The sequence below is a fragment of the Microtus oregoni genome, unplaced genomic scaffold (genome assembly GCF_018167655.1).
Source record: "Microtus oregoni isolate MIOR12 unplaced genomic scaffold, Mior012 000063F_ref0000156, whole genome shotgun sequence".
Lineage (NCBI taxonomy): Eukaryota > Metazoa > Chordata > Mammalia > Rodentia > Cricetidae > Microtus > Microtus oregoni.
Window position 1 is genome coordinate 6972267 of NW_024543873.1, and position 63475 is coordinate 7035741.

Below are 63475 nucleotides of genomic sequence, written 5' to 3' on the forward strand. Positions count from 1 at the left end.
GAGTAGGCCAAGAGGAGTAAGCCACTAAACACACCCCTCCATGGCCTCTGCATCAGCTTCTGCCTCCAGATTCCTGCCCAATTTGAGTTCCTGTCCTGACCTCCTTTGATGATAAACTGCTATGGAAGTTTAAGTCAAATAAACCCTTTCCTTTCCAACTTGCTTTTTGGTCATGGTGTTTTATTTCAACAATAGAAACCCTAACTAAGATGAAAAAGGGGGAAGGATAAATGTTGTAATTAGATTATAATCTCAAAAACAAAAGAAATAAATATTAATTTCAATTTTTTTAATGTTCATAGACACTTTCTTCTTCAGAGTCTAGCCTGGTAAATGGACGGAACTAGGAAAGATGATATTGAGTAAGGTAACCCAAATCCAGAAAGACAACTATCACATGTTATCTCTCATTGGAGGCTCCAGAGATAAGAATTTTCAAAACTGAGTACATAGCCTAGACTAAGTACAGAAACCAAGAAAGTAAAAAGGGACCATTGCCTGGGTCAGGAAGGTGTAGGAGCATTAGAGAGGGGTTTTCAGAGGACAATTGATCTGATTGGGAAAATAGGAATAAAGGGAGCCTAACTAGGGAGGGGAAGCAGATAAAGACAGAAGGAACTGGGTAAAATAAGAGCAAGGGTGTCTGGAAACATTATAAGGAATCTTACCATTAAGCATTCACCTAAAAAGCACTATAATATACATAAGTCTGTAGATAAATAAACATATATATTTTAAATGAAATTTTCACATCTGGGCTGGCAATGTTCCCTCCAATAGCCAAAGACCACCTATAACACAAACACGAACACCAGGTGTGGGAAGCCCTCTTTTGAGTTGTAAGAGTTTCCCAAATGACTCCCAAAATTTTACATGCTATTTGTATTGCCTTTGGCTGTCCATACTAAATATCTAATGCATTACAGACGCAGGGCTCTTTTCTGAGGACTAGTTTTCATGGTACCAAAAAAAGCCATGGAAACTTCCAAAGAAGGGAAGTATCCAATAGTACTACGCAGATATGATGCTTATGAACCAACTCAACCACCAACATGGTACGACAACCGTAACAGTGCACTAGTGGCACACATGCCTTGATCAAAACCAACAGCTCTCTAATTGGACTTAAAACACATTCAACAAGAGAGAAATGGCTAGTATTAGAAACCTAGTCAATTTTCCAGGGCTAGTAAAGTCACGGCTCTTAGAGGGGAACTTACAACTGCCACTTTTCTAAATCAACATGACTCCTAAGTTCATTCTAGATATTTGTCCTAATACCAACAGATGAGTGTAGTCCTCACCCTTCTCATTAAGGAAACTTCTCCTTCCAACAGAGACCATTACAGAAAACCACATCCAATCAAAACCCAGAATTGTGCAGCTCGGAACCAATGGATACATCTACAAAACAACTCCTGCATCTAATGTTTAGAAAACACTGTAGAAGAGCGAGCAAAAAGATTATAACGGAGGATCGGGGATCTTTTTGTAAGAGTGTGCCTCCTAGTAATGTCAGAAGCTACACCCATGAAGTCTTGCCAACATGACTACTTATAATGAGCAAGCTGTACAATGACAACGCCAATGGGCATGCTAACATGGACAAGGGAAAGCCCATGGGGCTTCAATCCTAGACAGAGAACTACAGGCACCTATGGAATGCTGACAGCAGGAGAAATAGTCATCCTCAGCGAAGAGTACACCAACTGGTTATCCAATACCAAACAATAGGAATTTAAAATACACATAAAAGCAACATTATACAGACTGGACAGGTTGTATTTATGCATTTAGGAGTATGTGTGTGTCTCTGTGTGTGTGACAACAATTAGTGAAAAAAAGAGGCTATGAATTTGAAGGAGTGAGGAATGGTATATGAAAGAGTTTGGAGGGAGAAAAGGGAAGGGGACATGCTGTAATTATAATCTCAAAAAAGAAATGAATAATAAAAGTTTATTATTGTTAAAAAATAAATAAGGGCCAGCAAGATGACTCAGCTTTGATACCCATAACCCATGCTATAAAGACACCCATGCTATAAAGACAGAACTAAATCATGAAGATTGTTCTCTGAACTACACATGCACACTGTGGCACATATACATCTGGATTCAGAAGCACGCACGCACACACATGTACACACATGAACTAAATAAAACATGTCTGGATAAATAAATAAAAATAGGAGTTTGGAAGATATGTCATTCAAGAAAGCACTTGAAGATCAGAACCATGTAAAAACTAGGCATCCTACTGCAGCTGATTTCTGGGGCTTGCAGGACACCTAGCCTTGTCTAATTGATGAACTCAGGTCCCAGTAAGAGACTCTGTATCAGGCAGAGGCAGGCGGATCTCTGTGAGTTCGAGACCAGCCTGGTCTACAAGAGCTAGTTCCAGGACAGGCTCCAAAACCACAGAGAAACCCTGTCTTGAAAAAAAAAAAGAGAGAGACTCTGTATCAAAATTCAAGATGAACAACTCCCAATGAATAACATCTGAGGTTGACCTCTGTTCTACACACACACACACACACACACACACACACTGCAGTGCACCTGTATACATATGAACAAGCAATAAATAAATAAATAAATAAATAAATAAATAAAGCCAGGGGGTGATGGTGGCGCACACCTGTTGTAATACAAAGCGGCCGGCTGTGTCCCGCCACCTGGCTAGCTTTACCCGAAATAATTACACGGAAACTGTATTCTTTTAAACACCGCTTGGCCCATTAGTTCCAGCCTTTTCTCGGTTAACTCTTGCACCTGGACTAGCCCATTTCTAATAATCTATGTAGCCCACGAGCTGGCTTACCAGGAATGATCTTAACCTGCATCTGCCTGGAGTGGTAGAATCATGGCGACTCTTGATTCAGTTTCTTTCTCCCAGCCTTCTGTTCTGTTTACTCCTCCCACCTATGTTTTAACCTATGGGGGCCAAGCAGTTTCTTTATTGCTTAACCAATGAAATCAACAGATTGATATATGACACTCCCACATCAATTCCCCTTTTTCTGTTTAAACAAAAAAAAAGGAAGGCTTTAACTTTAACATAGCAAAATTACATATAGCAAAACAGTTATTAAGCAAGAATCACAGTTACAATATTTATATCTATTTTATCTTTTATCATAACAATGGAAAACTGTAACTACCTATCCATTCTTCAACTCCATCAAAGACTCCAGAAGGATATAATATTATCTAAGCAAACAAGAAATCCAAACTCTAGAAATGACAGAGACATCTCGCTGCCTGGACAGTCACCCAAAGTTCTTTTGTACTGTTGGGGCATCCATCTTCAGCCTTCAGGCCCATAGTATCCAGCAGACATTTTCATGAAGCAGGAAATTCCAAAGACAGTTCAGTCACTATCTGTTGTGTCCTGCAGAATGTCTCGCAGACTCTTTCATGAGTCATGAACCCCAAAAGACCGTCTCACCTTTAGGCAAGTTCAGCAGTCCTCTCTCTGCGGGTTCTCTGTGTCCATTTTATGCAACAGTCCAGGGAAGAGCAGTTTCTTGCCCAAATGGCTATCCAACTCCATAAGGATCCTCTTTGATGCCCATCTTCCTCTCGAAGTAGATTGGTGCCGCCAGGAGCAGATATGTCTCATTGTCATGAAAAGTCGTAAGTTATTAAAACATTAAATGCCACATTCTGCAGTCTTTGAAAGATATGAAGAATGTCTAACTGAAATGTATCTCTATATATCTAGAAAATCTAATTAACATGACTACAATCTTGACTATTATTGATGATCATCCATTAACCTATATTTCTTAATTATAGATTACATTTTTAAATGAACTACACAATCACAATACCTTAATCACGATCAGAAATACATATATATATAACAAAATTGACCTTAAAATCCATACCAATGCAAATTACTCATACCTATATCATTTCCCCCTTTAAATGTAAAAGAACATTTATAAACAATATTTTGGGAACATGGGCGCAGTTTTTTCTCTCCAAACTGCTTCCTGCTGAATGGGGACGCTGTTAATCAGATCATAGGGTGTAACCTGTGTGCCAGGTTTATCTCAGTTGGCAGTTGAGTGAAGTAATTTTTTGAGGGTGTTCACAGGAACTTTTCGGGAGGTCGTGGTCTATCATACCATATCGGGATAGATGCAATCCACAGGGTCTGGTCCTCTGTGAAAACAAAAGAAGACCCTTTCCAAAGCATCATATCCTTAGACCCAAATTCTGAAGTCATACCCACATAATATCCGTTTTGGTTCCATTTGGCAGCCCATAGAATGAAATGTCTCTCTGTACTTAGCTCCTTCACAGTCAAAAATTTTAAAGAAAACACAATGTACATAATCCAGACTCTGTGTGAATTTTCCATTTTTACGTGGCTTATTTTTCTTTATTTCTTTTAATCTCTTAACTATCTGTACTCTGTCTCTTTAAAGACTTTACTTTTTTTTAAACCATTAACTTTATTCTCTATTTTTTTTTCTTCTCTCTCTCAAGCCTATGTATATTCATCCAACAGTGTGGTCTTTTATGTCTGAATCTGTTTTATTGTGAATCTGTAACATTTTTTTTTACTATCCAGGAGCATTTCTTAAAATGTTAAGCAGTTCTTAAAAACTTAAGTTGCGCCATGTACAGGTAATTCGGTACCGCCAGTGTCCTGCCCAGTTGAAACCTTAAAGCCTTTTTTTTGTTTAAACCGAAAAAGGGGAAATGATGGAGGAAGGTCATTGGCTAAAAAAGGAACTGCCTTGGCCCATTTTATTGGTTAGAGGATAGGTGGGAGGAGTAAACAGGACAGGACGCTGGGAGGAAGAGGAAGTGAGCTCACTCTCGACAGCTCTCCTCTCTGGAGCAGACGCCTGAGAGAGACGCCATGCCCCGCTCCCTGGATGAAGCTCCGACCCAGGATGGACATAGGCTAGAATCTTCCCGGTAAGCGCACCTTGGGGTGCTACACACAGATGATTAGAAATGGGCTAAATTAATATGTGAGAATTAGCCTAGAAGAGAATGGGCCAAGCAGTGATTAAATGAATACAGTTTGTGTGTTGTTATTTCAGGGCATAAGCTAAGCTAGCAGAGCAGGCGGCTGGGGTGCTGGGGACGCAGCCCCGCTGCTTCCTATTACTACACACACCTTTAATCTCAGCACTCTTGAGGCAGAGGCAGGGGGATCTCTGTGAGTTCAAGGCCATCCTGGTCTACAGAGCTACTTCTAGGATAGCCAGGGATACACAGAGAAACATTGTCTCAAAACAGACAGACAGACAAATGTATAAATGAAACTTCTTCTTGAAGAAGAATCATCATAATTATCACCAACATCACACCTTAAGCAAGTTCTAATATTAATCTGAAGTAAAAAAGATTACAAAAAATGCTTAATCTGATCCCGAGGCAAGAGACAGAAGGAAACATTCATTTAGATTGCATAAAGAAGAGAACTAGGTTACCTCACAAGATCTCCAAAGTATCCTTCTAAATTCTAAGGTATAAAAAGTAACCAGCTCTTACTGATACTCACACCAGAGGGCACTAAATATGCAACCTCCCTGCTTTTGTGACACAGCATTTTCATTAGAGTGACATTCATAATATACACCATTTGTTCCTTTACAGGACCTTGCACATAAAATGCCAAATGTTTATCTCTGATGTAATTGTGATTATTTCCTATTAAAAAGAAGACCTGCTCTTATCATCCATTTATGATGCAGTTTCCAGTAACTCTTCGTCAAAGAAGAGCTCTAGGTTAAATCACTCATACTGCAAATAAGCACATCCCACATTATGTATGGTCTTCTGGGTTTACATTATCAGATAAAATGAAGACAGCAGGAAGCGTCTGGCCTTATTCCTTGGTCATAACAGCACGGTGTGGAACATGCTACAATTTACTAGAATGCCATTTAGATGCAAGCCAGGTTATTCTTTTCCAAGAGCTTCACACATGTTTACAGAAAGTCTAACCTGCAGCAGATACAGATTATTTCCAATTTAAGATCCAATGAGCATATAAACTGCCAAGACAGGTACATACTAGATACATGCCCCAAAAGGTTAGAGGAAGTGCAGCAGAGACAGATAGACTATGGTGATAATGAGGCCACATCAATAAAATAGATGTGCCAAAACCATTCTTTGTGAGCATCTGATTCAATGTGAATACTCTTGTCATCCCTAGGAAACTGTGCACCAATGAATTCCTGCTGCTGTCTGTGAGCAGAACCATGAAAGGAATGAGGAAGTATTCAGGATTTGCAAAGGTTAGCTAACCAGTAGCTGGTGGATTGCTTCAGGCTGTGCCAAGCAAGGGATGAATCGGTATCTCTGCCTGAAGGGAACTTAAGTGACTGCTGGCCCCAGCCATTGAGCTTGGTAAAAAGGATGTTGCTAAGCTGAAGCTGAAAGTCCACGCTGCTAAAGTTCAGCAGCCATGTCTTCGCCAAGCCCTAACTTTCCAGTTACTTCTCAGTGTGACTTACCATTCCTGCAATATATGACACTCCCCTGACAGGTCACTTATATCCAAAGACACTATCAGAGAAGAGACCCTAGTCTCATGGATGATGGCAAGAAATGAACTTGACATTTACATCCCAAGTATGGGAAGAAGTCTGTAGTGATATTTTGATAGTTTACCAAATAATGCTTACGTGAGGATCAGAGTGCAGAGCTAGCCACACTAGTCAGCCATACAGACCAGAGAGTGAGGGCACATACCTTTAATCCCAGGAATCAGGAGACAGAGGCAGAGGGATCTCTGTGAGTCCAAGGCCACACTGGGCTACACTAGATTAAATTTAACCAATAGAGAAACAGAGCTCACACAAAGGTGAACCCAGCACTTGGGATCCCATGCCTTTAATCCCAGCACTAGGGAGGTTGAGACAGGAGTGATATGGCTGGGCAGAGAGAGAAATATAAGGCAGGAGAAGACAAGAGCTCATTGAAGTCTGGAGGATTCAGTAGAAGTAAAAAGTTTCTCTAGTGGCTGGTGCTCTGCTTCTCTGATCTTCGGCATTAACCTCTATATCTGACTCTGGGTTCTTATTATTAATACCAATTAGAATTTATGCTATAGAAGTCAGTGAGCATTTATTGGTTAGACCAGGGCTTGTTTCAACACAACAAATGGCATGAACATTCATGTAGATCAGCAGTTCTCAACCTGAGATTCTCAACCCCTTTAGGGGTCAGATAACCCTTTTACAGGGGTGGCCCAAGATCATCAGAAAACACAGATATTTACATCACAATTCATAATAGCAGCAAAATTACAGTTATGAAGTAGCAATGAAAATAATTTTATGGTTGTAGGTCACCGCAGCATGAGGAACTGTATTAGGTTCATGGCATTAGGAGGTTGAGAACCACTGGTATAGATTATCCTGCTACCATGCCTTCAGATCCTACCACTACAATGCAAGGCTTAGATGTTACAAGTGTGGGGATGCTGCACTGTGGCTGTGGAAGAAAAGACTCCTTGGGCAGTGACCAAACAAACCAGTGACCTTCTACCTGGGAAGTGAGCAGTTAATCAATAGCTACACTGTGATACTTGTGGGCCTACTTCGCTGCTCATGGGATGCTGTGCAATGGCATGATAATCCTTGGAGTCCTAGACACTAAGAATGTGACAGGTTGCTCAGGGTCCCAGTTGTATAATCTCTCCCAATAGACACACGTGCACCCCAATTCTGCTTACCTCACAGTCCCTCCATATCCTCCTCTCTCCTCTGCAGTGGCACTCCAAATGAAAAAAAAATTTTTTTTCCCTTGATGGTTTTATTTATTTTTTTTTCATTTTTTTATTGAGAAAAGGAGAAGAAAAAAACAAGTTTCCACCTCCTCCCAGCCTCCCATTTCCCTCCCCCTTCTCCCACCCTTCTCCCCCTCCTCCCACCCTTCTCCCCCTCCCCCCACTCCTTTCCCCCTCCCTCTCCAGTCCAAAGAGCACCAAATGAAAAATTTAAAAAAGCAAAACAAAACGGCAAACAAACAAAAAGTAAATGAACCAAAATCACAACAAAACAAACCACTTTGCTCTTCCATCTTTCTTGTCTCTCCAACACCTCTTCAGCTTCCTGATGGTGTTGGGAGTAGGGGAGTGTCACACAGTATACCTTTTGTCTAATCAGCTTTACTTGCAAATGCTAACTTCAATGAGTCACTGGTCTGGTTCAAGGTGTCTGGTTTCTGGTACACCACCATCACTGAATCCTCATCGGAACTTTTCTCGGATATCCTGTGGTTATCATTTCACAGTACCAGTTCCTTCGCAAGTTCCAGCAAGTCCTATATGGAGTAGATGTTAGAGTGGACCGAGCCAAAACCTGGCTGTGGACCTGGGTAGTAGTTTAGCTGGTCAGTCCAGGCCACTGGGGGCACCCACCTCAGGAGATGAGCAGGGTCGGCTCCCCTATACCCATGCCATCAGAGTCAGCTCTTCCTCCTCTCCTGCTGTGGTGAGGGGTGGGGCCATCTCTCCTGAGTGGGTGGAGGGAGGGGCAGCTTGCCCATGAAGTTCAGGGCCAGCTCTCTTGCTACAATATCCAGCAAGGGGCAGGGCCAGCTCTCCCAAGGCCATTGAAGGGCAGGGCCAGCTCAGCATGGTCCTCTGATTCCATCCCACATGGTTCCCAGAGCAGGACCACAGACCCAGACATGGCAGCAGCATGGCCCAGATGGTATCCTGACTCTAGCTCAGAGCACAGGCCATTCAGATCTGTATGGCTACAGCTGAAGCATGATCCCCAGACTCCAACAAGGCCCTGATAAAGATTTCTATGGAGATGACCTAGGAGATAAATGGCATTTACAGCATATTGACTTTTATACTTGTGAAAAAAATCTGGATGAAATGGGCTTATAAAAAGAATGGAGATGGTTGGGAAACTCAGCAATCAAAAGCTACAGAAGGTGTTCCCTATATTTGACAATTAGCATCCCCCTGGAAAGAGTGGTCAACAGCCTCTCCTGGTTATTAAGCTGAGAAGGAACACAAGGTTTGGGTGGGGAAGCACTGGGCTTAACAAAGAAGAGTACAAACCCAAAGAGCTTACGGGATCAACATAAGTCCAAAAAGCACGTGGGTGCTATTATTAAGAGGGTTGGAAAACCAAGATTTCAGGGGCTGGAAAATCAGTTTAGTTGATAAAATGTTTGCGGCACAAATTAGAGAACCTATGTGAAAATGTCAAATGATGGGTACCTGTAATCTCAGCACTGAGAAGGCAGAGAGGAGAGGATCTCTAGGGTTAGTGGCCAATGGCTTGCCCTAGTTATTGCTTTGTTGCTGTGAAGAGACCCATTACCAAGGAAACTTTAAAAGGAAGCATTTAATTGTGGGCTTATAGTTTCAGAGGGCTAATCTATGACTATCATATTGGGGAAGATGGAGGCAGGCAGACATAGCACTGAAACAGGAGCTAAGAGCTTTCATCCTCATCTTCGAGCAGCAGGCAGAGAAAGAAAGACTAGGCCTGTCATGGACTTTTAAATTCTCAAAGCCTACCTCTAGTGACACACCTCTTCCAACAAGGCCACATCCTGATTCTTGAGATATATGAGCACAGGGGGGCATTCCAATTCAAACCACAATACCACCATAGTCTTATCATCATACTCGAAATTCAACAGTGGACTCGGTCTCAAAAAAAAATCCAGTGAAGGGTGACTGAAGAAGGCACTTGTCATCTACTGTTGGACTCCATATATGAACACACACACACACACACATGGGTATACAAACATGTACATGCATACAAATAAATAAAAGAGTTTAGAGTTAGATGTCTTCTCTCAGGACACAGAATCTAGCCCCATGAAAAGGACCACGAGTCAGATGTTCCTACTATTGTAGCTCACAGAGACCGGGTGCAGTAATAACCAACACTGAACAAAAAGGAGAGGCCTGAACAGCTCTGGAAAGCTACAGAAAGAGGAATGAAAATGCTGAGGGAAAGACTACATAAAGCCAAAATCACAACCAGTAGACAGTATCTGCAGAGAGCCAGAACCAGAGGACATGAACAGGAGGGCACAAGTGAGAAGGACACGAGCTCTCCTAATGTTAGAAATGGACTCCTCTACAGTAAGGAAGATTATTAGAAGAGGGTTTATTAGCATCCACAAAGACAAAGGGGCCCGTGAGCAAAGACATCAAGCAGAGGTGTTTAACCACAAGACTCCAGGAAGCCACATACTGAATAACCACGTGGTCTGAAGGGAAACCAGAGAGACTTTATTTTCAAAGAGTCTGGAGATGGCAAATGAGACACCGCGAACAGCTGAACAGCCAATAGATAATAAAGGTGCTGCTCAATATTTATAGACTGGAAAAGATCAAATAAAAGACCAAAAGAAGTTTTTCCCAATGAACTCTTCATTCATTGTTCAGTTCACCAAATTCAGCCCTTTTTCAGATGGGTTCTTGTGAAGAAGGGTAATGGTGAGTATATAATGACTTTCACAGTACTTCCACAAATGGACCTATAGCCACTTACTTGGGTGTCTGTCCTCTGGAATAAGAATATCCTGTCATTTCCTTTCTTTCTTTCTTACTTTCTTTCTTTCTTTTTTTCTTTTTTTTTTTTTTTTTTGGTTGTTCGAGACAGGGTTTCTCTGTAGCTTTTGGAGACTGTCCTGGAACTAGCTCTTGTAGACTAGGCTGGCCTCAAACTCCCAGAGATCTGCCTGTCTCTGCCTCCCGCCTGCTTGGATTAAAGGCGTGCGCCACCACCGCCGTGTCATTTCAAGGAGTATATAGAAGCCAAGTAACACCTTAAGGGCTGACTCCAAATAGAGCTCATAGGAGGCCTGCTACCCTACCCAGGAGTAATTTCAGCCCCATTTATGTAACTTGAATTGACTTGGCAATAATCTCCTGTAGATATGGCCCTGTTGCTGAAGACAGCATTTACATATCTCATTGAACATGGAGAAGTCAAGCTGGTGCCTAACTAGAACCTTCACCACTATTGACTAGTTTTAATGGTACTGGAAGGTACTTTGCATGCTGCCAAAGGATAAAGGTAACCACCATCCCGGCTCTAAATACTGTGATCTACAATGGTGATCTGCCTGCAATATACACTAGTACAATAATAGCCCAAAATTTGGAGCAACCAAGCAGTCTTTAATTGCATTTAAGACCCACCCCAAGAGGATGAAACCCATGCCTAACACTGTTCAGAACCTGAAACTTATTAGGCCATACGACTAGGGAAAAACCAAATACTATTGTTCTACTAAAGGGACATAAAAATTAAATGAGTTCTAACAACATTCTGCTATACCCATAAATCACTGACTCCTTCAACCAAGGTCTGCATCATAGAAGCTTCCTCATATAGTAGATGAGAACTAATATAGAAACCCACAACTTGACAATGTGCAGAGAAAGAGACACCTTGGAGTATTCAGTACTAAATGTGATGTCTTCATGAAGTCCCTCCACTCAGGGTTCAGTGAACAATACAGATGAAGAGGCAGAAATACTGTAAGAGCCAGAGGAGCTGGATGACACCAAAGAAAGAGTCTTCCAAATACAACAGGACTGACACACATATTAACTCATAGTGTTGGTGGTAGCATGCACAATGCCTGCAGAGGTCCAAACCAGACGGAGTTCCAGGACTAAGAGGGGAAGTAGACATGAGTTCCCATCTTTAATCAAGAAGTTATGTCCAACTGACATCTGCTTGCAAAGGAAAAATTAGTCTTTTTCAATTGAATCTCACATAAATAACAAGGCCCCCGTGCCTGTTTTGTCAACACAAATATGGACTTGTCCACAAGATCTCCTGAGTAAATTGGGAGCATGGTAGGGTAGGGGAAGCACAGAAGGGGAGAGGAGAGGAGGGAAGAGGAGAGTTGACCATGGCAACTCTTATTTTTTTTTAAAAAAAGCATTTAATTGGGGATTGCTCAGTTTCAGAGGTCCAGTCATCATGGCAGGGAACATGGTGGCATGCAGGCAGACATCGCGCTGGAAAAGTAGCTGAGAGTCACTGTGAGGTCAGGCTTTGAGATCTTAGATGCTCAAGCTAGGCCTAGTGGGGCAGTCTCTTCCTGCTGTCTGAGAATAAAGATGTAGAAGTCTCACCTCCTCCAGCACCACGTCTGCCTGCATGTCACCATACTTCCTGCCATGCCAATAATGGTACTAAATTTCTGAACTGTAAGTCATCCCTAATTAAACGTTTTTCTTTATGAGCTGCCATGGTCATGGTGTCTCTTCATAACAATAGAAACCCTAAGACACACACACCTTTAAATTAGGCAGGTCAATAATAATAATTTACTTCACAATAAGTTCCAAAAAGAAAGTGAACAATGAGGTGGCCAGAGGTTTGTTATTTAGTTATGTTCAGGACCTTTAGTGGGAGCTGACTAAAGTTTTTTCCTCATGGTTTAGAAACCACATAAATTTAAGAAGTCTAGGCAGAGGACTGGAGAGATGGCTCAGCAGCTAAGAGCCCTGGGTGTTCTTCCAGAGGACCTGGATTCAATTCCCAGCCCCCACATGGTGGTTAACAATCATCTGAAACTCCAGTCCCTGAGGATAAAGTGGCCTCTTCTGGTCTTTGTGTGCACCAGGCAAAAGATCCATATACATAAAAACATAGGAAAATAAATAAAAGTAAAATAAAATCTCAAAAGGACATTTTAAAAGATCAGTCTGGCCAAAACTGACAAGCTTCCTGATCAATGGGAATGTTTCAAGACAGGAGGAGCTAGATGGAAGCCACCCAAAGGCCTGCTCTGGCCTCCAAATGCACACACACAAATCTGTGAAATAAAATGATTCCAACTGTTATGTGGTACTGTTCAATTTTTCCTCTCCACCCAAGGTCAATTTACTGGAAATGGCTGACACTAAAACTGTGCCATTTCTCCTGCCCATGGCTCACCAAAGTTGTTACCAGAGTTGTCAGGCTCACAACCTGGATTCTACCTCAGCCACCCATCTCCAATAGATCAATTAAAGAAACAATACTGAAAACCAAAAAAGGCAGATTTATTGCCCAGCCCTGATATGAGGGCTTGTGCCTATCCTTATTGTTACTTGTTATGCCATATTCCAGTGATATCCCAGGGAGGCCTGCTCCTTTCTGAAGGGGAACTGAGGAGCAGTCAATCTGGGTGAATGCATAAGTGACAAACAATCCCACACCAGTTTGGAATTATGATTAATAGAATGGTGATTTATTTAAAGGGGAAAAACTTACAGATCACCGTCCCAGACAACAGCCCTCTGCGCAATCAGGAAGGGAGCCTAGTCACCAGAAGTGGAGCCGGAAGCCAAAGAGCGAGCCAGGGCAGTGGCTGCTTTTTTAGAGAGAGAGAGACCATGTCTCAATGGGCTGGCATCTCAGCGGCTATTAACTGAAGGAGCGGAAGGAGCTCTGGAAACATCTGGGGAAGAAGAAAGGTGGAGGAGGGGTTGGAAAACTATAGTTGGTATATAATGTAAGAGAGAAGAATAAATAAAAACAATGCAATACTCAGGAAAGCAGGCCCTGAACCTCGTCAAGGTAGCACAATAGAGCCAACCTCATTGGCAGAGGTGTGGGTGAGCCAGCCCTGAATTTTTAAGCATGGGAGAGCTGTCCCCATTACTCATCTGCCATGTGTTATCATAGGCAGAGAAGAGATATCCTCCCCTTACCCATCAACACCTGAGGCAGATGGGAGAGCTGGCCTTGAGATCATAAGTGTGGGTGAGCTGTCCTTGCCCCCAGCAGCTGCAACACTCAGGAGAGCAGGCCCTGTACCACATCTGGACAGCACAGTAGAGCTGTCCCTGAAGGGGTAGGTATGGGAGAACAGACCCTGAGGAAGTGAAATTGGGACTGGCCTCACCCCTTGTCCATTGCTGCAAGGGTTGAACTAGCCAGGGCAATGCAGGAGAGCTTACTCTGGTGGTGAGGATGGGGGAGAGTTGGTGGACTGACCAACCAGGGTTATGAGTTGGCCCACCCCATCTATGATCTGTTGGAGCATGTTAAGGAGCTGGTCCTGCAGACCCAAAACTGCAAGATCTTCAGACACAGGGCAACATCAGAATATCCAAGAGGAGTCCAGGTAAGGCCCACCCAGCATTAATAGTACAGCAGAAACCAGAGGCCTCAAACCAGACCAATGACTCTTTGCAATGAACGCTTGAAAGTAAGTCTATATTGATTAAAAAGGGCTTACTGCGTGACTTTCACACTGCAGCTTTCAGGACAAAACTGATTTTTCTTTTTGTCTCTCTTCAATTGTATTTTATTTTATTTTGAGGGCAGCGGGTGGATATGAAGGGACAGGAAAATGAATGGAATGGAGATGCATGGTGTGAACAAAGAATAAACAAAGAAAAAAGTTAAAAATGGCCACTTTGAGAAAAGGAACAATCTAGTCAGGGATACACCAACTCTGCAAGTCCATCTTTGAGGGTTTGATATGAGGCTTAGGTTTAAATAGATATCAGAAGGTATATAACTAAGCAGTGTGTTCAAGGTGTGGCTCTGCCCATTATCCTCTCTCCTTGAAGGTATTCTGACAATTTTGCATATCTTTTCCAGATTATCCCCTCTCTGCCTGATACCAGGGACCCAGGTTTTTCCTTCTTCCGGCATTAACCGCTAAGGGAATTCAAATGCATTTGTGTCTATTGTTTTGTAGTGTGACATATAAAGGGAGGGGTGGGTATATCTCTTTAGAATATCCTCATTCCCATGAGGATGGTTACTGATCCATCCAAATATGGACAGCATCATCCCATGGGCTGGTGTTCCCGATTAAAGAAATAGAGGAAAAGGAGAAAAAGAGTTTTGGTAGTTGGAAGGAGAAATGTTCCCCCATAATCTAGGGCATAAACCCCACTTCCTTGTTTATCCATGTTAATAACTCCTCCTCCGCGTTCAGCTTTATGTAATAACCCCACTCCTCTGTTCACCTCTATATAATAAACTCATTGAGCTTCCCCTGTGCTGCAGCTTCTCCTAGCCCAGGGCGAGATCATCTGATCCCAGTTCTCTGTCTATGAATCTGTCTGTGTCTGTGTCTTTTCCTTCATTCACTCACTGCCCCAGTCAGTCTGTCCCTGGAGCCATACTGGACACTTGAACTTGTCACAATAGAAAATTCAATTCTTTTTTTAATATTTATTTGTGTATTATGTATACAGTGTTCTGCCTGTATCTATCCCTGCAAGCCAGTAAAGGGTACCAGATCTCATTACAAATGGTTGTGAGCTACCACGCGGTTGCTTGGAAATGAACTCAGGACCTTTGGAAGAGCAACCAATATTCTTAACCTCTGAGCCACATCTCCAGTCCCCCACAATGGAAAATTCTTGACTCTCCTTCATATCCTCCAATTCCAGTTCCCCAGTCTCATTCTCAGCCCTGTAACAAACAACATTAAAGGATCTGACTTTTTTCTCTTATGCCAATTTCTCAAATTATTTCACAAAATAGAAACAGAAGGGACATTGTCCAGTTTATTCTATGAGGCCACAGTTACCCAGATATGCAAAGCACACAAAGACACAACAAAGAAAGAAAAGTACAGACCAATTTCCCTTATTACCATAAAAGCAAAAACACTCAATAAAATACTTGCAAGCCAAATCCAAGAACACAACAGAAAATATCATTTAGTATGATCAAGTAGGCTTCATCCCAGAGATACAGGAATGGTTCAACACATGCAAATCGATAAATGTAATCCACCATATAAACAAACTGAAAGACAAAAACCACATGATCATCTCATTAGATGCCGAAAGGGCCTTTGACAAAATTCCAACACCTCTTCATGATAAAAGTCCTAGAGCGATTAGAGATACAAGGGACATACCTAGCCGGGCGTTGGTGGCGCACGCCTTTAATCCCAGCACTTGGGAGGTAGAGGCAGGCGGATCTCTGTGAGTTCGAGGCCAGCCTGGTCTACAAGAGCTAGTTCCAGGACAGGCTCCAAAGCCACAGAGAAACCCTGTCTCGAAAAACCAAAAAAAAAAAAACAAGGGACATACCTAAACATAATAAAGGCAATTTACAGCAAACCTATATCGAAAATCAACTTAAATGGAGACAAACTCAAAGCAATTCCACTATAATCAAAAACAAGATAAAGTTGTCTAGTCTCTCCACATTTATTCAATATACTACTTAAAGTCTAAGCTAGAGAAATAAGAGAATCCAAAGAAGAACAAGGAGATGCAAATTAGAAAGGAATAAGTCTAAGTATCTTTATTTGCGGATAATATGACAATATATATAAGTGACCCTAAAAGTTCTGCTTGGAAACTCCCATAGATGATAAACACCTTGAGTAAAGTAGCTAGATACAAGATTAACTTAAAAAAAATCAGTAGCCCTCCTATATACAAATGGTAAACAACATCTTTTACCTCAATAATATAAAATATCTTGGAGTAACTCTAATCAAGCAAGTGAAAGACTTGTATGATTAAAAAAACACTTTCAGACATTGAAGAAGATATCAGAAGAAGGAAAGATCTCCCATGCCCATAGATCAGTGGGATTAATATAGTAACATGGCCATCCTACCAAAGGAAATGTACAGATTCAATGCAATCCCCATCAAAACTCCAACACAATTCTCCACAAAGCTAGAAAGAACAATTTTGTGCTTCAGATGGAAATAGATAAAAACTTAGGACAACTAAAATGGTCCTAAGTAAGTAAGGAACTGCTGATGGCATCCTCTGCCCTGATTCTAAGTCATCCTACAGAGTTAGAGAACTAAAAATCACATGGTTGGCACAAAAACAGACATGTTGGTCAATGGAATAAAATTGAAGACCCAGAATACACCAATGTCCATACACCTATGGACACCTGTTTTTATATAAAGAAGCCAGAAATATACAATGGAAAAAAAGGCAGACTCTTCAGCAAATGGTGTTGGCTGCATGTAAAAGAATCTAAACAGATCCATACATATCACCCTGCATAAAACTTAACTCCAAATGGATCAAAGACCTCAATATAAAACCATATACACTGAATCTGATAGAAGAGAAAGTGGAGACTAGCCTTGGCACAGGAGAAGATGTCTTAAACAGAACACCAGTAGCACGGGCAATAAGATCAACAATTAATAAATGGGACCTCGTGAAACTGAAAATTTTCTGTAAGGCAAAAAAACACCATCATTCAGACAAAGCAGCAACCTTGAGAATGGGAAAAGATTTTTACCAACTACACATTCAATAAAGGGTTAAAAATATATAAAGAACTAAAAATCCTAGGTATCAAGAAAACAAATAACCCAATTAAAAATAGAGTACCGATCTAAACAGAGAATTCTCAATAAAGGAAACTCAAATGATTGAGAAGCACTTAAAGAAAGGTGGATTAGTCTTAGTCATCAGGGAAATGCAAATCAAAACTACTTTAAGATTTCTTCTTACACTTGTCAGAATAGCTAAGACCAATAAAACAAGTAACAACTTGTTGAGGTCACAGAGGCCCTTGTACTGGCACAGGCACACTAAGAGAACCAGAATGTTAATCAGGCTTGGCCTTCTCCTCAAGGGAGGAGATAAAAATCAAATACCTGAATTCCATCCAGAAAGCTGAGAGTGGATTTTGTTAATGGCAGGGTGACCTGTTGCTATCTTTGAGGAAGACCCCACCCACCTTTTGCTATAGAGGCAGACTTCACTCAAATTCCCCAGAAGGATTATCCCAAACTCTTTCCTCCTTAGACTATTCCCCATTCTTAGTGGAGGCGTCATGTGTACTCTATGGTCTGCTGACCTTTATGCTATCAGTCGGAGGCTAGATTCTAGGCCTTTTACCTATAGAACCCACCCTCACTGTCACATGTACTTTGTAAAGGCATTTCTATGTAGTCACACCGTAAGCTTAATGTGTACCTGGCATTGGACTGACTGGACTGATTGTTTCCTGGAAACCTTTTCTAAAATTGCACTGTCTTAAATATGCTATGAACTACCTGGCATTAGACTCTCTGAAGTCTGACCCAGGTTGACAAAGTCAGTCTGTACCAGGTTTTCATTCTTATCTCTTCATGAATCACTGCCTGCATTGACACCTGCTGGGACCTCCACACCTGCTTATGCTGGTGAGGATGTAAAGGGAACATTCATCCTTTGCTGGTGGGAGTGCAAATTCATACAACCATCATGGAAATCTACTAGTCTGTTTGTTCCTCAAGAAGATGGGAATCCATCTGCCTCAAGATCCAGCTTTACCACCCTTGGCAAGGGAATATGGGGAAAGACAATTAAAATTAAGGACCATTAAGTAGTATGAAAATCTAATATAGTAGCAGCTTCCTAAAATATAAATATTATGAAAGTGATCTAAATGAAATTGCTAAATAATAAGAAAAACAGAATCCCAACTTGACATCTCATTAACAAATGAAGCTTCCAAGACCTAGATTGGGTCACACTTTATTGAGTTGCTGGCCTAAGGGAACCCAGGGAATCTACAAACAATCCAGGCTGTTGCCAAGACTATAGGTTGCTTTCCACAACCTGGAACCAAAACCCCACTACTGAAAACAATGCCTACACAACTCATTGAACATGGAGAAGTAGAGCTTGTGCCTACATAGCGCCTTCACCCCTAGGTTCTCTTGTCTTTCATACAAGAAGGTAGTCATCATGCCCCCAAAAGAAAAACATTATCCCAAATCCTTTGATGCACAGTAGAGGCTTGTCTGTAAGGTATACTAGTGCAATGGTGGCACAAAGTTTGTAGGAGTAACCAACCATATCTCATTTGACTTAAGACCCACTCTTCGAGATGGAACCCATACCTGACACTGCTGCAGTGACCAAAAACCTAAGACTAGATAACTTAGGGACCTAAGGGGAAATCAAATACTTTTAAATATTCTTTAAAAGAAAGTATATAGTGATCAAATGACTACTAATGACATTTTGTTATATTCATGAATCAGAGCATTGCTCAGCCATCATCAGGGAAGCTTCCTGTATCAGATGGGAACAAATACAGAGACCTACAACCAGACATTATACAGAGTGAGAGACTTTGGAACACTCATCCCTAAATGTGATAGCCCCATAAGTCCCTCCCCTTCTTTTTTTAATATTTTATTTATTTATTATGTATACAGTGTTCTGCCTGCATGTCTGCTTTCACATCAAAAGGAAACACTAGATCTCATTACAGATGGTTTTGAACCACCATATAGTTTCTGGGAATTGAACTCAGGGCCTCTGTAAGAGCAGCTGGGACCAGGTGGGACAGGATCTTCTGTTTACAAATGGAGCCAATGTGGGGCAACTACATCCGCATAAAACCTGAGAGAGCTTGGGAAGAAATTCTAGACACAAAAGAACAGAATTAAGCATAGCTTCTTGGTAGCAGCATTTTCTCAGGTGGAAGCGCTCTGTTCGCTAGAGGCAAGCTCATCTCCTTTAAGAGAGGTTTCCTGATTCAGTGTTAGCAGCAAACACCTCACAGCTCTTTTAAGGGGCCCTGCCACAAAAACCTTAAATGGTGTTTATGAGCAGCTGGCATCAGGCTTCTTGGTGGTGGCATGGACTTAGAAACTCCAGCGAGATGTGATAAAAAACACAGCTCCTGCCAGTATCTCTACCATGAAGCTAATTCTCAGGAAGCCAAGGAGTGGGGCAGATCCAGCTGCCAAAGATGTGGCTTTAATCCTAGCCAAGTTGTTTAGCAAATTAAAGACTCATGTGGTCAGAAAAAGAGAGATATACAGTAAAGCCCTCTAAATGGTTTGCAGTGTTTTTAAAATTATACGTAGGCTTGGGAGAGAAAAGAAAAAGTACAGGTCAGGGAACCCTGATTGCTCTTCGAGCAGATGAGGGAGGGGGACTTGTTCGGGGGAGGGGGAGGGAAATGGGAAGCGGTTGCGGGGACGAGGCAGAAATCCTTAATAAATAAATTAAAAAAAATAAAAAAATAAAAGATAAATTTGGTCAATATAAAATTTTGTAATAATAATAATAGAATGAAAAACAAAACAAAAACAACAAAAAAAAAGAAACAGAATAGTTGGGTGTGGTGGCACACATCTTTAATCCCAGCACTTGGGAGGCAGAGACAGATAGATCTGCTGTGGAATAATGCTCTTGTACCTTGTAAAGATTTGTCACTCATATTGGTTTAATAAAACGCTGATTGGCCAGTAGCCAGGCAGGAAGTATAGGTGGGGTGACTAGACTAGGAGAATTCTGGGAAGAGGAAAAGCTCAGTTGGCAGTCACCAGCCAGATGCAGAGGAAGCAAGACGAGAATGCCTCACTGATAAAAGGTACCAAGCTACATAGCTATCATGGACAAGAATTATGGGTTAATTTAAGTTGTAAGTGCTAGTTAATAATAAGCATGAGCTAATAAGCCAAACAATTTATAATTAATATAAGCCTCTGTGTATTTCTTTGGAACTGAACGGCTGTGGGGCCAGGCCATTTACAAAAAAAAAAAAAAAAAAAAAAAACAAAAAAAAACAGGACAGAAACTTCATTTACAAGCAGCTAGTGCTCTTAACCTCTGAGCCATCTCTCCAGCCCTTACCAAGACTTTCTATTGACTAAAAGCATGTCTAAGCAGTCTTCTCTGGTGCATGACCCAAAACATTTCTGGAGGTTCCACTGAGATCCCCAGAGACAACCAGACCTTGAGACACCAGAGGTCTTAGAGTCCCTCAGATCAAGGAAGAGTGTGGTGGTTTGGGGACTCCTATGGGGTACACAACCTGAGATGTTCTAGCGCCCCAGGATTCCATTTTATCAATTTTTGCCTAATGCTTTGGAGGAGCCTGGCACCTCTGCCCCCAAAGGAAACAAATTACACAGTCATACCAGGCTGTGGTGGCCCATGCCTTTAATCCCAGCACTCAAGAGGCAGAGGCCATCCTGGTCTACAAGAGCTAGTTCCAGAACAAGCTCCAAAGCTACAGAGAAATCCTGTCTCAAAAAAAAATAGAAAGTCAACTGGTCTCTCACTTCTGGGGGTAAATCTGATTAAGGCACTTTCTGATTGGACACATAGAGGTTGGATGCTGCTACTGATCCTATATCCAGGATCTATGCGAAATACCATTAGATTTCCTCCTATCTGTTCAGGTGTATGAATGTATAGTGGCCACCCCGGTTGTTTTTATTGTGTGTCTCTTTGTTCATGTGTGTCTCTGTGTGTCTTTCTATGTGTTTTTGCCAGTTTTGTTTCCCTTTATTGACCAATGGTTTATTCTCTGGTGACACACACACAACTTAAGACTTGTTCTCTATAGTTTGGAATCCAAATACTTTTGGTGCTGCCAGGTTGTCCAAAGAAACCAAAAACAAACAAAAAGCAAAAAAAAAACCTCCACCTTTCCCATTTTTGGAGTGTTTACTTGTTTCATCCCTTGACTCCTGCTCACAGTCCTGGGTCATCCAGGGTCCTGGTCCCTCTATGAAGCCAGGGAGGGGTTAAACTTCTCATCCAGGGCTTCCTGATATCTAAGCAGAATGAACACAGGGAGGGGGGAAATAGTTCCCTGAGGTGAGTGTTACCTCCTACACTAACCTGCCTGCTCTAAGCAATCCCAGGGAAGGTGAAAGAGGAAGACCCACCACTTACTCCTTCATGATTTATGTCTCCATTTCAACCAATATCTGTATAATTACAAAACTAAAAACCAACCATTCTCTGAAAAGATGTAAAAAATGCCCTTAGGGCAAGAGGCCTGCCTCAGAGTAGGACTGCTGCCATCATTCAGATCCCAACTACAAAGACTAAGAGACAGGTGTGAGAAGAGTTTCTAGACGCTACTAGGTATTGCTGCCTCGGATACTGGAGTTTGAGAAACAGCAAGGCCTCAGTAGAGAGGGGCAATCTAGACTGAAACAAAAAGGCACTTGAAATTTTAAAAACAGCTCTGACTTTGGCTCCAACCCTAGCACTTCCAGATGTCTCAAAACCTTTTCATCTGTTTGTCCATGAAACAAAAGACATTAGAAATGGGGTTTCAACCCAAACCTTGGGGCCATAGAAATGCTCTGTGACATACCTGTCTAAACCATTATATCCTGTAGCCACGGGAGGATCCACCTATCTAAGAAATGTGCAGCTACTAATTTGTCTTTTTTGTTTGTTTGTTTCAAGACAGGGTCTCACTATGTAGCCCTGGCTGTCCTGGAACTCACTATATAGACCAGCCTGGCCTTGAACTCACAGAGAACCTCCTGCCTCTGCCTCCCAAGGGCTGGGATTAAAGGCGTGTACCACTATGCCTGGCTTACTGCTAGTCGAATAAAAATACACAAAAATCAAAGTTAACTCTGAGTCAGGGATCAGGATCTTATAACTCACAGAATCTTAAGCCACTGAGGCCCTCCTCCAGAACACCAGAACAGTGGCAGTCTGTGCCCATGTGACCCAGTACCAGGCCCCATTTCTGAACCACCCTCAAGTCTGGCATGAGAAACCCACTGCCAGCAATCCTGCTATGACCCTCTTGCCTGATGACAACCCACAGGTGCTCATCCTTAACTATCACATGACAACAGATGAAACCAGGAATGTGGGAGCTGCAATAGTTACTTTAACCAAAACAATTTGGGCCCAAGCCAGGTACCTCAGCCCAGAAAGCAGAACTGATAGATCTGACACAGGCTCTCAGATGGGGAAAAGGAAAGTCTACCACCATATACTGGACAGTTACTGTGCTTTCACTGCCAAGCATGTATACCGTCTGAGAGAAAGAGGGCTTTTCCCTGTTGGGGAAAAGGACATTAAAAACAAAAGAAAATCTTGACCCTACTAGAGGCTATCTGACTTCTACTACGAATTACTATCTTCCACTGCTCTACTGCCAAGAACATCAAAAAGATGACTCCCCTGAGGTAAAAGGTAATGGACAACTGACTTAGCTGCCCTATGACCCCTAGGGCCTATTGAAATTCTGATAGCATACCCCCACCCAGTGCTTCCTGAGACTCCATGGTACAACTAAGAGGAAATGGTGATGCAAATGGAAAAAGTGGTGAGCTCAAACACAACTTGATGGAGGATACCAGAGGGAAAGATCATTCTCTGAGAAACAACTGGCAGAACTCTGGTAACTGACCCCTAGCAGGCTACTCATCTGGGATCTACAAAACTTTCTGAGTTGTTCAGACCAAGGCAGGCTATGCCTAGACTGAACAGCCTGGCACAGTATGTCTCAGTCAGATGTCAGGTTTGTGCTCACTTAAATCCAAAACAGAGAGCCCTTACCCAGGGAGGGTCTAAATGGGAGGCCAGCCCTCCAGAGAACTCTGGGAAAACTTATTTCACCAAGATCCAGCCTGCCGGGGAGAATAGAAGTACTTGCTAGTTTTTATAGATAACTGTTTTGAGGGGGTAGAGGCGTTCTGCCCACAGACTGAAACTGCTCAAATAGTAGCTAAAAAGCTCCTCCAGGAACTGGTTCCCTCATTTGGCCTCCTCTTACCAATGGGGTCCAACATTGGCTTGGCTTTCATAGCTAAAACCTCATCTTAGTTAGGGTTTCTATTGCTGTGAAGAGACACCATGACCATGGCAACTCTTATAAAGGAAAAATTTAACTTGGGCTGCCTTACAATTCAGAAATTTAGTCCATTATCATCATGGCAGGAAGCATGGAGGCATGTAGACAGACATGGTGCTGGAGAGGTAGCTTAGAATTCTACATCTGGATCCACGGGCAGCAGGAAGAGACAGTGGGCCACTAGGCCTGGATTGAGCTTCTGAAACCTCAAAGCCTACCCCCAGTGACACATTTCCTCAAACAAGGCCACACCTTCTCTAGCAAGGCTACACCTCCACAAATGCCACTCCCTATGAGTCTATGGGGGGTCATTTTCAATCAGATCACCACAACTCTCAACTAATAGCTAAAGCTTTAGACATAGATTGAGAACTTTATTGTGCAGACAGACCTCAGAATTCTAGGCAGGTTAAAAAAAAAACACAGCACATTAACCCTAACAAAACTATCATCAGAGTTCAGTAAAAGATAAATAGACCTCCTTCCTTTGTTTTGGGCCTGCTGAGTCCCATAGAGGGTGGAATTAGCCCACTATGTGATTATGTTTAGAAGACCTCCCCCACTGTTTCCCAGGCTCCGAGACCAGCAGTTGCCAGAACTCTCTAACTATTCCTTTCTCAAGTTACTACAGCCCCTCCAGTTCTTGAATAAAAGATATTCATGAGACTATCCAAAAGACCAAACTGACCTGAGTTCACCATCAGTTTCCCCTTGTTCAGTCTGGTGATACTGTCTGGGTCAAGCAGGTACCCAAAGGGGCACTGAAACCAACTCGAAAAGGACTCTACATGGTGATTCTCTCCATTCCTACAGCTGTGAAGAGAGCTGACATTACACCATAGATCCACTACACCCAGGTCAAAATAAGTCACAGATGCAGCCAAATGGAATGTCTCCAGACTATGGACCCAGGAAAATTAAGGCTTCATTGGACATAAGGTCCTTCCTCTGTCTGCCCTCTACATCCTCCTGGGTCTTATGTTTGGTATAAATACAGGGTCAGGTCTAATTCCCACTGCCCTCAGGGGTGGTGATAGCTAATGTGTCTGCAGACCAGCAACCCATATTCTGTCTTGAACTTTAATGTCTGGTTACATGGGAAAAAAAGGAAAGGTATGGAAGTTTATATTCTGAGATAGGAATACAGAGCATACAATTCTATGCATGCCCTGAGGCTGGGCCCCTTAGTTACCAGGAACAAGAAAACTTCCATTGCAAAAATTAGGGTTGTAAAACAGAGACTTCCTTAAAACATACAGATGAATATACAGAAAAAAGCCCCCTCCCAAGAAATGCACAATAGAAAAATGTAATCCAATGGCCATAAAATTAAGAATCTGGAAATTCCATAACAAAGATTCTGGACTTTAAAAAACAGGGAAAAACCTGGGGAGTCAGACTCTATGCCACAGGAAGCGACCCTGGGGACAGAGTTAATCATTCCCAGTCTGAAATCAGCAAGGATTGCTGGTTACTTAGACTGCACACACACACACACACACACACACACGCCGCCAGACTACATAGGGATAGGAACTAATCAGCCTGTCAGTCCACTGACAAAACTCACTAGGACTAGGGCCACCCCAAATTAACATTAGAGGATTTACAAGAGGCTGAAACGGGTCTACTATCCAAAACCTTTAATCTAGGCACTTCCCCTTCTTCTGATGCCTGCTATTCTGCCTTAAGGGTTAATTCTTCTGGACAACAACCATATTACCTAGCTTCTGAGGCTACTTGGTGGGCATGTCCTAATGGTTTGACTAAATATGCCTTTTTGATGCTTGCCAAAGTAAGTAGACAGGTTGATCTGGACCTAGAGGTATTAAAAGATTTCATTTCTGAATGAAAGCAACAGTTAGATTCCCTTGTAGAAATGGTCCTACAAAATTGGAGAGGCTTAAACTTATCTCTCACAGGATAAAGGAAACTATGAATGACTTTGGGAGAAGCTTGTATTTCTAAGCCAATTGATCAGGAGTAATTAGAGAAAATCTTGCCATGGTTGGGGAAAATCTTAAAAAGCAAAAGAGGCAAAGATATAAATGAGATAATTGATACCAGTTTCTGTTCTCTTGGTCCCCCTGGCTAACTACTCTGCCATCAGCACTGACTGGGCCTTTAATTCTCATTCTGATTGGATTAATGCTAGGACCCTGCATGTTAAACTATATGGCCAATTACATATTAGTTCATTAAAATTAATGTTCCTTAGGACCAACTACATGATTTAGAGCAGAGTAAGTCCATGATTTGACTCATTCACTAAGACCATTGGGGAATGTAACAGAGTCGTAGACCTTAGCAATACTGACACCATGATAGAAGAATCATTCAGACTGTAAAATTCAGCACATAGCCCACCTACGAAAATGAAAACAAAGGCCTTTGGGGAAAGGCTCTAAATGTACTAACCTTGCTTTTTGGCTTCTGTAGTTCTGCTTCAGGCTTGTTAACTGAAGTATATTAACCCAGAATATGTTTTTTTGTACTTAAACGCTCACCCTGAGAAAGGTGGGTGCTACACTGGGATCCTGAATAGCCAGTGTAGTCACTGACCAGCAAATAAAGACTTTCTATTGGCTTAAACTCAGTCTTCTCTTCTTGGCAGTCTTCTCTGGTGGATACCCCATGACACCCTAGGGCTCAGGGAACCTGTGGAAAAGGAGTCAGAAAGAGCGTAAGAGCCAGAGGTGATGGAGGACATCAAGAAAACAAGGCCCTCTAAATCACCATGAACAAAGCGCATATGAACTCAGAGACTGAGGCAGCATGCACGGGACCTGCATGGGTCTACACCAGGTCATTTGTGTATATATTATGGCCTCCAGTTTAGCATTTTTATGGGAATCCTGAGTGTGCAAATGAGTGGGTCTTTGTTTCTCGTGCCTTCTCATGAACTCTTCCTTCTGGTTGTTTTGTACAATTCCAATGTGTTATTTTTGCTGTATCTTATATTTCATTTTATTATTATTGTCCCTTAAATGCCTGCTTGTTTTCTAATGAGATACAGAAAGGAAGTGGATGCAGATGGGAGGCAGAGGTGGGCAGGAACTTGGAGGAGTAGAGGGAGCAGACACTGTAATCAGGATATTTTCAATAAAAGGAGAGAATTTTAAAAAGAGCCCTAGGCTATCTAATAAAAATCCAAGTACCAGGCATGAGAAATCTCTGTTCCAGTTGTTGGTCAGGAGTCCAAGAGACTCCCCCAAACAATATAGGTTATTGCTGTGGCCCTTGGTTGCCTCCCTGAAGTTGAAAGTCAGTCTCTATTGCGAAGGCACCACCTACTTTGGAAACTACACTCAGGGGATTTGAGTTTGATCTGACCTGAAAGCCTCCTCCCCGGAAGACTAGCTTCAGTAGCACCAAAAGCTATTAGCAAGCTGCCAAGGGAGGAAGCAATCAATAATCCCATGCAGCTGTGATACCTACAATGCACGACGAAGCGTGCATTACATGCACTACAAATCTGTGTAGCGAGTTACACCTAAAGGTTCACTAGTGGCACTTACATATTGGGGGTAACCAACAGCTGTCTAACTGGACTTAGGTCCACTCCACAGAAGGGAAATCATGCCTAGTACTATAATCCTAGTCAGCCATCCACGGCTAATGAGGTCGTGGATCTTAAACTACAATTACCACTTTCCTAACCCAATGTAATTCCTAACTGTGTTCTAAATACTTCATACACATATTAGTGTAGCTTTCACCCCTTATCTAAGAAGCTTCTTTTCACAGCAGAGATAATTACACAAAGTAGGAACTCGTCAAAATGCAGAGAACTGACCATAGGGTACCCAGCCCCAGTTGAAACATCTACATCATAACCCCCACACCTAAGGCTCAGGGAGCATCTCAGAGGAAGGGGTGGAAAGATTCCAAGAGCCAGAGGATTAGGAAGTCTGCTGCAAGACTATCTTCTACACATGACAGGCAAGATACATTCATGAAATCTCAGAGATAGGGCTACTAAATGAAGACCTGCATGATGACATCAGTTGACTTGCCAATGTGCCTGGTGGAAATCACAAAGGCCCAACCATAGATGAAGAGATACGGGCAATTAAAGACTGATGAGAGGGAAAATTAGTCTTCTCCAAGGATGAGTCTTTTAAGCATTTATCTCAAACCAAGTGGCCAGCCAGAAAACATATACATACAAGCCAACACTAAACAGGCTCAATGGGTGGCACTTATATAATTATTCATACATTTATATGTAACAGTAATAATTCAAGAATAAGAGGCTAGGAATTTGAGTGGACATGGGAGGTCATGGACGGAGGAGTGGAACAGGGGAAATGATGCAATTAAATTTTCCATCTTAAAACCTTTTTAAAGAAGAAAGTTAAGAAGGAACCGCTAATTAGACTAGATAGACGATAGAGATGACAACTTCCCATCTTAGCAGAGTTGAAGGAAGCCTGGCATGTCTGGAACACCAAAAGTCACAATGATTAGCCAAACAGTAAAAATTCAAAATGTCCATCCATGAACAAAAACTATAATCTCTTCATTACTATGAAGACATGAAAAGGAAAGCACTACAAACATGCTACAATAACAGCTTTGGAAACACACTAGGTTAAAAAAGGAGACACAAAGGACCACTCCGGTATAATTTCACTGAAACATGCAAAGCAAAAGTTATATTTAATCATCACTGTCAACCTAGTAGATATACCTCTGGGTGTGTCTGTGATGATAATTCCTGAATGTGGGTGGCACCACACCATGGGCTGGAATCCTGAACTGGATGAAAAGAATGAGAATGTGAGCTGAGCACCAATATTCGTCTCTCTCTGCTTCCTGAGTACACAATGTGGCCTTGTATCACTCAGACACCTGCTACATGTCTTTCTCACCATGCTGCACAGTATTCCCTAAAACTGTAAGATAAAATAAAGGTAAGGAAAAGGGCTCAGTAGGTAAAGTATGTTGTGGGAATTCATTCTGCCAATAGCTTGGGGATACAGGCCTTAGGCTGTGGCTTCTGTGTGCAGATGTCTGATGTGACCTCATATAAGGAAGGGGGGTCTCTCTTGCCCCTTTGGGGGGTTAGAGCAGAAGCAAGCCAAACAGTGGAACATGACAGCTCGACCCCATGGGGGCTTCCACTTTGTCCTTTGAGGTTTATTTCCCATTGAATTCCCATAAGAGACTTTTGTAAATTCTTGCGTCACCTGGTGCCAAACAGGGAGCTTGAACCCGCGACCCTGAGATTAAGAATCTCATGCTCTATCAACTGAGCTAGCCCAGGCCTCAGGGTGGGGGAGGCAGCAGTTGCAATTTGGAATCTCTGCCTTGGCAGTGGCCACCCTCTCAGTTGCACGGGGGACAAGGATGGCTAGTGGGGAGCAGGGGCCTTCTGGGTTGAAACTGCAGCAGTCATGGCCACTGCCAAGGTGGGGACTCTGGCTCTCCACTGCCACCTCCTCCACCAAAAGTGCTTGCTAAACAGCACCTAGATACCTGTAACCCTAGTGCTGGGTGAGGAAAAGAGGGGGGATGAACCCAAGGATATGCCAGTCGGACAAGTTGGTCTACCCCAAACATCTCTCAGGGGAGGAAGAGATACTGTCTCAAATAAAGGAGAAAAGTGACAGACACAAGTTGTCAGTAGCCTCCACAAGCATACAAACACAAGAAAACAAACCCTTCCTTAAACTGCTTTCATCAGGGATTCTGAAATTGGTCACAGAAATGAGAACAGTAAGCAATAGGTGAATCCATAGAAACAAAAGCCCATTTATGATTTTTAGAGACAATAGAGAAAGATATAAACAATTTAGAACTACATGAAAATGGTTTTAGTCCAACACTGTATTACTAAATGCCACTGAATTGCTTAAAATGGTTACTTTTATTTTATATGTATTTATCTCAATACAAATAAATAAGTTACAAAGAAAAAAATGCATAAAGAGATAATGTAACCATCAAAAACCACAAACAAAATAAAGAGAATTGGGATATAGCTGACTCTAATAGAGCACTTCTCTAGCATGTACCAAATCCTGGGTTCCATCCCTGCAAACAGAAAAGAGACGTATTGGGGAGGGAACTGGCTCGTCTTAAGAATCCTATCACATCCACATTAAGCTGTCTAAACTTCAGAAGTTGCAGCTCTCTGCAATTGTGCCTGCCATCTGTAAGGTCCTACACTGCTGGGCTCTAAATGTCTAACATGAAGACTAGAACTCAGCATTGCCTTCTTTGCCTTTGCTAGCAATCACAAATCAGGTCTATGGGTTTAAGAGCCAAGTCTATAAACCAAATTTTAGCCACATACTCTGGCCAGTGCCAACTATTTTCCATGAACAGTGGATGGTGTTGGTGTAGTTTTTCAAATTCAAGGTATCTAGCTATTGAAACTAAAGCCTTCTGAACAAGTCTGCCGTGTAAGGGATTGAAAAAATTCAGTCCCCAAAACTTTATATAGAGAAATATCAACAACAAAGAGAATCTGATATTAATACATGAAAATTCATAATTTTGTTGGCACAGGCTTCAGTAATGTCTACGGTCACTGGCATGGAAGGACTCCCGCTCCCGGGAGTGCCTATGCTTTTTATGCCAATGGGACCTATCCAGACTCCTACTTCTGCTTCTATGACTCCGCCCTTCAGAATGCCCACCATGCCTGCTGGAATAAGCAGCACCTGAGCTCCTCCCTCTATCCTTTTCTCTGCTCTTTTCTTCTCCCTGCCTCCTGCTCGAGGACTTCTGCTCGTGCTTGGGTTTCTCTTTCTTTGGCTCCCACTCAGGATCCCCTGCTCTACCATGGAAGGAACTCCTGACATCAGGGGAGTCTGCTTGGTTCTTCTTTCCCTCTCTGGATTCAGACTTCTGGGCTTTCTCTGAGTTCCTGCTGTTGTGCTTCTTTGGGCCATGGTCATCCTTTTCCTTTGCTGTCTTGCTGCTGGAGGACAAAGAGCAGGACGGCGGTTCTGCTAGTTTCCTGTGTTCAGTCTTCTCTTTTCCTTTCTTTTTCTTTTTCTCTTTTTTGTCTGCGCAGGGAAATCAATAAGTAAAAGAAAACAAAGAAATCTCTTTAAAATGTGCCTTTCTTCTCTCAGTAGATCACATAAAACTGAGACATTCCAAAATGTTCCCATGCAAGCAGATGGAGAATATGCATGTGAAAAACATCCCAGGCAGCAGCAAGAAGCAGTCACAGGTTGTGCCTCCAGGGAAAATGTCTCCCAGAATCAAACTGGATATCTGTTAGTCCTGATAAGTCAAGTTGTACAAAACAACCCCACACCAAAGGGCTGTATCTCCAAATACAATCTCATTTTGAGATACAGACGAGTGAAGGATGGCAATATATCAACTTAGGGAGCCATAATTCAGCCCCTACAAGTAGCCTTCCTTCCTCAGAAACATCTGCTTTCTCAATTAAAATAAGGATTGTCACACCTTCCCTTTTTCCACTTAAGAGTGAATTACTGACTATATATGCATGCTGGAAAAGAAGACGCTAAGACTACCCAGAATCTTCTCCTGAGTTTGAACACTCCACCTTTTTTGTGTTTTTTTGTGGGTTTGCCATCTTCATCTTCAGAGACCTCAGGAGAACTTGATGAAGGTGTATTAGCCCCACAGCCCTTCTCCTGCAGCTCTCTGGTCACATCATCCACATCTTCTGATTCCTGAGGAGTCCGGTAGTTTGACACATGGTCCACGCGGATAGTCCTTCCCTTGATCTAAGCAAGACCAGAAATGTTTTAGCAAAGACAGCCCCAGCATCCAACTCTCTGAACAAAACTACAGAGAATCAGGTTTGAATCATATCCATCACCTTAAACAGGAAAACCATAAAAGAAAACATGCTCAACTGGTATGTTATAGCATATATATATTAAATATATATAAAATAAATAAATAAATAAATATAAAAATATATATTTAATAACTAATAATACACAGCTGAATAAATAAATATATAAATATATAATATATATAACATAATATAATATATGATATAATATATAATATATATAAATATATATAAATATGTATATATAAATAAATAAATATAAAATAAAAATATATAAAAAATATATATATTTAATAACTAATAATACACAGCTGAATGGGGCCTAGGGCAGGTGAGATCTCTGGGGCAACTGTGACCAGAGTTTCCCTTGATATACTACGGGGACTATGCAAATTTCTTCATGTCCTGCATGTATCATGAAGTTCAAAAACACTCAGAAGTACTACCCTAAAGCACATCATCAAGAAAGTCTATGAGAGGGCTGGAGAGATGGCTCAGAGGTTAAGAGCACTGGCTGCTCTTCCAGAGGTCCTAAGTTCAATTCCCAGCAACCACATGGTGGCTCACAACCATCTGTACTGACATCTGGCGCCCTCCTCTGGCATGCGGGCAGAGGTAGAATGTTGTATACATAATAAATAAATAAATCTTTAAAAAAAAGTCTATGAGAATATAGGATTTAAAGCACAGTTGATTATCTATAAGGATAGGGAAATAATACAGTTGTTAAAGCACTTGCCTTGTAAGAAAAGAACCTGAGGTTAATCCTAAAAGCGCACACAATCTGGGTGTGGTAGCACACACTTGTAATTCCAGCATTGGGAGGGAGAGACAGGAAGACTGCTGGAGCTCACAGTCAAAGCAATCCTGCCTACTTGACAAGTTCCAGACAAGTGAGAGATCTTGTCTCAAAAAAAGGAGGAAGAGGAAAAGGTAGACAGATCTTGAGAAATGATGCTGATGCTGTCCACCTATATGCGCTCACGCATGAATACACATATACACAAAGTTATACACATTTAACAAGAAAACAACATGTCCTAGAAAAGAATGAAGACTAGAACATGAAATCTGATGTTACAGCTGCTTTTTCTTTTATTATTGATTTTTATTGAGCTCTACATTTTTCTCTGCTCCCCTCTCTGCCTCTCCCCTCCCGCCTTCAATCCTCCCCCAGGGTCTCCATGCTCCCAATTTACTCAGGAGATCTTGTCATTTCCTACTTCCCATGTAAATTAGATCTATGTAAGTCTCTCTTAGTGTCCTCATTGTTTTCTAAGTTCTTTGGAGTTGTGATTTGTAACAGCTGCTTTTTCAACAAAGTAATCAGGAGGCAAACTCAGACCAAGGGAACAAAGTTCTTTTGTTGAGGGAGTGGTACTGAACTAAGGGTCTCATATATACTGGAGAAGACTCCAGCACTGAGTATCACTGAACAATATTCCTACCTTTACTTCCTCTTTTCTTTTTAGTGTAAATAAACTGTAGTTTATTTGCAAGGTTGATAATTCTTCCTTAAAACTAATTAGGCCATCTTTTAATAAAGTATAAATCATTACAGATGATTTTTACACAAGATTTTACATATTGAAATCTTTACTTGAGTTTTAAAAGCCCAAATGGAGAATATGGTAAAATTTCATTTTATCACCATTTGTACATATAAATAGGAGCACATGAATCCCATTTAGTGAAAGTAAGCTGACCCTGAACATAGCTGAACAGGTATTAACTACAGTTAACTATTTCTCACAAGTCTCAAGCTCAGGAAAAATTCCTAGCCTCATGACTTGACCATAGTGAAATACATTGTCCTGTAGGCACAGGTCAGAGTACAGAAAAACACAGAAGGTACTAGTCCATCAAGATAACCCCTAGAAGGGAGAGTGAGTTGCTTAAACAAATATTGTCAAGGATGATATTTACTGGTTTAGAGAAACTGACGAATTTTCATTACATTTTATAAGGCCAGCTATCCTTACATTTAACTTTAGACATCTACACAGTACAATCAACTTACAAATACTACCAAGTTTCATAATCAAAATGGCTACTATTTCTCCTAAAACCAAAACAGAGTAAAGCATATGTCTTTGGCGCTCCTTAAAGAAATAACAGGTTATCATTCTTTACCAGACCTTTGCTTGCCTGCCAGTAGGGCAAATACCACATCTGCGCATCACTGAGTAATAACAGTAATAACGCCATTAGAAAAGGCAACTTCACAGAAGTCATGGGCTAAGCTAATTCATTTGAATGCTCTGCTTAGAGGCAGCAAACTGTCACTGGTAGAGATTGGGTAAGTCAAGGGGAAATTGCAGAATGGCAAGGGGTCAGGAAAAAAAGAAAATGGGCTCATTCTGTTTTTAGTGAGTCTTCGGAAAATGATAAAATTGAGAATAAAATATCTAGACTCACTTTCCTAATTTATAGTCACAAGATAAATCTAATAGCTACCCTCTCCAGGGATAACTTACAGAGTCTGATGTGACCAAAGAGTCATTCCTTACTACTTTTCTAATTAAACAGAACCTGTCACCTAAGTTTCTAGTATTAATGTTCAAGTGACAAGACATTATTAATGTCAACTACAGATACTCAACTACTCCGAATATAAGAACTCATCTGGTGCGGCATTAATGTGTGTTACTACTCCCTTCCCTTCTGGTTTTTTTCCCATGTATTTATTTTTTGCCTAAAGGCAGAAGATTGATGTGATTCTCACTTGCTACTCGGATACATGGTCCCATCAGACACCCATGAGCTTCACTGTGGGAGCTTGAAATTTAGTTCCATGATTATCTTTTTACTTCCTTTTTTTTCTTAAGCTCTCATATCTTTTTTCTACTCCTGTCACACAGGACCTTTCAGTTTCCACTGATTATTGGACTATAGACTATAGTTGTGCAGGTGAACAACAAAAAAATGTACCCTTTGCTTTATAAACAGTCTATTTTCAAGTAGATACACTTCTATACAGGTAACAGCATCTGAACGCGGAATTTCAGTTTTACTGTTCCATTCCAAGACTACATTTTTACGTGTGCCTTTAAACCTGAGAAGCTTCTGTCATCCATTCTATTTCTCATTTTGATCCTTTTTTTTTAAAAAAAGCAATTTTCCTTTGATGACAACTTCTTCTGAAGGTCATTCCCTTAAAATTCCAGAATGGCCTATTTTTATAGAATTGGTCAGCAGATTTAAGTAAAGAGTTTCCAAGAGCCAATAAGTTAAGTCACTAGAATCATATACTAAATACAGATGTTTGTCTTAGCTCCTAAAGCCCTGATGAAGCCCGGTTTTCTAGCACAGCACAATATCCAAGAGCAGTGTTTCCAGTCTCTAATGCATTAGAACAGATGGAAAATGTGTATAAGAAAAACATCCTCCAGATAAGGGGGCATAGTACCCATGTTTCTGGAATGACAGTTTGCTAACACATAGGGAAAAAGAATAAGTCCCGGCAGATGTATGAGCGAGAAAATGGTTTCCTGGAATCATTCCCTATCCAGTGTGTCTAGGCACCTCTACAACCCCCACAATACATCCAGCTGACCAGGACTTTTTCTGCACCTATAAACAGCAAGCAAAAAAAGAATGAAGCCTATCTTGGACACAGGAGAAGTCCAGCCAAATCCTGCACAGTAAGCATATTTACCTTAATTCCATTAAAATTGTCAACAGCCAGAACTGTGCTCCTCTGATCTTCATAGCACAGGAAACAGAATCCTTTGGATTTCCCAGTCTTCTTGTCTCTCACAAGATTAATGTTGACAATCTCCCCATATCTGTTGAGTTTATAAAATGTATTATTCATTTAAAATGCAAAAATTTTCATACTGAAACAAAATTCAAATACTCGGTACAGGAGAAATCAATTAAGATGACACAGTAGGTTGAAAAGAAAAAGTTAAATAAGAATATAACAGCCGGGCGGTGGTGGCGCACGCCTTTAATCCCAGCACTTGGGAGGAAGAGGCAGGCGGATTTCTGTGAGTTCGAGAACAGCCTGGTCTACAAGAGCTAGTTACAGGACAGGCTCCAAAACCACAGAGAAACCCTGTCTCAAAAAACCAAAAAAAAAAGAAAAAAAAAAGAAAAAGAAGACTATAACAAGGCCAAAATGAATGCATTAAATGAAACTGACTAAATTATTTTACACTGAAAAAAAAAACATAACTCATGAATCAAAACTTTTGAGCAGGTGTGGGTGAAGGCAGAGATAAGCAGATCTCCATAAGTTTGAGGCCAGACAGCCTAATTTATATTTCAATTTTCAGGTCAGCCAGGGCTACACAAAAGAAATAGACACTTATCAGAGATTTTTACGTTTAAAACAAAGTTGACAAAAATAAGAGTAGATGAATTAATATCAAATAAAAATAATTACCAATAATCCAATAATGTCAGACTAGGAAACGTATAGGTATTTTTGAAGTGTATAATGATATAAATTATTTTCAAGAATTCATGAAACAAATTAAATTCACTATTTGTAAGGTCCCAAAATAAATATCAATAAGCACTAAAGCTTCTAAAAAAAAAGACAGCTCAGCAGTTAAGAGCACCTACTGCTCTTGCAGAAAACCCAAATCTAGTTCCCATTATCCAAGCCAGGTGTCTCACAACCTCTGTACCTCCGGGGGACTCCGATGTCTCTGGATTGATTCTACAGTGCATACTCACACTCACACAAACACATGCGCACACAACCATATATATATATATATATATATATATATATATATATATATATAATTTAGTTAAAAATAGCCAGGCAGTGGTAGCGCTCACCTTTAATCCCAGCACTCGGGAGGCAGAGGCAGGTGGACCTCTGTGAGTTTGAGGTGAGCCTGGACTACAGAGCAAGTGCCAAGACAGACTCCAAAGCTATACAGAGAAACCCTGCCTCGAAAAACAAAACGAAACAAAAAAAACCTAGTTAAAAATAAACTCTAAAAATCTACAGTATATACTTCCCAATTAGTGTGATAAAACTCGAAATACTATTTTAAACAAAACCTGCTACTGCAGCTAAAGAGATGACTCAATGGCGAAGAGCACTGGTTTCTCTTCCTAGAGGACCCAGGTTCACTTCCTAAGCGCCCACTTGCAGGCTCATGACCATCATGGTATCCTCTTCTGTGCCTGGGCACTTACATAGTACAGACATACATGCAAGTAAAATACCCATACACATAAAATTTTAAAAAAAATAATTAGAAAGAAAACTTCCCACTAACCTGAACTTAAAATCTATTCTCTTAGGTAATAGCTAGATGAAAGAAAAATTAAACAAAATTTAAAATGTCAAGGGTATATCACTTAAAAACTAACAAAAAATTTAAAATACATGAAAATTTCTAGAAGCTACACTCAGGAAAATCTGTAACCTTGAAGAATTTGACTCCTTAAAAAGAATGAATATAAAATAAAACTAACCTAATAAAGATAGGCTTTAATAAAGATCAAAGCAAAAATTAATTGAATACAAAAATGGCCTACCTTACTTCTTCTAAAACGAATTCTAAATATGCTTTATAAATAAAAAAATCAGAAAATAAAATGGGAATTGATATATGTTACATGACTTTATACACACACACACACTCCAATCCAAAATTTAGAATCTTAGTGCAAAATAGTAAATGTGATTCAACAAAGGTTGAGAACTATTTGACAATATAATGGAGCTATAGCCAATACAATTAGATAAATAGATACAAGAAATGGAAAAGTAAAAGTATCTGCTTGCAGAATATATACAATAGCTTATATAGAAAATTAAACAGCATCGATGTTTAATAAACAATGATAAACAATGACAAAAATAAACAGTAAAGTAACAGGATAGGGAGTTCCAGTACAGCCAGGGCTATACCAAGAAACCCTTTATCAAAAGGGAAAAAAAGGATTTGGATAAATAGGCATTTCAGTGAAAGCAGAAATTAGTAAAACCATTTCAGACAGCAATGCAGCAATGCTGATAAAACATACCAGGCTAAAACTATGTCTGTTTTGCCCAATTTTTCAGTGCTTTGCCCTAATTCTACAATGCCACACAGATAAGGTCAAGGGGCCCTGGCACTGCACCCTCCTGGGAATTCCACTTTGTTCCAATGCAAGCCCATGCTGAACAAGGTTCAGTAAAAACTTAACAGAAGTGGACTCTAAAAGTTCCAAGCTCTGGAATCTCCCACGTGCTAATGTTCTGGAACCTTATCTATCCTGGGACTGATCAAAGCTCTAGCCTTCCTCATGCAGGGATGTCATTCAGCCTAGAATGAAAATTGGTGGCTTTTTGAGACAAGGTCTCACTCTGTAGTGCAGGCTGACCTAGATAGAATGTATTATGTAGCCTAGGCAGGCCTCAAACTCATGGTGATCCTCCTACTTCAGCTTCTTCTACCGGTGTCAGAGGTGTAATACCTTTTTGGCATTACAAAAATAAACTACAGAAGCAAAGTGCTCTGTGCACCCAGAAGGTAGGGAATGAAAGAAGACTTACTGTGAGAACACACAGATGATGTCTCCTTCTGTCAGTTCATAAGGAAGCCCTCCTAGAAAAGAAAAAAGCACAGTCCAGTTCAGCAAGCATTAATCAAGTGTTTACTGCATACTATGCACTAACAGACACTGGAGTTGCAGAGTCAGTAAGCCTTGAGCTCACAGAAATCAGCCTCATACCATGACAGAGTGGGGAAGGTGACAATAGTCCAGAGGAAAAGTAACTCTTGGATCTCTGAGTTTGAGGCCAGCCTGGTCTACATAGTGTGTTCCCGAACAGCAAGAGCTACATAATGAGACTGTCTCAAAAAAAAAGGAGGAATAAAAGTGATTAATTCTGAGTGGAAAGGAGTCACCACTTACCAAATGAATCTTATCATTCAGTCCTCACAACCAAAATCCTATAAAGCAGATCATTTCCTGCAAAAGACTCATATCTCACAAACACTAAGTTCAAATATGCCTTTATGCTCAGCTACACACAAACTAGGAATTATAGACATAAAAAAGCTGTTATGCATTTCAGAGGACATAAATTCCCCTCCATGACTTTCCCCTCATGTGTAGACAGGGGTCATCAGTATACTTGCCTCACGGGAATGTCACAAACACAAAACTGTGCATAGAAAGTGCTTAGCACAATATCTAGTGGAACAGACTCTTTCAAAAGTCATAAAGTTAAGAAAAAAAACAAAAAACAAAAGTCATAAAGTGAACACAGAATAGTAATACTGTTACCAGAGACGTAACAGGTCCCCTTTGCAGGTTCTTAGTCTCGCTAGTAATTTTAAAACAGATTAAGGATGGACTAAGGATGGACTGGAGAGGGAGGGGGAGGGGGATGGAGGGAGGGGGAGGAGGATGGAGGGAGGGGGAGGGAAATGGGAGGAGGTAGAAAATTTTAAGTAAAAATAAATAAATTAAAAAAAAAGATTAAGGAAGAAGCTTAAGGTTCAGCAAGTCGTCAGTTACACCAGCTACTGGGAGGAGGGAAATAAGAAATATGTTGCCGTGCCTACTGAATTAGAGGGTCAGGCAGGCAGGCATGCTCAGAATTGGAGGCTGAGAAGCGGCTGCAAGGGAACAGCAGAGCCTTTAGATTTGAAATAAGGAAGTCTAGTGTGTTGGGACAAGCACGCTCAGGATTTCAGTCAGTATCCAAAGAAGGGATATAAGGGAAGGGGGTAGATAAGTAAGAAGTCAGAACAGCAGGTAGACTTAACAGCAATCGGCAAACACCCGCACTGAGAACCTCCTCAGGTGTATAAGGACACTGTTTCATTAATGGGATCGTTTTTCTTCCCATGTCTTCAGGTGAATGAACTTTTCTGGCAGGCGACTCCTAGCCAGATGATTTTTTTTTTTGATTTTCGAGACAGGGTTTCTCCGTAGCTTTTGGTTACTGTCCTGGAACTAGCTCTTGTAGACCAGGCTGGCCTCGAACTCACAGAGATCCGCCTGCCTCTGCCTCCCGAGTGCTGGGATTAAAGGCGTGTGCCACCACCGCCCGGCTAGCCAGATGATCTTAAACCCAGTTGGATTAAGTCTTAAGGAAGGGACACATTAGTATGTAGTACTTAGGTTTGCTTAAAATGTCCCATAGCCACCGAGGGCCAAGAGTGTAATACAGACGGTATTCTTTTCATCAGGAGAAGTAGCTTTCCCTTAAAGAACAAACCGCGATACCGCCACCTTTTTCAGGTAGCATTTTAAATCTTAAACAGGAGTGGAGCTGATTTTGAGTGGGGAGTCTGCCTTCAGTGTCTTCCACGCTGGCTAATGTTTGTCCTGATGCCTAGCAATACAGCAAAGGACTAGAAGCAAAAGTCAATCAGAGGAGAAAATAATTTTGAGGACAGATAGTAAACGTGAAATAATAAGCACTAATCTTACAGTTTTCAGTGCAGCAGTGTGTGACCTTAAAGAACTCTATTAATCTGTCTGCACCTCAGTTTCTTTGATATCATAATGGGTTCATTGTGGAGTTACCTGTGTTTCAGCAGCCAAGTGGCAAAATTTTAAGTACAAGATTTTAAGTAAATAACAATCCTTAAAAGCACTGGTTTTTAAGACAACTTAAAATGGACGAGTAAAAAAAAATAAAAATAAAAAACGGACCTGCGGGCAGACAAGCTACAAGAGGGTGGGTGACTAGATTGGTCAGAAGTAATGACCAGAGGTGCAAAATACCCGGAGCGGGGGCGCAGCGACTTTGAACAGCACTGTTAGAGAAAACTGTGGACCTCACCAAGAAAAATCCAGGCGCTGTCCTTGTATTCCGAGTGCCAAGACACCTTTTCTGCCACCCCGAGCTGAACCTCTCGCTCATTCAGTTCGTTGATCAGCTTCACCTTGGTTAAAGGGCTGCGCGGGAGAAATGAAAGACATTAAGCAGCTTTCCTCTATGAGGTACCTTCTAGATACCAATCTTCTCCCGCCCCGAGGCCATGAAGGCCCTACCACCCCGGTGAGGACCGGTCACCGTCTTTGTGGGCGACCACCCGCATCCCACTCCCCCTTCCACAGAGAAACTAAAGCCTTACTTCATATTTGCGCCTTCGCGCTCCAAGCTCAAGTCATCAGCTTCCGGGTGAAACTACAAAGAGCGCACGCAACCTGATCACACAGCTCAGATTGGAGCCTGCAGAACTCGAGGCGGAACTTCCGCTGTAAGTTCCCTGCTACTGGCATCTGCGCAGTAGGCGGAAGCGCTTTCTCACGCTTAGTAATCTTTGCTCCTGAGGCAAATAGTTCCCGAGTTATTCGTTGCTTCCTTTTGTGATGTAAGCAGGGGCGGGATCGTTGGCTTTCTGGATAAGGCATTATTTGATTTAGCTTTAAACGTTTTCTGAATGAGGTAGTGTGTCTGCTCCGGGGTCTGAAAGTCCCAGTTCTATCTCTTAATCTAAAGCCCTGTTCTTTTACTCTTGGGTAGCTGCTCAGAAACAGTCCCTCAAAGCGTCCCTTTTCAGGACGAAAACAGCGGAAAAGTAAAGAAGATAGCCATGAGATGCTAGATATTGTTTCCTGCCCCAATATTAAGGATGGACCGGTGTTGCTCTACAAACTGAATTAAATACCCACAGATTTATGTAAGAAATGTGGCCTCTTTCCACCAGCAAGCAGAAATTAATATAGTCAAATTAGTATCTATCAATTGAGAAGATAGTGAACAAGCGATGAATGATGGGGTAGACAACTTAAACAGGCTATCTCTGTTAGGTCTCATTCAGTACCTGTGACTCCCACCAGCACTCTTCACTCCTCCCCTACCCTAAACCTCTCCCTCCCAAGGGCTGGGCTTCTGCTTCCCTTTCCCCAGCCGGATCCCCATAGAACTGAACCATTTTCATTTTTTCATTCAATCTCTACCCTCCCAACAACCCCAAGAACTCAAACTCCTAACAGTTATTATCCCCATTTTACAGAGGGAGAAACTGCACTCCAAAGCAATTAGCTAGCTTGAAGGTCTGGAGATACTGCTCAGTGGTTACAACTATTTGGTAATCTTCTGAAGGACCTGTATTTAGCTTCCAGCACCCACAACAGGCAACCCACCACTCCAGTTTCAAAAGACCCATCCTTCTCCTCCAGCCTCTGTAGGTACCTGCACGCACATGGCATACACACACATACATACACATGAATAAAACTAATTAATCTTTTACATTTTGAGTAGTTCGAACTGCTCTGCTTGTCCCAATCAGGTCAGGCCAATTTAAGCAGCCCTTATTGAGCATCTAGGTTTGTCCTGTACAGTTGGTCTGTGGAAAGGAATCTGAAGGGGCAATACATATTTACTTGGATAGTTCATGTCATAAATATTCAGAAGTCCATATGCCAGCAGAGAATAGGGGTGCCATTTTGTGAATTCTTAGTCTCTTTAATAATAGAATTTTTAAATGGACTCAGAAGAAAACGTAAAGGCCAGTTTATTAAATTTTGAATGACAACAGTGCGAGGAAACTACAAATCTTGGCAGCTAGTGGAAGGAAGATGTTTAAAAGGAAACAAGAAAGCGATGCCTTTTGATTTAGGGTCTACAGGCGAAGCAGCTTTGCTGAGGGATAATCTCATGAGTAGGTGATCAACAGATCCTACTGGGTTAACTCACATTAATTGTTTTATTTCAAACTTAATTATTTCAAAAGAGAAGATTGCAAGTTTAACACTGAAATTAACCAGACCCAAAGACAATACAACCCAATGAACTTGTACACAGTTTGAGTAGCATTCAGAACAGAAGCTGTGCAACTTCATTTTGGACTTCATGCTATCACTAATAAATATATTTTACTCACTTGTCCACCACATTAGAACTAGAAGAAGAGGGAAGTAGAAAAAAAAATCTCCTGAGTAAATTGGGAGCTGGGGACCTTGGGAGAGGGTTAAAGGGGAGGGGAGAAGCAGGGAGGAGAGCAGAGAAAAATGTAGAGCTCAATAAAAATCAATAAAAAAGAACTAGTAGAAGAATTTGATTTATATCCTCTTTCGCTCATGTCCATTATTTGCATTCAGTCCATCCTTATCACCTAATATTGAGCCTTTCTTGTTCTCTTTTCTACACAATGTACTGCACTGGCATGTACATGTATAGCTAGCTAGAATATATATATATATATATATATATATATATATATATATATATATAGCTAAATTATGCATATGAGGGATGCAGAGACTTTCTGAGACTGTGTGACCTCACTTAATGTTATACATTGTAATTCCATCCATTTTCTACAAATTTTGTGGTTTCATATTTTTTCTTATAGTTAAATAGTATTCCACCTTTTACATATACCAAATTTTAATTATCTATTCTCTTGTTGCTGTGTAGTAAGGCTGATTCTAGTGAATAAAGAAGTAATAAACATAGGGATGCAAATATGTCTATGATGTATGGAACTCTCTGGGTATATGCCAGGAGTAAAACATAAGGGTCATATGGTAGTTCTAGTTTTAATTTTTTTGAAAACTCTGAAAGTTGATTTCCACATTGGTTGTATTAATTTGCACCCACCACCACCACCAGTGAATGAAGTTTCTTTTCTCTCCACGTCCTCTCCAACATTTGTTGTTAGATTCATTGACTATAGCCACTCTGACAGGTGACACCTTGTGGTGGTATCTCTAAGTGGTGATTTTTATTTCCTATTTAAATTTAATTTTATTATTTGTAATTTTTATTTTCCTGATGGCTTTGGATAGTAAACCTATTTGTTGACTGACAAATTTCTTTAAATCCTTGTTGTTTAATTACAATTTTTTTGTAAGTTTTCAAAAGTAGACCTCTGAAGTATAGCTGGTAAATATTTTCTCCCATCCCGTGGGCTGTCTGTTAGCTCTGCTGAGCATTTCCTGTAACATGAGGGCCGACTTGTTGGGGTTTCTGTCCCGCCCAGTACCCCACAGCTGGCAAGTCCCAAAGAAAAATCACACAGAGATCTCCATAAGTTATAAAACTGATTGACCCATTAGCTCAGTCTTCTTATTAGCTCTTGTAGCTTATATTAACCCATTACTCTTATCTATGCTAGCCACACGGCTCTGTACCTTTCTCAGCCGGGCAGGTCACATGTTGCCTCTTCGGTGGTCTGGGCTGGACTAGTGAGAATGGTCTTCCTCCTTCCTAGAATTCTCCTGTTCTCATGGCCCTGCCTCTACTTCCTGTCTGGTTGACCTGCCTATACTTCCTGCCTGGCCAATCAACATTTATTTAAAACATGATTGACAGAATACAGACAATTCTCCCACACTAATTTCCTTTGCCATAAAGAGACTTTTTATTTCCATGTAGTCCCATCTGTGAAAACATAGGGTTAGTTCCTGTGCTATTGGTGTTCGATTCAAAAAATTCTTGCCTATCCCAATATCTTAAAGAGTATCCTCATGTTTTCTTCTAGAAGTGTCCGTATTTCAGATTTTTAATTAAGGTTCTTGATCTATTTCTGAACTGATTTTTGTACAAGGTGAAGGATAAGAATCTAATTTCTGTCTTCTGCAGGGAGAAATTCAGTTGGTCAGCTGTTTGCTGAATAGGCTCTCTTTTCCCCAGTGTATGTTTTTAACCTCTTTGTCAAAAATTAAGTGGGCATAGATTTGTCATTTTATTTCTGGTTCCTCTCATTCTATTCCACTGGTGTTAATGTCTATTTTTACTCCAGTACCAGGCTGTATTTATGACTATAACTCTATAGGAAACTTTAAGGCCAGGTATCATAATACCTCCAGCACTGCTTTTACTCTTTGGGATTTCTTTGGCTTTCTGTAGTCTTTTGGGGTTCCATATGAAGTCTTGTTTTTCTCCTAAACCTGTGAAATGTATCAGAAGTTTGAAAGGTGTTACATTTAATTTACAAATTAATTTTGATAGTATAGTCATATTCACAATATTTGTTCTACCAATCCAGAAGCATGGAACTCCTTTCTTTTCTTCTTCTTCTTCTTTTTTTTTTTGAGTCAGGGTCTCACTATATAGCTCTGTCTTTCCTGGAATTCACCATGTAAGCCAACCTGGTCTCAGATTCACAGAGATCTGCCTGCCTTTGCCTTCCAAGTGCTGTGACTAAAGGCAGCATGGACCTTTTACAGTACAGGACAATATGTAATATTCTCATTTGAGACAGCTCAAAATGTCTTGTCTCCACCTAAAGCCAGAGGTAGAACTCACAATACAGTCCTTTACCAAGAGGAAGTAGCTTTCCATTAATGGACCTTAACAAAGCTCTGATACCTCTACCTTTACATATGGTATTTTAAACTTTAAAGAAAGGCAAAGCTGGTTAAGATGGAGGGGCCCATCTTCAATGGCTTCCAAGTTTACTAATGTCTGTCTAGCTACCTAGCAAATAGAATAAATAATAACACATAACATGTGACATGAGCCTTACAGAATATATGTATGTCATATGTATGCTATCCTGTATGTCTATATCAATATCTGGTCATGAAATATAATACTCTAAAAGTGAAGCTTCAGAGGGATAGTTAGTAGTTTTAGTGGCCCTTATTCAGAGCACCAGATATAAGGACATTCACAAAAGTATTTTGCTGATGATAATTGTACTATCAACTGGCTCAACCTACATCCGGGTTCCTGCAAGAAGCAAAGGCTGCCTACCAAGGACAGTTTCTCCTCAGGTGTTCACCTGTGAATTAGGGGCCTGCCTTTGACTTCCTCACTTCAAGCCAGCTACACCCTCTTCTCCCTTCCTACCCTGCTATTCATTAACTTTGCTGAATAATATTGCTGGTGAAAACTAAACAGTGACAGATTGCATATTGGATTTTATCTGTTCCTAGAAATCTCCACTTGCTTTGTTGGTAGGACTATAGTAGCCACTTGCAAAGTGATAAGCTTGCAGGCAGTATTATCTTGCTGGTGTCTTCTGGTAACTGTGAAATAAGCAAGTTGGGGATACACCTGGGGCTCAGTCATCTGAATTCAGAAGGAAGGTGGAGCATAAGAGAAAGTGGGGTCAACCAAATGGAAGGATAATTTATGTTGAGAATGGGGAATATTTCTATCGAACTTTTGGGTTTCACAGAAATGCTCATTGGTTTAGTTTGGTTTCCTTCCTTCCTTCCTTCCTTCCTTTCTTCCTTCTTTTCCTTCCTTTCTCCTCCTCTCCTCACAGAAATGCTCATTGGTTTAGTTTGGTTTCCTTCCTTCCTTCCTTTCTTTCTTCCTTCCTTCCTTCTTTTCCTTCCTTTCTCCTCCTCTCCTCACAGAAATGCTCATTGGTTTAGTTTGGTTTCCTTCCTTCCTTCCTTCCTTCCTTTCTTTCTTTCTTCCTTCCTTCTTTTCCTTCCTTTCTCCTCCTCCCCTCACAGAAATGCTCATTGGTTTAGTTTGATGTTGTAATAGGAGTGGCAGGGCTGCGTCCCCAGCACCCCAGCCTCCTGCTAGCTTATGCCCCGAAATAATTACACAGACACTGTATTCTTTTAAACACTGCTTGGCCCATTATCTCTAGCCTCTTCTCAGCTAACTCTCACACCTGGACTAGCCCATTTCTAATAAAGTGTGAAGCACCGAGGTGCACTTACCGGGAAGATTCTAGCCTACGTCCATCCTGGGCCGGAGCTTGATCGCGTGTGCCCCCGAGAGCTGAGATATGGCGTCTGTCTTACCACACTTCCTCTTCCTCCCAGCATTCTGTTCTGTTTACTCCTCCCACCTATGTTTTAACCTATGAGGCCAAGCAGTTTCTTTATTACTTAACCTATGAGGCCAAGCAGTTTCTTTATTACTTAACCAATGACCTTCCTCCATCATTTCCCCTTTTTCTGTTTAAACAAAAAGGAAAGGCTTTAACTTCATAAAGAGAACTTCTTGGATTCTTCCTCAAATCGTCCGTGATGCTCCAATGACTGGAGCCCGTACATTCTATACTGATGCCAATAAATCAGGGAAGGCAGGTTACAAATCAGAAGAATTGGGTAAGGTGGAACAACATCCTTATGATTCTGTCCAGAAAGCGGAATTATATGCCATTCTTATGGTGCTAAGGGATTTTAAAGAATCTATTAATATAGTTACTGATTCACAATACACAGAAAGAGTTATTTTACATATTGAAACTGCTGAATTTATACCTGATGATAAGAACTAACCTCATTGTTTCTCCAGGTTCAAAATTTGATCAGGAACAGGCTTTGCCCTATGTACATAACACACATCCGATCCCATACAGGTCTGCCAGGTCCTCTAGCACAAGATAATGCAGAAATTGATCAATTACTGATTGGTAGTATGCTACAAGCCTCTGAATTTCATAAAAAACATCATGTTAATAGCAAAGGTTTGAAGAAAGAGTTTTCTATTACATGGCAACAAGCTAAGGAGAATGTAAAGAAATGCCCTACTGGCCGGGCGGTGGTGGCGCACGCCTTTAATCCCAGCACTCGGGAGGCAGAGGCAGGTGGATCTCTGGGAGTTCGAGGCCAGCCTGGTCTACAAGAGCTAGTTCCAGGACTGGAACCAAAAAGCTGCGGAGAAACCCTGTCTCGAAAATTAAAAAAAAAAAAAAGAAATGCCCTACTTGCTCTTTCTATGACCAAACGCCACTGCCTGCAGGGGCTAATCCAAAGGGCACCCAAAGGAATGAAATCTGGCAGATGGATGTGTTCCACTTTGCAGAATTTGGCAAATTAAAATATGTTCATTACACCATTGACACTTATTCAGGCTTTCAGTGGGCAACTGCTTTAAGTTCAGAAAAAGCTGATTGAGTAATCACTCATTTATTAGAAGTCATGGCTATCATGGGTATACCTACACAAATAAAGACAGATAATGATACTGCTTATGTCTCTAGGAAAATGAAACGGTTTTTTGATTTTTACAATATCAAGCATGTTACAGGTATACCATACAATCCTACAGGTCAAGCAGTCATAGAAAGATCAAATCGAACTATAAAGGATATGTTGAACAAACAGAAAGGGGTGGAAAACATCCCCAGAAATAGGTTACATAATGCTTTGTTAACCTTGAATTTTCTCAACGCTAATGAGAAGGGAACAATGGCTGCAGAACGACATTGGATAATGGAAAAGTCTACTGAACTAAATCAACCAGTTTATTTCAAGGATGTGCTGACCTCACAATGGAAGCCAGGAGATGTGTTGCGTTGGGGAAGGGGTTTTGCTCTTATCTCCACAGGTGAGGAAAAATTGTGGATACCGTCAAAATTAATAAAGGTTCGGTTTGAAGAAGAGAAGCCACTTGGAAAAGATAAATAACAATTCATTCACAAGGATGGCGAGCATACTGATGGTAAGAAATACAGATAGGTTGGGGGCAGGGTTCTTTTCTTATCTCCACAGGAAAATACTCATCTTCAAAGAAATTAAGGGACCCTGAATATTTAATTACTGATGGATGGACACATTTTGTAAGTATTAATTATATATATATATATATATATATATATATATATATATGTTGTATTAAACATTTCTTTATAAATATATATATAGCTGGTTTTGAAGTTGGACTCTGGCTCAGTCCCTCTCCAATTCCAAGCCTGTTAGTAAGAGAAAAACCCAGAGTTTCTGGAGTTTCTGTCTCATGTCAAGAGCCATGATATGGGACAGAAAGAAATATGAGTTTAGAAAACATCTTTGCTTTTCTTCATATCTATCATACTTTTCATTAAATATATCTATCATGCCTTTAATTGAATATATATATATATATGTATGTCTATATATGTCTATATGATTAATGTTTAAGTTTTTCACAATGAACAATGAGTTTTTCCTGAAGTGACTTTTGAAGTTTCCAGGAAGAAGATGGAGCCCCACAACATCAACTCTACCTGGTTGATATGACGTCATAATACTGATAGCGCTACTACAAGACCTGTTTTGGGTACCAGCTGCACAAGACGATCCCAACTTGGTTAGCTGAAATGGTGCACATCTTGTACAACATTCTGGCCAGACCCCCACAAAATACTCAGAGACTATTTGCAATTTTAAAAGATATTGATCTTGAAATTTAACCATCATTTTACTTTCACAGGATCCCCCAGAAAGAACGTCGCCCCCATGACAGCTGGAAGTAATTCTAGAGGATGACGTCCCCTCTCCCAGTAAAGTTTGCCCCTGGGTTTAGGGACATCATTTAGGGGTTGGGAGGTTGGGGGAGGAATTTTATAAGCTCAGGGATCATTTTGGAAAAAAAAAGAGAGGGAATTATGGGATAATAGATTTATAATTGTGAGTTACTGTTTTTAGACAAATATATTGGTATCAATTCTTGTGTATTGATACAAAGTTAAATTATATTGACTATTTTATGCATGCATGTTTCTACCTCTGTTTAAAACATTGCTTATGTATTGACATATATTGTATTGATATATATATTGTATATATTTACCATATTGCAGTGTACATTTCTACCTCTGATTAAGATACTTATATAATGTTTGTGTATTGATATATATTTACCATATAGCAATGTATATTTGTACAGTGTTTATATTTGGAGGTCATTGTCCTCATTTGTTACACAGTTGTTTATTGTCTTAGTCTTTAAGTTAGATAGATATTGAGAATTATATAGATAAATAGTCATCTAAGTTTGTCATTTATAATTAGACTAATCAGGTTCTCTAGATATATAGAGATTATACTCAGTATAGATAGATTATCTTCAACCTCTTCAAAGAGCTGTAGAAAATGGCCTTTAATCTAACTCAGAGTTTTGTGATAGTGAGACACAATTGCTCCTGGCAACACCACTCTATTCCCGAGAGAATGTTGAGCACCAAAGACACTCCACCTGGAGCCTTTCTTTTTGGCAGAACTGGCCTTTGGGCAAAGAAATGCCCATACCTCAACCACTGACAGAGATACAGAGCGTGCATCAATGGATAAAACAGGACTGTCATATCCTGCCAAGACAGGGTAAGATAGTTTTGAAAAGTTCCTTGCCTTTAATAATGGTATGTCAGTTATGTTAGGCCTTAGCCAAAATTGGTTGACTCAACATTGCAAATGAGACTTTGGGTGATTGCCCAGGTAGTCAGTTGTCTCTGTCAATTGTTGCACATTTTGGATACATCTTGTTTGTTAAGTAATATTTATTCCCTTCTCAGATCTTTGACGGAGTTGAAGATTATATAATTGTAGTTACTCTCTACATTATTTAGACTCCTTGAGATAGAATGTTTAGCAAAACTTTTGTTCTCAATATTGTTTGTTATATTTATTATTTGTTATTATTGTATATAGTTGTATTTGGTTTAGTTCTGTCTTATTTAGACAAAAGGGGGAGATGTAGGGATAAGTCCCGCCCCTTAGGGTGCATGTTCGCCTCAGGCTAATGTTTACCTATAAATCTAGTGAGTGTGTTTGCAGCACTTGCTTCTGCTTTCCTGGTCTCCGCTGAATGGTGGTTCTGTAAGTCTATTTCTCCATTAAAGCTGTATATATTTTTACAATCTGTCTGCATTCATTTACGCCGTTACAGTTTGGTTTTCTTCCTTCTTTCCTTCCTTCCTTCCTTCCTTCCTTTCCTTTCTTCCTTTCTCCTCCTCCTCCTCCTCCTCCTCCTCCTCCTCCTCCTCCTCCTCCTCTTCTTCTTCTTCTTCTTCTTCTTCTTCTTCTTCTTCTTCTTCTGTTGTCTGAGACAGAGTCTTATATAGCTTGAACTCCCAATCCTCCTGCCTTTCCCTGCTACCATGCCCAATCAGCAGAGCTGTTCTAGAACTGAGGGAGCTGAACACTATCCCAATGTGCTAGTATTAAGGACTTCCTGAGACCTTAGATTTCACTGTTCTAAAAGGCAAGCCAGGCATAAACTTGGAAATCTGATCACCCCAGAGGAGCCAGAAGAAGCAAGAAGCCATGTTTTTCATGGTGGTGTTTATAGTTAGTAGGAACTGTTAAGTAATGATGCCTAGAAAATATATGGAAGTCTAATTTAAAAGGGATAAAGGTCGAAAGTGCCCTCAGAATTTAACGCTGGAGAGGAGAAAATGGATTTGCCATCCATGAAAGATAGCTGTTGGCGATATCCATAAATAACATTCATTTAGTAATTGCTGTATGTAACATGTAGTACTAGCTAAAGAAGTCAAAGGGAAAACCCATATTAAGGAAAGACTGGAAATTTTGTTTATCAATATTCTCATCATCTTACCACACCACACCCTCAAACAGTTTCCTTTACTGGTTTCCCTATTTACATCAGTGAAAATGGTTTTCCAGATTTCCTAGGCTCCATTCTTATTTCTCCCCTTACATTCCTTATCCAATCACCAAGATCTACTACAGTGCCTGTGAGATACATCTATTCAAATCACAATTCTACTACAAACATTTATCACCCCTGGCTTTTTTGAGCATGCATCAAAGCTGCCCTAACTCCTATCTAGCTATCTTCCTGATCTCTCAACATAAAGCCTTCACTTCATCTAGCCTCCCCTTGTGTCGACCTTCCCTTGAGGCCCAGCTCATTATGCAAACTACACACATCTGCCAAGAAAGTCACATGCCCTGGGCCATCATCCTCTCTCTGATTGAAACCTGCTCAAACTCCAATGCCCCATCCAGTCTTCTGTCCTACAAAACAAAAGCAAAACAAAACAACAACAACAACAAAAACCCACTCCATTCTGCCAGTTCCCTGTGATGGCTCCTACTTCTGAACTCTGTAGCACTTTAGAAATCCTTTACACTCTCCCAATGAGACTATGAGACCCTGAGAGGTAAGGCTCTGGCCTTGCACACCCTCAGGGTGTAGAAGGTAGAAGATGCCTTTGTTCCCTTTGGTACCTAGCTATACAATTATAATAGTCTTATCCTTATCCAGATTCTTCTGTTTTTATTGCTAAGCTATCTTGGAAGAGCATTCTTGGCATTTCTTTTTTTGCCATTTATTTATTCACTCAGCAAATATTTAACAAGCATCTATTAAATGTCAAATGCTATCCTAGATGCTAGAGATTTAACCATGAACAAATCAAGCAAAGTTCCTGTCTCCGTGGAGCCTGTATTCTTATTGGAGAAGATGGGAAATAAATGTGTAGATACATCCTGTATCAATGAATGCTATAAAGGAAGAGTGAAGCAGGCTAAGGGGACAAAGTATGGTGTGGTTTTGCTGCTGTATAAAGGGAAGGTAGTTGATTAAACTGAAAAACCATGGCATCTTCAGCAATAGGATAGTACCCTCAAATTCTGGCAGGCAACAAAGAGCAAAAGCATGAGCACCTGAGCATGTGTATGTGTTGTGTGCGTCTGTGTATTATCAGTCACATATATGTGTGCTGTACATGTGTGTGGAGATAAAAGTTTGACAGCAGGCATCTTTCTTGATCATTCTCCATCGTGTAAGTTAAAGTAGGGTCTCTCTCTCTCTCTCTCTCACACACACACACTTGAACCTTGTGGGTTCAGCTAATCTATCTTGCCAGCTGGTCCCAGGGATTCCGTGTCTCTGCCTCGTAAGGACTGAGATTACAAGCAGGTTGCTATTTATGTGCATGTTCGTGATCCAAACTTTAGTTCCTCAAACTTTCACTGAGCCATCTCCCTAGCCACAACTTGCTGTTTCTTAAACAGAGACCTGTCTCTGGACATCTGTACTGAACATTCCCAATTCGTGGAACACTCTGATCCCAGAGCCATGAAAGCATGACTTGCTCTTCATTTTCTTACAGATCTGCCCCGCTGTTTTACATTGCATTTTGATCTTAACTACATCTCCATCGTCCCCTCAGCTCCTCCCTCCCACTTCCACCTTAATACCCTTCTCTCAAATTTCTGTCTTCTTCATTTATTATGTATTTATGCCCCCCCCCACGCTTTTGCCTTGGGCTGGAAATCTACTGGAAATGCTCTCTGCATGGTATCCATCTCCTGCAGTGTCTGTCTCCAAGGCCCAGCTCAACTGTGAGCCAGTTATCTGTGTGTACTTTCCTCTGACAATCTGTTTTCTATCCCCAGGCCTTAGAGTAATCAAAATTATTTCTTCCTCACCCCATCCTGACGCCAATCACTCACACCTTCTTTATGACATTAAGCACTTTGTATTTTGTTTATTCAACTTATATCTGTTTTAAATAATAAAGTTTTTTTTCTGGCCACAGAACTCAAAAAAATCAAACTGGTGCTGACCTGGAAGTCTCTTCTGGGTGGCCAACTCTCATAGTGTTGGAAGATCTTGTGCAAGTTGCCAGAGAAGAAGGGTTATCAACAGTACTACCCAGCTATAAATCCTACAAACTACGATGATTGGCTCAGAAAGATATGCTCAGTGGTGCAATAGTGGCACTAATGCCTTGGGAGAAACAAACAGATGCCTGATTGGACTGAAGACCTGCTCAAAAGAAGGGAACTATGCTTGGCATGGAAAACCTAGCTAAGACGTCATGGCTAGAGGTCACAGACTCTAGTGGAGAACCTACTACTACCATTTGCTAAATTAATAACTGTCTTCTAAATAGTTATCCTCATACCCAAGGATTAGTGCAGCTCTCATCCCTTATCAAAGCAGCTTTTTTTTTTTTCAGAAGATGGCGGTTGAAGTGCAGATAATAAGGGACTGTCAAGTGCCCACCCTCAAACACACCCAAGGCTTAAGGAACATCTCACCCCTATTTGAGGAGATTTGTGAGCCCACCTTCCCTTCAATGCTGGAATGTTGACCAATGTGTATTGTGCAGGTCTTAGGAAGGCAACCATAGCTATTCAGCAGCATCCCTGTCAAGTCCAGTAAACACAATATTGTAGCAACCTTGCTGTTCTTCTGACTCTTACAATCTTCCCATCACCTCTTCTGACATAGTCTCTAAACCTCTTTGTCAACTTAACACAAATCTAGATATATCTGGCAATAGGGAATCTCAACTGAAGAACCGACTCCATCAGACTATCCTGTGGACATGTCTGTGAGGCATTTTCTTGAACACTGGTGGATGTGGGAGGGCCCAGCCCACTGTGAATAGTGCCACCCTTGGGCAGCTTGGTCCTGCGTTATGTAAGAAAGCAGCTGAGCTTTCTCATCTGCTCCTGCTACCATCTCCACATCACAAACCAACAACTCAATGAGCTGGATTTATTCCTGATATTTATGCTTGATAAGTATAGCTGTGATAGAGACCATCACAGAAAACCACAACTGGTCAAAATACAGAGAACGTGCTAAAGGAACATCAAGGAGAAGGTAAACAACAATTGTAAAAGCTGGGGGAAGTCTGCTAGGATATTGTATCTCTGACGAATTACAGGCAAGAGGAAAGCTATACCTATGATACCACAACAGTATGACTGCCTAATCAAGACCCAAAGAAAGACAACACCAAAACACATGTTAACACAAAAGGGGAATAGCTCATAGTGCCTGGCACCTAGACTTAAAAAAATCAAGCAACTAATGAATTCTGAGAGAGAGAGAGAAAGAGAGAGAGAGAGAGAGAGAGAGAGAGAGAGAGAGAGAGAACTTGTCTTCACCAAGGATGAGCCCCCTAATGAGATATACAATGCCAAGCCTGAAATTCTGTTCATGCAAGCAACACTAAATGGACTCAACAGTCACAGAAAAAGAGAGACTATAAATAGGATAGGGATTATGGGAGGAGTTGGGCGGGGAGAGGATAAAGGATGCATTGGAAAGACAAAAGAGAAGGGGGAAATGTTGTGTTTATATTTTAACTAAGGTTTAAAAAAAAAGACAAAAACAAGCTGAGCAAGCCACAGGACTCAAACTGATAAGCAGATTTCCTCCACCGTTCCTGCCTCTGCTCTTGTGTGAGTTCCTGTCAATGACACTGTGATCAGATGTGAAAACCAAAAAATCCTTTACTCCCCAGTGCCTTTTAGTCCTGCTGTTGATCACAGCACCAGGACAATCTTCATTCATCCAGCCAATCACATTTGTTGGGTACTTGTTTTCACCCACTAATTTCAATTGACCCAAAACAAAGTTACTATCAAAAAAAGTTAATTCAACATCACAGTTCTGCCATCCTATATTTTACCTAATTTTGCACCGACGACATTAGGAATAATGCTATTTAATGAAACAAACAATAAATCAAAACGAGTGAATGTGGGCTTTGTAATGATTTCAGCCACATAAGCTGATACTTCCAGGTTCTAGGGGTCAAGCAGGTGCAGACAAGCCCTCAGGCAGAAGTGCCTAATTGCACCCCCCCCCCGTCCGTGGATGTTAACCTCCCTCCCCACATGACCCACCCACATGTGGCATGGATTATATCACCCATGTATGATTCAGCTAAGCCCTTGTGTTCATGCATGAGTCCTTTCATCTGTGTATGACGTAGCCATGTCAACTGGCTGAATGGTGAATTGAGTGGGAAAATAAAGAGAATAATAAATATGTGCTCCATCAATAGAAGCTCTTATCACTTCTTCCAGGTATACTAAGTTGGGATCCATTCATGGGCCTCAAGGAGTCTATGATGATCCTGAGTTTGTATGTGTGTGCACATACGAGCAAGTACATTTTGAAAATGAGTTGTGGTGCCTCTTAGATTCTAAAAGAGTTCTGTGGCTCAAACAAACAAACAACTAATGACCACTGCTTTAGAGTATTAATGATTGCCTGTGAATACTGTTACCCAGAGACAACCACGAGCTGTTGCTTAGCTTTCAAGAAGTTGTTGCAAGAAAACTAGCATGAGTTAAGAGAGTTAGCAATCTCATGCTTAAGAATAACATGGAGCGCACGCCTTTAATCCCAGCACTCGGGAGGCAGAGGCAGGCGGATCTCTGTGAGTTCGAGACCAGCCTGGTCTACAAGAGCTAGTTCCAGGACAGGCTCCAAAACCACAGAGAAACCCTGTCTCGAAAAACCAAAAAAAAAAAAAAAAAAAAAAAAAGAATAACATGGAGATGCTGAGTAGAGAACCTAAATTCTTAAGAAGAGGCCAAGTTATTTCCAGGGGTGACTGTGCCTTCCAAAAGACATACAGATGATATGTATTTTGTTTTCCTAAAGACATACAGATGATATGTATTTTGTTTTCTTAAAGAAAAACAGATGATATGTATTTTGTTTTCCTAAAGACATACAGATAATATGTATTTTGTTTTCCTAAAGACATACAGATCATATGTATTTTGTTTTCCTAAAGACATACAGATGGTATGTATTTTGTTTTCCTAAAGACATACAGATGGTATGTATTTTGTTTCCTTTCCACCCGGCTGCCACTGTTTACATTTACTTTTCTTCCTCTGCCCAGGTCAAAGCAGTAATTTTCCATACCTCAGTCAGCACAAATTTCAGAGCTGAATCTGCCAAAGTTGATTAAAAAGCAGAATTCCGTTCCAGGGAGAAAGAAAAGATGCTTAAAGAGGCACCATTCATCACAAATCACATTTACACCACATTCATGTGAAGTCCACACTGGCATGCAAGCCTAAAAGACAGGAAGGCCAGGCTAAAAAAAGGGGGAGGGGATAAGCAGACAGGGTTTGATAAAATATGTTACCGGGTCAATCTAAACTAGAACTCAATGAAAAAAGAATTTTAAGGACTAGCAGAAGGCTGCCCAGGGCAAGAGTTCCCAAATGACTGCCACAACTACATTGAAGCAGGTTGTTTCAAGCCACTGAGTAATGGCCACCTTCTCTTCTCCAAAAGATTGTTTGCAAGGGACACTTTTCCCCTTTTCTCTGTCACTTTCACTGTTCTCAACCCAGATTTTTCCAGGAGTGCTCTATTGCTGAGACATATCACATGATAGTATATTATACTGCAAGAATACCAGGTGAAACCCGTCCAACAGGAGACAGTCTGTGGGAAGGGAGAGGATAGGCCAAAGATCAGGAATGCCAAGTAAAACATGGCACTGGAACAGACAGGTGACAAAAATGCCATAGGACAATACTAAAACCTCAGAGACAAAGCATGGTGGTGTTGGCCTGTGTGATGGTTAATTTTGTCAATGTGATACACTTTAGAATCGTCTAGGAGGCAAGACTCTGGGCATACCTGTAAGGAGTATTTAGCTTCTTGGTCTGCGTAGATTATCTAGCTGAGGTTGGTTGAGGTGACAAGAGCCACCTTACCCATGGGTGGCACCATCTCCTGAGATGGGGCTCTGGACTGAAGAGAAAGGAGAAAGTGAGCTGAGCACCAGCATTCATCACTCTGCCTCCTGACTTTGGGTGTCATGTGGCCAGCTGCCTTAGGCTCCTGCTGTGACTCACGACTTTCCCATCACGATGGACTGTATCCCAGAACCTTGAGTTAAAAAAAGTAATCCGTCATTAAATTGTTTTTTGGTTTCCTTTTGAGAGAGGGTCTCAACTACATGGGCCAAAGTGGCCCAAAACTCACTGTATAGACCAGGCTGGCCTCAAACTCAGAAAGATCAGCCTGCCTCTGCCTCACATTAAGTTGTCTTTTGTGAGAACATTTTATCACAGAAAAAAAAGGTGACTAATGAAGCCAGTCATGGCTCAAATTGCAATGAATATACATGAAGGCTCGGAGCCATTATTTTTTTTTAAACTGGAAAGCTTTGGAGGGCTGGCCACAGGTTTTCAGAGTCATAGAATAATGACCCAGTTTTCATCCTGTGTCAGCATCTTCTTTCATTCTGGAAAGACCACACGGCCTAGTTAAAACACAGAATCTAAGGTTTAGAAGACCTGTAGCAAGTCTTGGTCCCACTACTTGCTAGCTTTGAGACTTTGGATAATTTAGCTCCAATTCTCTTGTTTGTGTTAGGATGCCAAAATTACGAAATGGTGAAAGTATCTCCTCAGGATTGTGATAATGGTTAGATGAACTGATCTCACCCCTTTCTCTCTCTCTCTCTCTCTCTCTCTCTCTCTCTCTTTCTCTCTCTCTCTCAAAAACTGATTTGTTCTTCCCTATACTTGCCCAGATCTATGTAGCCCAGGCTGCCCTCATATTTGTCAATTCATTGTTGGTCCCAAAAATCTTATTCTCTTAGGTAAAACTTGAGAATAGATATCTTGGAGTTAGAGAGGTGCTACATAAACTTCAGGCTAGAATTTTCTCTTTAGTAAAGTCTTTCTTTAAGACAATCCTTCAGTGAAACAAAAAACCCAAGAAAGAATATATATAGTTTCTCCCCTGACTCCACCTCATTCCACAAGACATTAGCTAAGAACGTTTGTACCTTATTGCCCAGTTCTACAGGGTAAGGAAGGATTTCAATATACTTGTTCCAGTGATATAAATAAACTTTTTTTTAAAAAAAATCTTTATTTTCATGTGTATGGGTATCTGCATGTATGTCTGTGCACCGTGTATATGCCTGCTGTCCATGGAAGCCAGAAGTCAGCCTTGGCTCTCCTAAAGCTGGGACCACAAATGGTTATGAGCTTCCATGTGGATGCTGTGAACCAAACTCGGATCCTTTGTGAGAGCCCCAAGTGCTCTGAGCCATTTCTTCAGTCCCAAAGATAAGTTTGAAATGAAGAAGAAAGAGAGGTCCCAGCAGAGAGCTAAATGGGTAAAGTGCTTGCCTTGCAAGCATGAGAACCTGAGCTCAGTCCCCAGAAGAAGCTACATAAAAATGTTGGGGCATGGTAGGGTGAGCTTGTAATCCTGGTACTGCTGAGGTGCCAACAGGAGGATCCGTGGGGCTAACTGGCCAGCCAGTCTGACATAATTGGTGAGCTTCAAAACAATGGGAAACCTTGTCTCAAAGGAGGTGGAAGGTTCTCCTGATAATGATGCCAAGGTTGTTTTCTAGCAGGAACACACACACACGGGGGGTGGGGAGGGTACACGCACACAAAACACAGGAACTAAGTTCTAAATATCAAGTCAAAAATTGTGTATACTCAACAGACTAGAGCTCCTCTGACCTGCATGAAAGCAGCATCTAAGATGCAGCACAGCTGGAGCAACCCAGAAGTGATGAACTGCATCTTTTCTTTTAAACACCTTTCCTACATTGTTTTTTCCATGCATAGTGCCCTCTGCTGGACGTTCTGATCACTGGTACCTTGGTGTCTTCTGCCAGCATGCTTTTGAGGATATCTTTGTATTTTGGCAGCCAAATGCTTCACTACTGAAAAGCAATATAAACAGAGCCAAATTTTTTAAATTTTCTCCTCATGTTAACCTTTAACCTCATACCTTGTTTTTCTATTGTTGCTATAATAACTAACTGCAAACTTCAGTGGCTTAAAATGACAGATTCATTTTCCTTCAGTTGTCTTTTTTTCTTGGTATCTATTAATTGGTGTGTATTTATTTTTGTATACACGTGGTGCAATGGTGTATACATGTTCATATATGTGTCCATGTGTATGTGCACGCACACATGAATGCATTCATATGTAGAGACCAGAAGTCGATATTGGGTATTGCTATCAATTCTTTTTCAGACAAAGTCTCTCCCTGAACTTGGAGATTGCCCATTTGGCTAAAAGGCTAACCAGCAAACCCCAGAGATCCTTTAACCTCTGCCTCTAATGCTGGGATTATAAGCATGATTATAACTGCTGTGCTGAGCTTTTTATTCATGGGTGCTGGAGATCCAAACTCGGGTTCTCATGTTTGTACAGCAAGTCCTTCATTGATGGACCCATCTTCCTGGCCTCTGGATCTTTCTAATTAGCAGGCAAAGCAGCAAGACTAATTGTGGCATTCTCGTAATACTTTGTTTTGCCTGATCCTTCCTCCCTCTCTTGTCCCCTTCTACTCCCTGTAGTCTTCTTTCCACTTTCATGGTTCATGTATTTTATTACCCTCTCCACCCACTTCTTTTAAAACCATTTCCTTCCATTCTTGAGGCCAGAATTCTGAAGTGAATTTCAGTGAGCTAATGTCAGTCAGAGTGCTGAGCGACATGGTGTATTCTGGAAGCTCTGAAAGAGGTTACTTGACAGCGATTCTTGGTTGACAATCTCTGCCTTGCATCACTCAACTTTGGACTCTCTTGTCAGACTGCCAATTGTTCATGCTGATCATTCATTTGATCATTGCTCACAAGGACACTTGTAATGATATTTTTGGGTGCACCTGGAAAATCTAGAATAATAAGTACATCTCAAGATCCTTAACTTATTCATATCTACAAAGTTGCATCTGCAAAGTAACTGTTTCACTATAAATGGCATGTTTCTAGACTACAGGGATTACAACATGGACATCAGTCAGACATGGTGACATGAACCTCTAATCCCAGCCTTCAACAGATAATGAGTTTGAGGCTACCCTGGGCTACATGGTGAGACCCTGTCTCAAAAAACAAGGGCTGGTGATGCTCAGTCATCCATTTGCCTAATTTATGCTAGGTTCTGGGCTCGATTTTTAGCATTACACACATAATAAGTAGGTATCAGTATGGTGGGACTTTATCTGGCCTACCAAATGGAGCTAGAGAAATTGCTCAGCAGTTAACAGTACTGGCTGCTCTTGTAGAGGTCTCAGATTCGATTCCTGGTACTTACATGGTAAATCATTACTGTGGGACAATGGTCTTTTATCCTATCACTTGTATTATTTTTACAAAACAATTACAAAATTATAAAATGCTGATTGGCCAGTAGCCAGGCGGGAAGTATAGGAAGGGTGATGGCGACCAGGCAGGAAGTAGAGGCACGGCAACAAGAATTACAAGAAGAGGGAAGTTTCAGTTTGCAGTCATCACCCAGACAGAGAGGAAACCAGACACAGATGTGACTGCCTCGCCGTAAAACGTACCAAGCCATGTGGCTAACATAGACAAGAATTATGGGCTAATATAAGTTATAAGAGTTAATAAGAAGCCTGAGATACTAGGCCAATCAGTTTATAATTAATGTAGACCTCTGTGTGATTTCTTTAGGGGCTTAACAACTGTGGGAACTGGGCAGGACAGAAACCTCAGTCAGCAACTCACAACCATATGTAACTCCATTTCTAGGGAATATGATGCCATCTTCTGGTCTCTGTGGGTAACGGGCACACAAGTGGTGTACAGACAAACATGTAGGCAAAACACCCATACACATAATTTTTTTTTAAATCAATAAAAATAAAAAAGAAGCAACAAGGTTATTTAACTAGGAGCAATGAGGACTGAATTCTTTTTTTAATATTTATTTATTTATCTATTTATTTATTTATTTATTTATTTATTAAGTTTTCTGTCTCTTCCCCGCCACCGAGGACTAAATTCTAATTCCAAATCTACCACTCCTTCCTAGCTGAGTGACCTTGGGTAGGATCCTTCACCTCTAAGCATCACCTCCTAAGCAGGCTAGCAGGGATGCTAATAGCCCCTCATTCACATGTTTTAAGCAAATGTATGAAAAGCTGCTACAGAGCAGAGTAACTAGTACAGAGAATACACTCATTAAATTATCCGGTATGGTGGGTATAGGCATGGGGAAATTGGAGGAGAAAGATACAATAATAAAGAGGAAAGGTAATACCATGTTTGTCATGGTTTGGATAGAAAAGGTTCCCCCCAGCCTTATATGTTTGAAAACTAAGTCCTTAGATGATGGTGCTATTCTGAGAAGTTGTGACATCTTTAGGAAGTGGTACTTGGTAGGGGAAGTGGGTCACTAGAGAACAGACCTTGAGTTATAGCTCAGTCTCATTTTTAGCCCTGGCCTGTCAATTTTCTAGCCCACCAAGATATAAGCAATTCACTTTTGGCTTCTGCCATCCCAGAGATTCTAGCCACCATTATAGACAGTATTCATTCAAATTGTGAACCAGAGTAAATCCTTCTTCCCTGAGGTTGCTTCATGTCAAGGACTTGATCACAATGATGAGAAAAGTAAGTAATACAGTGCTGAATACCAGAGACAATAACAAGAACTTTAACCAGGTATAGGAAGTTAAATGATGTAAATGTGCCCACATTTCTGTTTCTATGGGCTCAAGGGAAAATGATCTTCATTTTTCATGACCATTGGATTTCATAAACAAAGAATGGCTTCCACTCATTCTCAGCCAAGCCACCTGAGATTGCACACTTCTGCCAATCTCTCAAGTCATGCAGATGCTTCTGACACACACTTGTATTGAAAGTGTTGCAATCACTGATGCACACATTGATTAGCCTTTCTCATTGATTTTTTTTCTATCAATCACTTTTGATGTACAAAATAAGGGGTTGCACTATAAACTTTTCAGACATGTATATCATTGCACTTTCCTCATATTCAGCACTTGGTCCCTTCCTTACCTAACTTCTACCCGCTGGTCACATTCCTTCACCCAAATAGCCCGCCCTCTGCATGCATGCTCTCATGTTTTACACACACACACACACACACACACACACACACACGCACGCACGCACGCAGTTAATATAGATTCTATATAAAAGAAAACATGATATTTATCTTTCCTAATTACTACATTTTGTTTACCACTTAGATATACATTTTTATTAACACTGTGTAATATGACTAACAGAGATTAAAGGGCAGTAATACCCATGCAACTTTCTACAACTTTACAGCCTTTATTTTTGCCAGTCCCACAATCCTGTGATATAGGGAGTATCTTCTCCCAGAATAAGCAGAGGAAAAATAAACAAAGCTAAATAATAAAGATGAAGTCATTTGTCCAATAAAAATCAGTAATACAGAACCCTGGTGCTCTAACCCTTGAGCCTGTGCTTTTGCTATTAAACAGTTGTTCTCACTCCTAAGTATCCAAATTGCCTTTTATGACTCCGGGTGCATGTCCCAAGCTACCTTTGTGTGCTACCTAGACAACAATATGTTTTTGGTTTCGACAGGTGATTCCAAAGCACAGCTAAGGTTAAGAATCATTATTCTGCTGGGCATGATAGTGCACACCTTTACCCCCAGCACTTGGAAGACAAAGGCAGGTGGATCTCTGTGAGTAGAAGGCCAGCTTGGTCTATATAGTGAGTTAAGGCCAGCTAGGGCTACATAGTGAGACCCTGCCTAAAAACAACAACAACAACAACAACAACAACAAAATAATCACTACTCTAGCACCAGGTATGGCCCTTGACTGTAGTCCCAGAACTTGAAAGACTGAGACAGAAGGACTGACCCAAGTTCCAAGCCAGCCTGGGCTATAAAGTTGGACCTAGTCTAGGGGGAAAGTAGAAGAAAAGAAAGGAAAGAAAAGAAAAGGAAAAGAAAGGAAAAAGCCATAAAGAATAAAATATTTAAGTGACCCACTTAAGGGAGTCTATTACATTCAGATATTATGATCTACAAAGCAAGGGCAATTTGGCTCAGAACTGTGAAAACTTCACCTGATGAGTGATAACTTCAGTACCTTCCGTACCATCCTTCAAAGGCTGCTGAGAAGTCTGGCATCCACCTACTTTTCCATGAATCCTCCTTTGCTATTTCGTCAATCTTACAAATAGCACCTACAAATCTGTGGCACCTACAAATGTTAACTGCCATGCATTAATCGTGTATCTGTTCACCTGTCTATCCCACAAACATTTCAGAGGTAGGTGCTATGAAACTGCATCCTTCCTGGGGTTTCTTTTAGAGGTGCACACTGATGTATGGGATATATTTATTAAACCTTTTGTATTATTAAAACTACCTTTAGTCATTTTAGAAATATTTGAAAATACATAAAATCATTCAGGTGCTTATAATTACACCCTCCAGAGATGGCCACTTCTATTCTCCATCTTTTTTTTTCCAATTTATATTATATTGTGTGTATTTTCCTAGGTCACTGTGTCTTCTTCAAAAGTGTAACATAATGGTTGTATGTGTGTTTTCAACAAATGAATATGTAGTATTTTAGTCACTTCTTATAGTTGTGTTCAAATTTAGTATTTCTCATTGTTATATCAGTATAAATATCCTGTGCATAAATCTCTGATGTGCCTCTGTTCAATCACTTAAGGTTACAGCCTCCAAAGCAGCATTACTAAATCAACAAGTATTAAGCCTTGATAGGAATTTTTATTCAGGCTGTATGTGGTGGCACATGCCTTTAATCCCAGCACTCTGGAAGCAGAGGCAGATCTCTCTGAGTTTGAGGCCAGCCTGGTCTCCATACTGAATTTCAGGACATCCAGGGCTATATTGAGAAAACTTGTCTCAAAAATGACAACAAAGTAATGATACTAATTTTGATTTAGGGTTTTGTTGGCATTCCTTGGTGTTAGGTTTCCCTGGGATAGCTACTAAAAGACATCATAAATGAA

The 63475-nt window shown here is 40.9% G+C and overlaps 1 protein-coding gene across 1 annotated transcript; it reads right to left on the reverse strand.

Moving 5' to 3' along the window:
• Positions 1-30033: 30033 nt before the first annotated feature.
• LOC121439865 (RNA-binding motif protein, X-linked 2-like) lies at positions 30034-40404 on the reverse strand. The gene is made up of 6 exons (XM_041640489.1): positions 40388-40404; positions 40093-40208; positions 37846-37897; positions 34996-35125; positions 31080-31263; positions 30034-30564 (listed from the first exon to the last, which is right to left on the reverse strand). Exons 1-6 carry the CDS (start codon positions 40390-40392, stop codon positions 30065-30067), a joined length of 987 nt encoding a protein of 328 aa, XP_041496423.1. The 5' UTR covers positions 40393-40404; the 3' UTR covers positions 30034-30064.
• Positions 40405-63475: the final 23071 nt, after the last annotated feature.

What these genes read in the sequence shown, in the direction of transcription:
- LOC121439865 (XM_041640489.1), bottom strand. An exon ending in ATCATCTGTGTGTTCTCACA is followed by an intron (nt 35,126 to 37,845) that starts GTAAGTCTTCTT and finishes TAAACTCAACAG; the next exon opens with ATATGGGGAGATTGTCAACA. An exon ending in ACAATTTTAATGGAATTAAG is followed by an intron (nt 31,264 to 34,995) that starts GTAAATATGCTT and finishes GGTCTTGCTTAG; the next exon opens with ATCAAGGGAAGGACTATCCG.